Genomic DNA, 69,061 nt, shown 5'->3' with positions numbered 1-69,061 from the left:
TGGTTCACCATGCTTATGGCTTTACGTGGGCAAATTGGGCGGAGCAACGGTCCAGAGGTTCTCATAGACGATGAATATATTTTTCGCAAATAATTCCCCGATTTGGGAATCCCCGAGAAATTGAAGAATTTCAAAATAAAAAATTTTCAAAATCATCCCAAAACCGCACGAAATAAAGATCGCTCGGGTTATACGTGAAAATAAAAAAAAATTTATACTACTAAAAATCCCATCGAAGGTATACCCGTACCTGAGAGCACAGCGAGAGAAATTCGCGTGCTTTCAAAGCGTTCGTAAAATGATGATAATATACTCAAGTAGGCGTATCTGAGCCGGGAGAGCGTAATACGTTTTATTAAAATTTGTCGAATGAAAGGAAAACAAAATGTGAAGATCAAGCGAAGAGTTGAGTGCCCGCAGGAAGATACACGAGATGCGTTCACACATTCCGTTGTCTGCTTGAGCCGCTCAAGATGAAAGCCGACTAATTATTAACTACTCTTTCCATCCCTCCTTCTTCCTCTCTCTTACTAAATTTCCCCAAGCATCTCACTTACTCCTTTGCTATTCTATTCGTTATCGTCTCTTTCCAGCATCCACAGAAATCGATTCATCTCAGTTGAGCGGTAATCGATTCGTTTTGGAGTTGTCATTCGGTCCTTTTCAGATTCCGCGCACAGATCCGCCTCAGACTTTCCTCCTCTAGCCCCTCGGCCTCAGCTGCCTACATGCGACTGTCTCGTTGTCAGTGTCTTTCCTCTCTTCATCTTTGCTTCTCTTTGGAACGTTCAGGATGCATGATTTCTCTCTCTCTCTCTCTCTCTCTCTCTCTCTCTCTCTCTCTCTCTCTCTCTCTCTCTCCGCACTATACGTCTCTTGTTACGTCTTCCGTACTTTGGCCGCCTCTTTCCGTCCTCTTCCTTCTTCACTCATGCATGGACTATATTGGGCGGCTTTACTATATGTGTGTATATATATATATATATATATATATATATATATATATATATATATATGGCATCACTTATATATTCTCTTCTCTCGATTCTCTTCCTTCCAACTTCTCTCGATCCACCTAACCATCCCGTATAGCCATTCCTTGGGATAGCTATAATACATAAGTGGCAGAGGGCCGATCATCCAGTAGATGGGTACCTCTTAAAATGTTGAGTAACAGTAATGTTCCTTGATTGACCTTAATCCAATCCACGGGACGCTCCTGAATCTTGCAACCTGACCAGACTGAGGGACGGGTCGTTTCTATGTGATTAAACTCGAACGCTCTTCGACAATAAGAATCGTATTGGGAGATCAGAATGTTCCTGACGTCTTGTCAGTACGAACGTGTCAAACAGAAGAAAAAAAGTAGTTCGACATATCAGGTCGTTTTAATTTAAAAAATTTGTTGGCTATTACTTTTCGATAGCTTATCTCAAATTCGCGTATTTTGGGAAAAATTGAATTTTTTGTTTTTTTTTATTAATTTCATAAATTTTAGCGAAATTCACGAACGTAATATATGTCTTTTTGATATCGTATATCTATACCGGAAACGGGTCGGATTGTTATTCTTTAAAAAAAAAAAAAAAAAAAACAAGTATCGTTACTGCAATAATTCCCGTAAATTGTCGTTGGAAAAAGCCGAGAGATTCGATAACGTCGAGCCGATCGGCACAATAGGGATATCGATAGTCGCTACATCGATAACATATTTTTCACAATTCAACCTATTCGAGAACGCGAAAGCCACCCGATTCCCCTATGAAATAGCGTGTGTGTCATTGATGAACGACAATTCCGATTATACGGATTAGTTTTCGAGATGCGACGATTTTTCGCGTCGTTTCTGTCAGTCGGATCGAAACGTGCAAAGGCTGCTGATTTACGTAAGAAATCGTCACCCAGCGCTATCATGCATCGTTGAAAAAAAATTTGACGACCTTGACCCCGGGTTCTTCATTTTCAAAATTTGACGAAAGTTCACGAAAATCTTATTGAACTTTTTTTTTTCGAAAATTAATATTCAAAATTTTCACAGCAAAAAAAAATCATCCAGCAACTTTTACTCAATTTCAATGATTCGTGGAACCGTAATGGTTTTCATGAGCAAAAGTAACGAGTCATCCAAAACAATGGCGCTTTATTCATCAAAGGTCTATAGAGAATCATATATCTCCCGTCACTCCGTCGAACCAGGACGAATCTTAGTCTGACAAGATGGAAGCTAATGCCGACGTTGGTCGAGGCTACGCCGAAGAATAAAGTATTTCGTAATAATCCAATAGCAATTCGTTCTTACCCACCTTACCCACAGGTACCCCAGAACCGATTATCAATCGTCTCTAATTAGACAGGTGGCACTGTCACATGCAAGTACACGAAGATATTCCACGCATGATTAACAGTGACACGTGCCGCCAGCGTGTGAACAAGTTACGGCCCCATACGCCACACGTCCATATGTATATGTCCTATAGGACATATGGTACAAATACGCACGTTAAGTTTCATCATAATGGGATAGGACGTGTTGGGTACTTTCACCGTTCCGTAGATCCTGGAACGTGAGTCTACTTTCGATCAAATCAAATTGAATTGATCGATCGATCGATCGATCGAGATAATCGACCTATCGAACGCTACTTTTATTATTACTTGTATTATACTACGTATCTCATGCGCATTAGTGAAATTTCCGATTGGCATATTGTTCTTTAACAGTAACGATACGAATAAATGTACGTTATTACTTCGAATGTACTTTAGCTAATAAAATTTCGAGCAATTCGCACGTGAGCCTCTTGTAATTCGCGAGTAAACGCGTAATGACTCTATAAACGTGTTTTTTTTTTTCTATTCCCATTATGCAACTAACTACTCATTTATTGACCTTTATTTTTCTTTAACGGCTGCTCTTTGCTTTGCTTTCTCTTTGTTATTCGGCGGGGTAGGCTGATAGGAAAAATAGGTTATGAGGTGAAGGGACACGTAATGGGGGGAGATACGTTAGTTATTGTTATTATCTGTATAGGCGCCGATCGGTAACTGTCAAGATACCACGTCTGTTAATATTTTCAGCTACGAAGTGTCCATTTCAATATCTGTCAACGTATTCTTTACACGTGGCATGTGACGTAATTTTATGATAAAAAGTAACTTATGAAATTTTTATACGAAAAAATCGTAAATTCAAACGAATTTAAGTTTCGAAAGTCTCGTCAAGCTTATATAGGGAATCACAGGTGTCGCGAGGGATATCGACGCCATGTTGGATAGAAAAAAAAAATTAATCCATTTTATCCGAGTGTGTGACTCGCTCGTCCAAGATTAAATGTCCGGCGAGAGATAAAATTACGTGATACGTAATGTCAGACGGATCCCTGTTAACGAAAAGTTCTTGTCCCACGAATTATCAAGTTTCGTAATTCAATTTTTAATAACCGCCTGACGTCTCTTGGGTTTTGATTTTCCCCGGCACGTTTCCCTAGTTACGAAATTACGAAACACCACGGAAACTCGATTTCCCAGGGAATCGCGCGTTCGAGCACGACGTTCTACGTGTTTAATCATATAGCGTAAGGTATACGGACTTTCGCAAGGGTTACAATAGTCATTGGTCCAGAATCATTTTTTTTTGCAAAATCTCCATTTAATCCTACACGATTAATAACACAGGATCGAATAATATTCCAAGGGTATTTCTACCATCAATAAAATCTAATTGATTACCAGCCATTCTCATTAGTTCCAGACAATTAAATATCCCCTTTTCCCTTTTTTTTTTTATTATATCGATAACTGATCAATCACAAAAAGGAATTTGATCGTCGAAGATGAAAAAATTTTATAAAAAAAAAATTACCATAAATTTCTCTATAGTCTTGAATATAAAAAATCACTCAAAAATCGTACGACTCGTTACGTCACAACGACGTCACAAATTTATTTAGATTATAGAGATTATTAATTTTTTTAAATCATCTCTTATCTCTCACGCTATCAACCCCCCTTTCCCCTCTTTCCCGCTGTAAAAATTAAACAACCTCTCCTATTGGCCGATCAGAATAGAACAAAGGGATCGAGTCTCATTGAAAATATCTCAACGACGATATTGACCTCAAGCATAAAAGCACGGTGCCCAAACGAGGAAGTTATCGCGAACGAAGCACGATTATTAAAGAGTTAGCTTCACGTGTCCAAGTGACATCGAAGCTCATTGCTATTCAGACTGCATACTTTATTAGGGCGGAAGGAAAGGCGGGGAGACTGTGGAGATTATGAGATCGACTCTCTCGAGTCAATGTTCAGCTCACGGCTGGTTACGTAACCAGCTAGGTAGATTGAACTTGGAGTAACTCGGATACCTCGCAGAGACCGACAGCGTTTAACTTCTAATTGAATTGTGAATCCCAATTGGCAGACCGAGAATATAGAAAGGCCTGTAGATAAATCAACTGGGTACACCTTCCAATTGAATTATCAATTATCAATTTCAGTCGGCGAGGAAGTAGAAGGGAAGATGAAAAATCATCCAAGCGTAAAGACAATAATAGATTCCGATTGATTTTTTCATTTTAGCTTCTCCTTATTTTCAGTTATCGAGCACAGATTATATTTTGAGGTTATGTCGTTGGAGATGGTACGAGACTTGTTTTTTCTTTTTTCTTAATAATAAAAAGCTTTCCGGTCGAAAGCATATAGTCGAAGGGTCGTGAAAAATTGTGCTAACCCTAACGATAATGGAGTTAACTAATTAGAGGGTGAACGTCGTAGGACCCCAACTGGTATCGAGATGGGGTAAACGGGATATGTCAGATGCAAAATACTAGTAAATCAAAGGGCACTCTCTCTCGTTATTAAGTTATGAAACATAGGGGTGGGTGGGAACACTGGATAAAGTGCGCATATACGTCCTTTAGACTCCTGTAATTTTCCAGAGCAGCCGACACTCCCCAAACGAACCTTTAATCGAATTTTCAATCAGTCCGTGGTGCTAGCCAGCTAGTGCGGGCTATGGGTGAAATTTCGTTTTGTTAAATTGAATGCTTTCGAGGTAAATGCAAATTTCTTTCCTTTTTCCCATATGGTAATAATGCACTTACGTATACGTTACGTACGTATTATGGGTTCTTCGTAAAGTCCTCTGGTTATCGTCCATATCGATGGGAGGAGGGTTAAAAAAAAAGTAATTGCTCCGAATGGTCCAGAATGCTATTACGGGATGCTGGCAAGAAATCGTCAGTAAATTTCAAATGTTCCCGCCACGCTGAACGACGAAAAAGCAAATCGATTTGTCCCCGTCGTAAAATTCGCTCTCGGCATGTGTGAACCAACTTCGTCACGTTTCACCCACATTTGAATTTATGCAAAATGCTCCGTGTACATCAGACCAGCTCGCGAGGTTAACGCAAGCCGCAGAGCTCGTGAGAAGAATAAATAAAAAAAAGTCAAAGAAGGCGTCAGACTCGTGCCACGAGATTTCACAGTGAAAAATTTCAAAATTTGTATCTCATTTTTTTATTTTTGAAAAAAACAATACACCCCACCTACATCCGGTTTTCGTTGACCCTCGCACTACTTAACCTTATACAGGCGTAAGGTCCTCTTAGAACTGGTTCGGCTAGCCGAGAGAAAAAGCACGTAACACACGAGGGTAAGGGACGAAGGGTGCAATCTTGGAGGTAGCCCACGAAATAAATGCACACGCCTACGAATTTTCGTGTACGTGCTACCGCCTTAGACACTCCAGGCACGTAGAATGGTGCGACACCCGGCATATGAACTATTGGCCGACATGAACCCCCCGCAGTCACCCCAGACGCTCCTATGTTCTCAAGGTTCTTCCCAGCAGAGCACTTCGCTCCGTTGAATCCAGCACTCTGTTTTTCGAATGAGTTTTCGGCCCACGTGCTCAGTTACCGGATAGAGCAACTTCCACTGTCTTTCCAGGTCGTTCAGAGAAATAAATTGGAGTAAATTCAAAAATAAATAAAATCTCTACCTGTATACGGGTATACCTTGTAGATAGGACGGTTCGCGGATTTAAATTAAAAAATAGTTATAATAATAATAATCTACCACATTCCCCACTACGCAGGGAGTGGTCCATGATATTTGAATACGTGCATGCCAAATGTATGTTTCTCTTTATGTCCAATCCAGCTTCCTCACTCGCTCATCCATCGGCTGGTCCATTGGCTCCGGATCTCACGGCAATAAATAAGGGAGAAGAGATGCTGTGGGACGACAGTAGCCATGTCGTGCGGAATGCATCGGCTTCTGTCAAACGAGAACGACGCTCGATCCCAGCAGCCATTGAACGGTCGGAAGAGGCTGCTGCGAGCTGATCCAGGACTAGATTGCATTAAGGCTTTTCCAAAATGAGCGATTCCTTCGGCCGCTTCTTTTTTTTTGGTTTGCTGGCCTGATCGACCTGGACCCCTAACGATTCCCAGACCCGGGCATGGTACGTAAGAATAAAATAATTTTTTTTTTTCACCATATTTGAATTTATCCCAATTTCATATTTCCTTTAGGTTATTTTTTATTTATATCGTTTTTTTTTAATTAATCTGTTATTTGCAAAAATAGTAGTTCGTCATGATTTTTTTCAATTTTATGACCACGTTGTTTAATTTTGACTCTGACACCAGTCTTGTAATTTTCTGACACTCGTCTGTGTACATTCACGTTCATCTGGATTTTACGAGACTGGCTGACATTTAAGGATCATACTTTTGCGTAAATTTCACATACGACTGACGAGCCTTTTGCTAACAATGGGCAGTCATACATCCATGCGGCAATGGACGGACCTCATGCATTACAAACGAAACGAATGCTCCTTCGGGAGATGAAAGCGAACGGCCGAGACGCGAGTGGATTTGCATTTTCTTAATCAGCTATCGATCCTTTTCCTCGAGTGATGTATCCACTGTAAATCTTGAAGTGAATTATAATTTTTGGAAAAAAAAATTAATTTTATTCATTTTCACACGGCATCGCAATACAGTCGTGCACTCGTTAATTGTATCGTGTATATATTTATTTTGAAAAATTTTTATTAATTCTTCTTAATAATTATCAAATTATTTTGCGTTATCCACTTAATGGTATTATTTATTAAATATTCTCTCAAGACATACCGTCGATAACCTGCACTAAATTTAAATCTGCACCTCGATATTTCCTCAACCTCGACAATGGACCAGCCAACGTTTTATACATTGAACAAATTGCTTCGTAACTTTTGTCAAAAGTAAATGTGCACAGCCGAGCATTACTTTTCCCTTGAACGAAGCGACGTCCCCGTTGACATAACAAGGGTAGGATTATCTTCGTTCGAATAATAAACGAACCGCGAAAATATGTTTATCCCGGGGTGCTCCCTGGTGGTTAAAACTTTTCGACAAGTTTTTATTGTTTATTCGGTGGGAGCAGCGGAAACCACCCCTGCAGTCATATTTCCAGCCCAAGGGACAAGAGAAAACTCCGGAACCCCCTTCTTGTGTCTTGTAAACTGCAAATCGGACGATACATTTTTTTTTTATCACACTCACCGATAACCCTGACAGGTAAAAATAATTTCGTTAAACGTTACGAAAGAAATATGATAAAACGACTTTTCGTTATCATCCATATTTTCGTAATACCAATCCCTTACGTCTGACGGTACTAAAAAAAAGAACAGTATCCTGATATTTCATTATGTCACTACATCGATAAACGCGAATCCCAACCTGTGATCTTCTCGTACGGCGCATTCGACGGGGGGAGCTTAGACATATTAAATTCCTCGTAAAAGGCGAATATACCACTTTAGATGGAATGTACTCTTTACGCTCGAAGTTACGCTGCCACAAAAATGTACTCTGATATCAGAATTTTCGTGAGGCTTTCATGTAAAGAGACATAGGTAAGGATCGATATGAGCTGACGTAAAACGAAAATAATAGAAAATAAAATACCAAAGTAGTCACGTGACGTCGAACGCCAAGTGAGAGTAAACAGTGGCTCCATAAAAAAAAGAGCAGGTATAAACGTATACCAATAAGGTAATAAGCAATAAGATATACCTATATAAAATAGCCCGAACAGTTCCGATCGATAAGTTTTCATTCGCAGTGTAAAAACAAAAGAGCCGTTCGAAAAGCATTTCAAAATTCCATCGTATACAAATAGCATGGCGTTCACGTGGGGCAGCGCTCGTTAACTCTCGTGCGATTCGCCGAGATATCGGCGCGGCTCTAAATCAAGTCCCTCTCCTCAAGTCCGGACTGACTTTGACTCGGAGAGACATACGCAAAACAAAAGAATCGTTAACGTCCCAACCGACCCGGGCAACATTTCGCATTCAAATGAGCGATTGGCTCCGGGGAAAAATGACGTTGAAAAAAAGAAAGTAGGGTGATCCCCGACAGAAGTAAGATCACGGGCACCCAATGCAAGTCCGAGCATGGTCATTAGCCGGTAAGAGAATATCGGAGAGACCCGAGCGATTTATCCTGATTTATCCAATTCCGATAAGGACCAGCCAGCCTTAACCAATTAATTCACTGATAATATTATTGTATCGGCACAAACTTTTCTATCGACATATCCGGCTGTAAAAAGAGTCTTCTCCCATTTTCTTACCATTCAATAAAATAGCCTTTGACTCAGAATCAAGATATACGTGTTTTCTACCAACCCCAAGAATACTTCCAATCGTAATTGGAAGTCTAGCCGAAGGACGGAGTGGATTGGCAATAGCCAAGGAGACCCAGTCGAAATGGCCAAATGTTCCTGGACTGGAAAACAGGAAGACGATGACTTCGTCGTTACGTACGAGATACCCAAGTCGAATTGTAAGGCCAGTTAACATATAACGGGTAATAGTTGTATGAAAAACGAGTAACTAGATTATATAAGATGCATGACGAAAACTATATATCCGGTTACCAAAAAATTTATGAATCCTTGCTATGGCCCTATCAAATGTGCCTGATACTGATATTTTTTATATTATCAATAATGTTGCTCCGAGTGGATATCGATAGCTGACTTGTGTCTTACACGTTAAATACATGTTTTATTATGTTACATAATATTTTCTAACTGTTGTATATATTTGTTTTATATACCGCTACTAACTTGGATGATATATAGGCTATGTCTCTTCCTTTCTCTTTCTCTCTCCCCTAGAAGCCATCGTCTCTGAATATTATTAGCATATGCATGAACCACCCCTTTTGCTACCGTCTCGCAAGCGACTGACCGCGCATGTCGGAATCAGCATTCTGCCAGAGCTGCTTCACTCGCAATCAGTTTCGCAAACCCCTAGAAACTTCAATACCCACCGCGTCCTACTGATGTCTGCTAATTCATTACGACTGCGCGCATTATCAAGTTCACTATTCCTACGGCCACCGTGCTGCCCTTCCTTTGAAGGCTCGAAATCAGCTGGGGTAAACAATGGGGTCAACAATGAAAATATTCATGCGAGGGTCAACGTTAATTTTTCAAAATGGTCATTAATGCAAATTTTTGTATTGATTATTTTTTGAAATTTCTCATTCGGCCAGTGCCGTTCATCTAGGACCGAGGCTTCGATTTAGCGTTACGTTTGTATATGAAGGAGGCTACACGCTTTCCTAGAAAAGTCTATAGCAGCAATGCGATAAACGAAAATCGATTTAAAACCAAGGCGAATAACATTTCCCGAATGGGTATAGCACCCGGGACTGCGTTGCTAAGCTGAAAGCGTAGAGCGAAGACCGTAATGGGAAACGATTGGCCTTTAATTGCCCACATCTGATTGGAAACGGTCCCCTTAATAGGGCAATGGCGAAACTGCCTAGCTAAACGGAAAGGATCGACTTTACGATAATTTAACTAATGCCGCGGTTTAACGGGAGCAATGATTTTATTGGGGGAAAGAAAGAAAGAAAAAAACAAAAAATTCCTGACAAACAACTCATTCGCACGTAATACTTTTTTCAATGCGATCGCTTATATGGTACAATCGCATTAATTCTCAATTATCAACGACGCCCGAGATTTCAATTAGCCTTAAAAGGAATATTATCCCAATTTACCTCGATACACGTATTACGTCATAGTAACAGATCGATCTTCTCGATCGTCAATTAACTTCGGCGTATAAGTGGATTTCGAAAATTCCATTGATTTCGAATTAATTGAATACAGAACAAACTTCGAATGACGTGCCGCGTGACTTTTTCAATGAATACGTATATAATCCTGTGGACCATTATCAAATAAACTTTTAAATAATCTCCTCTGTTGTTATATAACTTTGTTATGTCTCGCCACAAAATCCTTATCCATCAATGTCGGGCCCGTCCCTTTTTACACGTCGCACCGACCGTTAAATATTATTTTAACTGCCTCAAGGCTTCTACGCCCTACGGCAATACTTTTCCCGATCAAATATTTTCATATGCGTTTATATTTACCTTGGTATCGGATTGACCCGAGACTTTTGAAAATTTGTTCAGGACTAGCGACATTTTTAAGGAATACCGGAGCAGCATGCGCCGAACAAAGGACAGCAGCGCTCTGAACCAATATAGGCTGGATGTAGTAGAAAAATATAATTTATTAAACTGCACTTTCGTAGTCGTCGACCGACGACACCGACAGCCAATCACAAGCCGAATAAAGCGAGAACAATCGAACCTTCGGTAAAGCCTGACATGGATTTTTTACTAAAAGGAACAAAATTTTGAAACCTCCTCCGTCTATTTAGGAACATAACGGGAATTCCATAATTTTCTACTCTGCCGATGAATTCACAAAGAATTATATTTGAAATTTTTTTCAAAGTTTTTCTACTCTTATTTCCATTGTTACTTTGAAGCACCCATTATCATTATTAGTTATCGATCACAGTTCGTATAACAATGCACAAAGGTTCGATACAGTATTTGGCAGATTAAAAAAAAATGTATATACATATATACCTTTATACGTAAATACGTAAGTACGAAATATCACATCGATATTCGATACTCGACCCAATCGACTAGAGACTATAAATAATATTGATTCCCATGACTCTGTGTATGTAGATTATACCAAAGATTCTATGTACACAATAATGCATCATAATTATTTCACGTTTGTTGGACAGGATAGCCGGTATCAATCACCATGGGACTTTCCAATTTCCAATTACAATCAATTTCTCTATAAGAGTTTACTCGGGAAGTTTGTTCTTATGAATAAAAAAATAGCATCTCCCACTTGCCGGCGTTCGAAGCAGCATAAAAATGATAATTAGGCTAGTTTATATATTGGATATAATAATCCTTGAAATTGATGAAAGAAAATTTCAAAATTTTATTATTTATCGAATAATTATTAAAATAATCTGTTGATAGTGTCATACGTTTATTTGCTTATTTAAAGATTTTTTTTCAATAGGTAAAAATACTCTATTTATTTGCCGGCTTTGCTTTATCATACAGAACCCTATGGACATGGGCAATCTGCAGTATGGTTCGACGCATGGCTGCTCGTAAATTCTACGTCCTATCATTGACAGACGGAGCTTAAAAGAGCTTTACTACGAAGCTTCGAAAAGAACCAGCTTACAGTCTGTCTCGTACTCGCTGGTGCTACTCTAGTCGATACCAGCCTTTACTGGAGGATATACGAATTACGTACTCGGTAATATAAAATATCAATACAAAATTAAATAATATACTCACTGATTTAAATTTTAGTCACGTCAGGCGAATCACAGACAGATCTGCACGCAGTAATGAATTTGCTAAAAGTAATATTTTCGAACGTCGTATAAAAAAGTGGCGAAGCACAGTGGCAGCCATTACGTGAATTTTTAATTGTGGAGCTTTGAAAAATATTCTAGTTATTATTACTTTCCTGTACCTTCCCACGTAACACGCGTTTCCGAAAAACAGGTTAAAAAGAAGTAGAGTCATTCTCAGGGCGTTATACAGATTTCGTTTCGGGTCACTAATAAACACTGTATTATTCAAATGCACGGAATACGTAGTTGAAAAAAAAAAGAGTGCAAAGCCAGACGTTCGTTAACCTCGATATAGGATTATAAGAATAAATTACAGCTACCCCGGTGCTCTATGGATTAATTAGAAATTCCAATGACGCCGTCTTGTGCAAAGTATTGAAATAAGGAATAATGCAGATTAAAGTAACCTCGATCTAAAAACACAAACATTACCGACCGCTTGTAAGGTAACTATAAATCGATTATCGATCAATCAGATTCCAAAGCCTAATACCCATCTTAAGGCTGAGATGACTTTCGCGAAAGTTCAATAAATTTACGACTCGATAAACAAGCGAGGCAACGTCGTCGCTGTCGAAAGTTCTGATACTCTGGCTACGACATTGAGCGAGTACACCAGTTTATATCGATTAGACAAGATTAGTGAGTTCTCGCGATGCTATGCGCCCTCCTTTAAGATTGGTTTACGTCGCTATTCATTTAAGGGCAAGACCCGACTCATTTCGCTACTTTGATTACTTCCTTCGAGCCAACCAAGAGGATTAGACCGAATCACCAAAATCCAAGTATTTTCAACGTTCGGCTCATTTCGTAAGTACTCGGCAAGTCTCGGCTCGAACCTCCAAAACCATTAATACGTCTCACAAGATTTACTTTGTTTACACTCAATTTCTTTTACGGCCCATTCAGATCACTCTTCGACTTACGAAATATTATTACTCCGTCCATAAGAGAAACTCAGACGATAAGCAGATGCTAAATATTCGCCAGGAGGATACTCTTAATAATCTATCCGTTAACTAGTTAGGTCCCCAGTAGGTAGATGGCTCTGTTGTCCGGTCACATGTGTTCGCTGAATTATTTAGACGGTGGAGATGACCGCACACCAAAATGGAGTTAGAATTTGCGATTAAGCCTGGCACGGCATAAGCCCAAAACTCGTAATCGCATTATTATTAAGATCTTCTATGGACGCTTTTAACCCGGTTACGTAATCGCACGTAATAATGTCCTTTGGGGAAAGCAGCTGTTACACGGTGGACCCAGATAAGTTGTCGAAGCACAGTATACACGTAGCGAGTCCGGTACCCGATGGCATGTTACATTTTTTTTTTTTCTTTAATAATTACCATAATTTAAATATTACTATAAAGTTGCTAGCACTTGAAAATTTCGCGAAAATAATACTAGCCTCTGTTGTACCAGGTGGTCGAGTATGATGTCTTTTTGTAATACAAAGTGGACAGCATCTACTCGAAGGGTGCCAGGAAGTCGAGCATGCAAATTTTATAGGTTAAGTGGGGCGCCCGACCGACCGCGGAAATAATTATCCCAGTTAACGTACATTCAGGGCCTTAGTCATTTTCCAGTCCCACCCTTTTATACTTGCATTAGCAAAGTCCATGTGTGTACTTGTTTATGACGTATAGTACTACACCTGTACTATCTATCCAGTCTGAAAGGGGAGGCCAACCCAGTCATATATACATCAGACACGTAATGGCTGCATTATATGAAAATGCCTGTGTCAACGAGACATATTGGGAAGTTGTGTAAACGTCAAGTAAGAAGAATTGATTTTCCTTGCCAAATAAATAAAGTGGATAAATGGAGCAGTGTCGTTTGTAAAAATCAACTGTTATTTTGCATTTGATAAATATTGTGCCTATTTGGACAGGAGGGGGGGAAGTATGAAGTAACAAAGACTTGCCGCCAACTTGGATATAGTCAGTTACGAAAGTAAACCTTCTTCATATCTTTAACTGTACATGGTTTGCCTTTTAGTACAGCGTCTGGTTTGTCCCACTCGTTAGAATTTCAGCCGAATTCGCATCTCGTGTATGGGGAACAGTTCGAGTTACGTCATTTGCAGGATTTCAATACAGGAAATTGGTTTATTAGAATATAACTAATCGAATTCGATACTAAATTTCTTATGTTGTGATGTACAGTCTCGTTTGAAAGTATCGCTTTTACACTGAACGTGTATGGCGAAATGTATGAACCCTAATATTAGGGTCGATAGGTATGCAAAGCGTAGGTGGGTTTTCAAGTGGCGACAGTAAATTAGTGCGTTGGCAACCCTTTCAGCTTGCGAGACACACTTCCTGTCAAATGCACAGACGGCTTGGATGGCTGCTCGAAATAATTTGATTAACGTTGCTTTGGGGCATTGAAGGGAATAAAGGGACGGAAATAAAGAGATGACGAAAACAATGAATTATAATAATTTTTTATTAATGATATGAAAATAGGAAAAATTCATATTTTTAATTTATATCGTATGCGATGACCTGTATTTTAATTTCAGCGATATTATAGCCAAATGGATTTTTGGATTGGTATCGTAATAATTAGTTAAAAAAAAGGATACCGAAACTTCTGGGAAATATATACGGTAATTAATATTCTCCGTGCATATCGTCGATATCCCATCGACAGGCACATGTCGGCGCATATTAATTTGTAGGTGCAGTGCAAAAATGAAAGACAATCGTACCAGCAATACGTTGCATTGCAAATTATTTGCGATTTTCGTTGCTGTTTCAATAACTGTTACGATAAAGAGTTATTTTTCGATATAGAAACGGTAAAGTTTGAAATTAAAAAATATTGCATTTTTGATAATACATAAAAAAAAACATTTTTTCATTTAAATATACATACAGCACATTTGAACTTTATAAATTGTCGTTACGTGTATTATTTTTCTTTTTTCAAAAAAATGTTATTCCTAAGGCTAATTAATATTCGTATGTAATATATTTGTATTACTGGACTGAGCTGACGTCGTGCCGGATCCCGGAGTGCTTGAAACGGATGTTGATGAACGTCTGGGCAAATAGCAAGGAGCCGTCATTATACCTGAAAAAATATTGCTCGCATGTAATCCTGCTTTTAAAATGACTAACAATAATAACAATATCCGAAAATATACATACCACAATAAAAAAGAAATAGGTATCTCGTATATGTTGCCTCTCACGAATGAGCACATATTATGAGGAGCGATGCGTGATAATAGATAATCAAAATGAGAAAAAATATCAAATAAAACGTAGCATACGTGAGAGCAAACTGAAAGATCCATACTAAAAATCCTCGTGCTCCTGCGTTTTTATTAAAGAAACTGAAATTCCATTCCTCGGACGGAGCCATGACTCGTGTAATATTCTTCAAAGATAGGTTAACGGAAGCACGATATCTTACGTGAAACAGGATCCGTTGGTAACACGCAAGATCGAGGTTATGGAGGTCTTCGTTAAAAACAATTGCATACGCCGTTACGGCAGAACAGTCAAAACATAAAATTAGCATTATCCATTCGGTTCAAGAAATTTGAAAAATAATTAAGGCGTATCAAAAAAAAATGTCAAGGAATAGAATTTTTCGAAAAATCACTCAGCCCGTTCGATTTCACGTGCTTTTCATAATCATGATAAAATCGTGGATAGTCAGGGAATGATAAAGTAGGAAAACAAGAGAAGGCCCTTTCGAGGGTCAGCGTGAGTTTGCCTTTATTATATCTGGGTAAACTTACCAGGGAGGTGGCAGTGTTTTAGATCCCATGAGCTCGCGTAAATAACCGTTAAAGCATGTAACCATTGCCATGGGGTGAAGCATTGTTAAGGGCATTTGTACATTAATCGTAAGGCTTACCATTAGCGTTAAGCTGTATATCTATATCTGTATAATAGAAGGAGAAAAGCTGCCGTGAATAGATAACGATCCTCTGTTTCAAGTGGATTCATTAACCAAGGACTAAAAGACGGAAAGTTCGTCAAGGAAGTATTCTTGTAAATCACAAGACGCTGACTCGGTAAGTGTGAGTATTCGGGGTGAATATTTCGAGTGATGGTGATTCGGGGGTTTTTAGGGTGAAAACCGTGAAAATCATCCGACATAAGAATCTTACCTTGCCTCGTCAACCCGGCAAACTTCACTACGTCGACGCGACGTTTTTCTAAAGTACCAAGTATAGTTCGTCCACTCATTTACGGGGTTTCAAGTTATTAGGGGCTCTCAAGGGTGCTGTCTTTCTCGAATGTTCTAGAAGTTTCCAGAAATTCACATCCAGAACACCGTTATTAATGGATCGGAAAATTCGTCGCCTATAGAAACCCACGGTTACGTTAACGCTGCTTCGCAGTATGTAATCGCTTGATAAATAATAATAAACCATTCTGAAAGATCAAAAGCTTCGTGAGAGATAAAATTGATGGATTCATCGTAGACTAAATTGAATTTTTTTTATCAAAAAAGAAAAGTCGAACTTAATTACTCCATGGATTTGAATGTTGATTAGAAACTTTTTGAATATGAGGTATATGGTTACAGGAAAACAAAAAAATTGGTTGGACTGTACCTGAAAATAATTGCAGGACGAAGAACTCGTGCATAAATATAACGCTTAAGTAATGGTATTTAAAATGGACAAATTTATCCTGCTTTGTCTCACTTTAGCTTCGCTTAATTTATCGTTTTCAGTACAATTTGCCGCGCGAGCGGTTGAGCTAACAACTTGCAAATTGCTCGACGAGTGTTTATCGGGCCGATAATTTGAATGCTGAGCAATGGATGAAGATTTGCAAGGAACGAGACAGCATTGGTATCGATCCTAGACTGATTGGAATTTTCCACAGTTTAGTAATACGTTGTGGCAAGGTAAGAACCTTTTTTTTTTCATTTTTTTAATCTTTCCTACGTTACTCTACGTCTCCTTAACCCCATTTAACTACACTGCAGATTTTTTCAGTCTTCTTTTTGTTTCAGTCATTCTTAACCAGCTGGCTATAGCACGCGTATATATACAGACACATAACGTACACGCGGAAAAGCGACGAGTTAAACCGCGAATTCAATTGGACGTAAGAAAGAAAGTGAACAACAAATGGACAAAGTCTGTTCCGGACATGGCTCGGCCTTGGTCATTTGACGCCTCATTTCTGTTACCGCAAAAAGCGACGTAACGACCACCGGAGACCCACGTAGTACAGTCCTCACCACGATACGTACCTATATATATCCAATTTCTTACGTTTCACGCTTTCCGCATCCGCGGAATCGCGTGATAGGGTTCTTCCGCAAAAACCAAGATAGACGAGTCCTGGCAAAAATCGCAAAAACACGAGACGATAAATAACAGTCCTTTCGATAAAGGATCGTGGAAAATCGCATAACGAGCTTAGTTAAAGGTACTGATATATTTTGTACATGTAGTTTTAAAAGACGGAACTTTAAGTCTTTGATAAATATATTTTGGAAATTAGAACGACACTGCTTTCGTCCCGATAAATCCATCGTGCGTAACGCCAAGCACGTACCTGTATTTTAATTTGATATATCAATTTTACTTGGCCGGATTATCAAAATTACAAAATTAAATAATTGCTAATTGAACGAATGTTTGATTATGAAGTTTCTATCAAAGAAAATTGCTTATATTTACATGTTATCAGGCATCGTGAATTATTATAGACTTGATAACAAAATTCTTTTTATATTCTTCAAGACTTTCTGTATTTGTAGAAAAACTCCATTAACAATACAAAATTGAAAATCGCAAATATTATATATATATATATATGTTGTGACGTCATTTTTCCACCCATAGTCACAAGGTCCAGCTACCGATTCGAATACCTCTCTTTCTGGTTCCCTTCGAGTCGCCACCCTGATCAAAAGCTTCGGGCTCATTCGTACAGTTACGCCAAAGCTCTCGGAAAGATTTGTTACTGTTAGTTGAGGTCCAGGTGCTCGAATCTGCCAGGGAGAGATATTTTCGACGTACCGAGTTGCCCGGCAGAGCAGAGTACCCGACGAAGACGTCTCCAGGGACCGGTAGAGGCCCGGGTGAGATACCGGCGCCCCGCTGAAGAGAGGCAAAGGGCTGCATAGCATGCGGAGATCGAGTTTTGATACGGTTAAGAGTAGCGCAGGAACACCCTGACCCCAGTTAAGGATGTGGGATGTGGTGCCCAGCTGTCGCCCGAAGTCCCTGGGGAAGCGGCCGTGGAGGATGTCCAAGAGTCACGTACCGATTCGTTAAGGAACGCTCTCGATTTAGGTTAAAGGGACGACTCGAGGAAGGATAAGAGTTATTGCTTGTAAGGATCTCGACCAATCAGAGTCAGAGTGATTAGTTCTCCAATTTGACTATTGTCGATTGACTGCTTTAAAGCAGTCTGTCTTGGAACACCGATCGGGGTGCTTCGAGCTGCCTCGCGCTTCCCGTGCTGTCTGTTGATAGTTTTTCTAGCCGTGTTTCCCGTACGGTACAGGAAGTTCTCGCTCGCGTAGTTCTCGCGTTGCTCTCGCGATATCCAGAAAGTCCTATATATTTGCTGCGTGTGTTTCTGCAGTGCAGTGTTGTGCTACAGTGCAGCGCCCACCTGGACGACCCCTGGATGCAGTTCTCGGCCTTCGCGGACTAGCTGGACCAGCTCCGGTGAGTACTCCCAATTTGTTAATTGGTGGAGGGATTTCGATTTCATAGCTCCGATTCCGTCTGCTACGTTCTCGATCGGTTTATCTCGATTTCCGGCACTATTTACCTCACGCTCACTCCGACCCTCTCTGCCTCGACCTAGCGGCCTGAGCGGCCGTGCATTTACGTGACCGTTCGCTCCCGTTCGTGCATCCAGTTGCGTTTGCTCATTCTGCGCGACTCCAAATATCGACAGGGTCCATTAAGGTCCTCTCGTTTCGGCGGAATTGAGACTGTCCCACCTCAAGTTAAAAAGAATTGGCTGGCGCCCGCCCGGGTGACGTAGGTTAGTTCCAGGATTTTCGTTGTCTATGTAGACTTATGAAAATACGTCACACTGTGTATATACACCATATCAAGCCCAAAGTACAATGCGAATATTGATCAGCTACGTAAATTGAGTGGCAGGAACGTTGTAAGGAAATATTGAGGGAAAATGGAAGTGAACTCTCTCGCGGCTTCCCCATACCGAAATCCTGCCACTCCCTTAAAATTCTAGTATCAATATTCATAAAATTCCCTCGGCAAACCACTCAGCAGGGATTCTGCGGAGACTCGACGCAAAGCGTTTTCGATCTTTCTGGTTAAATTTTGTATAAGACTACATTTATATTTTCCTGAAAGGTCATCGAAATTTCGTCGGTTCGATTCTCTGTCTTCGAACGAAGATATCCTCTTTCCGTAAGCGTCCTTACTCAACCGCATAGAAACTGTCAAGTAATACGTGAGACGGTCACTGCGCTTTCTGAAAATTGCAAGTATCTGCACTAGAGCTGTACTCGAGATGTTTGAAAATGCAAATTCTGGCTTCCTTCTCCGGCCAAGTATCGTAGTCAGCTGAATTCTAAGATGCAGACATGGCAAATCGATTAATACACGATTAATATTAGATTTCGAAAAAAAAAAAAAAAGAGTCGATTATTCATCATCCATTCAAATATTTCATAAAACAAAGGCCCGAATTAATTAAACATTTTTTATTTTATTAATATCAATAACCTCCCCCCCCCCCTTTCCCAGTAATTCAGTTTCTCACTCTATCTACTCTCATGGACCAAGTTATCATTGCCCGAATGATAATCCGGCACTTAATCCACTCAGCGTTATTAGTCGGTTGTAACACAATTTAATTCATAGTTCGGAATGTCACTAGCGAATGAACCTCGGACAATTTATGAACCCGGAAGTGACTGATAGGACAAATGTTATTTCGAGCTACTGTAACCGCGTTAGAGTTAACTTGGCTTGGTAAGTTTGGAATATATTAATTTATAGGATCTGTTTGTACAATTATCCCCCGTATTAAAATAGACTAGTACTAATTGGCACGAGTAGACTTTTAATTAGTACTTCGACCAAATTCCCTTACACCCGTGCGTTAAAAAATGTACATGATAAAAATATCGAGAATGCGTGAGGCCACGATTAAGTTACTAGTAAGTAAAAAAGAAAAGGAGTTAGCACGGAAGTAGTATATATTCATTTGACAGGTAACCAGCAGGGGTTGGAAAACAGGGAAGCAGGCAAGTAAACAGGCAGCCAATCGTGCGCGAACACTCCGCTTCTCTACGCACCGGTGAATAGCGGAGCATTGCAAAGCACGCCGAAGCACTTGCTGGGATGTTAATTAATCAGTTGAAAACTTGTTTAATTAACATGAAGATAGGAGCTCTAATTACGCCCTGTTTCCTGAATAATTGTGCTTACCTGACCTTGGCAGTATAGTATTATGAATCAACCTGTACAGTTCAATCGAACGTTTTCTAGATATTGTCAATAGGATGCTTTATGGTTTTAGTATTAATTATGTGTTTTTTATCGCTAACGTAGTATAGGAGTTTAATTTATACCCGGTACGCTCAATGCTAATGACTATGGCAAACGTTCGTGTGATATTTCTTCGTTTGACCGTATATGAGAAAACGTATAACATTTTAACGGCCGCGTTAGTGCTGCTCGGTAGCTGAAAGTGTTGGCAATGTTCATGGAAACTTGCATGTTGGACCATATGCCGCGTTGGATTAGGTACACATATCGTCTGCAAATTGTTATTATTAGAAGCTGGAGGCGTCTTAATTGAGGATAATAACTGAAATTTGCTAATGCTCCTAATAGGAAATAGCATACATCTACCGGCATTGCATTTATATAGATATATAAGTGTATTCCAAGCACGGTAAAAATTGTTAGATAACAGAGATAACAGAAGTGAAATTTTGTTGTCTTTATTTGGCATTTCGAAAAATGGACTTTTCAAAGTAATTTTTGAGCTAGGAAATAATGATATTTAAAATTTTAATTTTTCATCAAATCTGGCAAAATTCTTATCTCCGAATGTCTTACGGATTTCAATGAGTCTTGGTTTTTCGAGCATCAGGCATAATCTAACCTTTAATTTTCTACGTCGTTACTCTCTATGCCTGTGATAAAGGCATAAATCGTAGATCTTGAATTATGCCCGTGTTAAGGCTGATTTATGTTTCTTTATTGGGTATTGCGTACATGTTACTTATCGCTGAAGATCAATTAGATCAAGGTGGTTGCACGCGAATTGACGATTATCGAAGGTCGTTACTGACAAGTTGATTGGGAAAGTCTTGTCTTTGCAAATTTATTCTGCACAAAGTGCGATAATTTTGCGCAGGTCTAATAATAATAATAATAATTGACTTTAATCTCGACCAATGCACGTTCGGTTACCTGTAACCTGTTTCTCTGACGCGTTAATCAATTATATCGATACCACTCGTACGACCTGGATCAAGATATTTTTGGAGTTTTTCGAATCAACAGAAAAAATAATTATTTTTCACATTCACAGACATATTTCCAGGATACCGAAGCGTGGTTTTACTTTTGATATATATATATGTATTTCACACCAAGATGGAATACTTTGCCTCTAACGAGTTCTGTAACTAGATATACCCTAGTGCGGGTTGGGTTTATTAAATATATCTCTTAGGCAAGAACTAAGTTTCGTGGGAGACGAAAGTATTTTCTAACCCCAATGGAAGGGATCCCAAACGACGCTCAAAGTACATTTTACGTTTCAAAATGTGCCCGTGAAATAACGCGGGGCCATAGAGGGAACGGGTTTAAACCCTTCCTCGCGAATACATATTCCGCGAATTGGGGTACTAAGAGCTTTAAATGTTTTGACCCAGTTCACTGACTAGAAAATTCATCTCCAGGCGTTAACTGCGTCAATTTTCTCTATCGCGACTTAGAACCTGCCAGATACCATTTCGTTATACCGTAATTTTGTCTTTTGATAAAAATCTCTTCCAAGTAACGATGCTCGAGGATGATCTTCCCGCGCAGAATCGTCATTGCTTTTCCATCCTGCTTCAGGGGAGAATCTGTATTTTAAGGGAACGCTAAGGCATTTCGTAACGGCACCACCTGTGACACCATTATCATTGTCCTTTGGCTCACGGTTTATACGAATTAGCTAGAGTCCTGAATAACAGATGACGGTTTATACGAAGGAAGCCATCGCGTAAGATTTCCGCAGCATCTCCAAGGAGCATCCTAAGATAGGGCAAGGATATATTGGAGAAGTTAAAAGAAGCAAATTTCAATTTGATAAAGATAATTATATAAATTTTATACTAATTATCGTTATTAAGATTTGATATTATTTTTTTCAAAATATCAAAATTCTATTTTCTAACACACGAGAAGGCACGAACCAGCATTTTAATTCCGTCATCCGCGAAAGCCGTTTTGCAGTAAATTTGCTTTTGCGGGTAAAATAAATAAAATGATTCTTTTACGCAATCCACCCAGACCCGTTCACTTTGAATTCGTTTGTTCTCATTCCGAATACAGAGGTAGGTGCTTGAAAGTGGTGGTTTTCGTGTTACCCTTTCTTCTTCTTTTTTTTTTTATTTTTTTTTTTTCCGAAATTTACTTTCCGCCTACACTGTGCTTCCTTGCATTATTAAATTCTCTCGGTAAATTTAAGATGGAAATAAACGAAAATGGGCTTTTCAGCTTCGTGCTCGCACTAGGTCACATGAATTTCTGTGACTGCTTCGCGCGTCGAGTATCACGGCTCTCGAGAACAACCCAATGGAAACACATTGCCATGAGAGAATGTACTAAGAAGAATAAAGATTCTTATTATTTGTACATAAAAAGTAGAATTAACTTCCGTCTTTGAGAAAAAAAAAATTAAATCATGCTCTACGTTGCGTCATATTTGTTGTCAATTCTATAATCAATAAAGTCGCGAACCCCTTTAATGAATCCATTAAGCGTAAGTGAGCATGGTCGATCGTCAGCAGGTTAATTACAAATGATTCCACCAAGTTGTGAAAGCAGCTTTAAAGCGAAGAGAAAATTCGCTACGCGAAAAGGCTCGGAACTTTTTAATCCTTGGGAAATCCGCTTTCCTTAAAAATGCCCTCCCGCTATGTTCTGTCATAGATACTTTTTTGTGCTCTATATATACGTATATATATATATATGCATTGTAATCAACAATTGATTAAAAAACTTTTTTGTCCAAATACCATTATGTACAATCAAAATTAAAACGAAGAATACACTGTTAGTAATAATAATGTTTACTAGAGTAATCAAATTATAAAAAAAAAAACAGCATCTGCAAACTCGTAAACTTCGCTCACCATTATTTTATTAATTATCACGTAAAACTTCCATTTCGCAGTATCCTTTTTCTTGTAATTTGTAAAAATAACTCGCAGGTTTTTTTTTGCAAATGAGCGAAAGAGTACTTTTAGTCCGTAAAAAAGAGGTTGAGGAGAAGTGGTGGTGGGGGGGAGGATCAGTAGAAGGCAGTGCATTTGGAGGATGAAAGGGGATGAAAGGGGTTGAAAGGGGACACCGCAAAGCTACATTACATTCATTTCCCAGACAAGCTCACGATATACCTAATCGTTGGAAATCTGCATAATGGTCACTTGGCGTGTGTTGCAACACTCCGAAACCTCCGCACCCTCCCAACCGAACCACGATCATCCCCACTACTTAGGTTTAACCCCTTAGGTCGATCATCAACGCACGAGAAATTCTAGCAGTGCTGCAATCGATCGCTTAGATAATGGAATGTGCTTATGGTGAATATACGTTGTAGCATTAAACGTAATGATCAATGATGTCGCAGTAGAACTGTTTACAATGGAATGGAAAAACACATAGAACATTATGCGCCTATAATGTAAAACGCAAGAACGCGTTTAGCATACCGTTTATTGTTTTACTGAATTTTTCATAAAATGAGGTGCGATATAATAAACATGCATTAACTCGTCTCTCGTGATTTACGAACAATGATATCCGCCATTTTCAGTCAACCCACACTTTTCCAAGCAGCCACTGTCATTGAGGCTGGTAAGAAATTCTTCCTGGAAGAATTTCCGAATCTGACAAAGTAGTGCTTTTAGTTTCAATCGAGTGACCGAAAAGAGGGTGAACCGATGAAGGTTAGGTCCGTATTTTCGGTAAAATCCATTTCGTCCGAGAATTCAATTCGCGCGTCTTGGGCATTGAGTGAATAAGGCGGACAGAGGACTCTTTCTTAATGCGTATTATGCAGAGGTATTTCTATCTGTAAATTTGGCAATTCAACCTCCTTTCAAAGAAATCACGAAAGACTGACGTGCGCATTGTTACTGACCATTAAAGTCTTTCATGCGTCACGTTCGTCTCATCTCCGACGATTTTGATTGTCCCGCCAAGAACTTTAATGGCCTCTACAGAGCTAGTCAAACGAAATACTAATTTTATTTCTTAATTTAGAATCCCAAATAAAATCAAGTAAAGCCTTCGTGATTCTCTGTTGTAACGATAAAAGCTACGCTGTTAACAATTTGAAGCACCTCTTCATCGAGTGGTAACATAGTTGAACCAACGGTAGACTGACAAGAGCTGTTTTACATATAATGGGAGCTCATAAGTTAGAATGTATTCAAGCAGTAATACAGCGTGTCCGTGGCCGTGCAACGTCGGGAGGTGCACAATGCCGCCTACTTGAAGAAAGAGTGTAAAAAAGAGAGCGTCGAAATATTTAGACCTCCTTTACGCGAGATAAAGCATTGATTAATGGAGGATACTAGGCCCAATGTACCAAACCTAACCTAACCGGCACCGCAGCCAGCTGTACGCGGCATAAGAATTTTAATACCAACCAACATCGTGAGCTGCTGTCCGCGTGCATTACCCACGCATTAATCGTAACACGTGCTTAACGATCAACTCATATATAACAGAAGCGTGCTATGCACTTTTACCATCAACCGTCATAACCTACGCAGAGACATATTGGAATAACGAAGTAATTCCCTTCACAATTCACAATCACACCTTTGTATGGCTTTGTCAGTGACCCTCCTTGGAAGTTCAGATTAATTAAAATGACGTACCGACGATTATTTTAATGCTGCTCAATCCTCAAGTGTTCATTGTACAAAATAAAGTTGTGATATCAGACCTTGACGAAATCATTGGATAAAATTCTAATTGGAATAAGGTGAGTCAATTTATTATTGACAGTGCTGAATAGTTTGGTTGGTCGATTGTAAGTTCCTGGAGGCGCAACGGGAAAACGATAAAAACGAATGAAACTCGTACATTTAATCCCGACACTCGACTCTCGTGGGTGTAATATTAAATAATTACTTCGAATAAATGTTTCGCTTCCTGCGGGAGGTCGAAAAACGTAGAACACAAGAATTTTACCTGCCTGGTATGATTACGTGTGTACACGAATTCATTATAAACGCATACGTGAACCGCGATCTTGTCGGTCCGTTGAAAACATTCCTACGCACACTGAACGCAGCTTTAGTCATTCACGATCGTTGGTCATGGAAATGCTCAGTGTTTACGACGGACCCATTCTTATGGGAAAAAGTTTAACAATACCGTCATCCGGTGACCGTTTGAAATATTACAGCCGAACGAGGATAATTTTCAATTTTCATCATACAGTGCGAGAATCTGTGGCCTATAAGTATCTATTTACATAATTCAGAGACAATAAGGGGAATGACATAACAGTTTGGATCCAGTTTGAATATGGGACGATACGTAGTTCGATGGATGAGTGGATATTACGCACAGAGGAGCCAATCAGAGTGAAGAACTGGATGACGTAATTTGGATTGAAGAAATTTTTGAATTTCGACATTCCTTCGTTTTGGGTTGCTCTAAGTTCTAGGTAAATAGAATCTACCGATAGACGCGAACGTTCCTTGCAACATATTTCGCATTACCAGACGAGTGAAATGAACTCGATTCTATATTAAATTCGAGTCTAGTCTCGCCGAAAATAAGTGTCCATTGGCACAGTGAGGCCGCAACTGAAACGCAAAGCTTCTGCGTAAATACTGGAAGACAAAGAGACGCTGCAATTGCTTAATGAATGTCGGCGAAGCGATTCTGGTTATAATTAGAGCATTATTTCGCCGCGCGGAACAATACGAATTCTGTGACGTACTCCTCCTGCGTGGAATCCACTCGCCAAGTGTATCAATTACTACCGACCGCGATGTCATTTACAAAATTTTACTGCGTAAGAGCGACCTTTTGAAATCCCAAGCTTTAATTGGATTGTTGCGCAAAAATTTATTCATTTTCAACTTTTGAATCCACGGTAAACCGACGTTTGTATGAAGATATTCAACAAATCATTTTTGTCTTAATATAATTTTTGACTTCATCATTGACTTCTCGCCATTGAAATATTTTACGGCAATATTTGCACTAATCGTTCACTTGTGATTTGAGCTTTAGGTTCTGTGTAATATTGTTCAATTTTGTCATCCCTATTGCTATTTGTATTTTTCATTTGAGAAGCTTCCGATATATGACAGGTCATGTAGGTATACGTGGCCTGGTTACAAATTCAGCCACGGTAGTTAGGTCAGTGCATAAATTCTGTACAAGCCCAGGGAGCGTTGTCATAGTTTACTTGACCCCTATTGTAATATTAGTAGCTTTCGTAATTAATTCTATATAATTAAGAGCTCTGGTGTAAATTACTGAATTCCTAAAACATTTTGATACTCTGAAAATCTTTTAAAAAATTCCTATAGCCGTATAACCTGTTATCCACTGACGTCACGGGTATCTATCTAGAAAGTCAACTAGGTCTCGTTACTTGTAAGAAAAAAGTGATCTCTATTCTACATTGATAAGGGTGAATTCTTTTTCCGCTTCTTTAACCTTTTTTCATGAAATTTCAAGAGACGCGACAGGCCGCAGGAAATTCGTATCAGCTGCCGTTGGAAAGGTAACGAGGACGCCATCACGTTAACGGGCGAACACATATTTCAGCAATTACGCTAATTCGACTAATTTCTGTCCCTCGGCAAACTTGAGGAATTCTAGCGGCAAGTAGTAGCTGCCTCGGATAACGGCTGACCATTTCGCTGGTCTCAACATTCTGGCTGCTGCCCTCTCATTCCTCTTGGCCGTTTCCCTTTTCCCCAGTTGTGGGGTAGACAGGGTTGTTTGTCAAGAGAATTTTCACCGGCCAGCAGCTACGTCCAGAAAGCAGTTCTGTACGCTCTAAATTAATTTACAAGAAAAATATGTGAAATATTCACGTGACGTCGCATCCGTTTATTCCACTCTGCAATGTCTTACATATATGGATATTGAATTTTCACGACAAATTGCAACACGCTACTGTGACTGTCGCGTGCAGCTTAGAATACCTCTCATTTATCTATCTAAATTGATTAATTAAAATAAACAATATTATTCTTGCATTGTGTATTGAAATGCAAAACAATCTGCAATATAACAGCCAGAGCTAAAACATTGCGTAATTGATAGAGTCATGATAGAATTAGTGGTAACGGAGGGAGTTTATATGCGGATTTAATCAATGACTTTCTAAAAGAAAAAAGTGGGGGATAAAAAAGATAGGATATTCTGCAAGTATGCTCGCAATTTGTGTAGTTGCACTCGACTGAATGTGTCTTCCAGACGAAAATAATCAAGTCATTCATTGATCTATTTTTAAGATTCTATATGCATCTTCGTTCTAAGATTCCATAGATTCTTGTATCGCAATTCAGTCAGCTGTGAATATATCAGTACTGTGCACGTAATTGGTGCAGTACTGGTATGTTCGCATAATTATGCAATTACATGATTTTGTTGATTATAAAATCTCTAAAAAAAATGTAATAACGAAAATATAAAGCATAAATCTGTAAACATTCTTGTATAACGATAATGAACTGTATTAAGGACAACAAAAATATAAACAACTTTTATTTTACTACAAATTTATATGTACAAATATTGATCTGAAGCACAATATACATATATATATATCTGATACTTAGATGTATATAATTCTAATTTTTTCAATTGTCTAATTACGCTCGGTAATGAAATCTTCCCAAATTTTGTGTAATAATAACTATTAATGATAAAGTAACATAAATAATATACTGATAAGTTAACTCCTCCTTCCTTATTACAGAAAGATAAATTTATTGCTGCTATTAAAAAGTTCCATGGGCAGCGTCATTATCCTTAATTAAAACTTATTTCTTCATTAATAAACCAAGCGCAGTTTCAAAGGTTGCTAATGACGGCGGTACCACCGCTAATTGATTTTGTAGCGCCACTGCATGTATGATGTTTCTACGTTCGATCAGCTTATGTATCAGAATATTTACATTTTCTACAATATCTGCTCGGTTGCAATTTGAAAAAACTTCTTCTAATATCTTATGATACACTGGATGACTAGTGTCAAAAGATACCGTCAGATTCTTAAAGAACAATTCTCGTAGTAACGGTGGCAGAAGTTTAAAGTTCTAGAAGAAACAGTGATAGGTTTATATGACTTAAAAATACATAGTTCAATATGCTCTAACGTACCTTATGCTTATCTTTGATTATCTTGATTGCTTCTTCATGTAATATTGGGTCATCGGTACATAGTTGCAAGAAAATGTCGTACTCTAAAAGTCTTTGATTTTCTTTTCTCTTGAGATATTCTACCAGTAACTGTAAAAGCATTATCACTTATCAATAACGATGATCAAATTACGTTCATTAAATGAAAATCAAAATATGAGTCTTACATCTTTAGGTACCAATTGTTTAGACATGATGTCTTTGTACTGTTGCAACGCTTGTAATTCGGCATTTTCGTCATTGTTGTCTTTCAACCCCAACGATATTATTTCTAACAATTTAAGCGCTGGATGCTTATCTACTGTGAGAAATTCAGGAAACGTAAATTTCGGCCACCTTAGCAACAGTTCTTTTGCTTTTGTATACTGTTCTTCGTTTTGTGTTGTACTAATGATTCTTTGAAAATACTCGAAACGTTCTTCTTCCGTGAAATTCTCATCAGCAGGCACGGTGACATTGCTTGATTGAAGTATCGAAGAACTTGCAGTATCTTCTGATTTATTTTTATCTTCTTCGTCACTTTGATCAGAAAAGTCATCCCAGGTGTCATTCCATCCAGCATCCTCTTCCGAATTAGTTGACAATACTTTGAATTTATCACTGATCTCAGATTCTTTTAATTTATCGGTAGACAACGCATTTTCATCTGTAATAGCATCTTTTTTCTCTACCGGAGAAGCTACGTCAAATTTAAATGCATCGCCTTCTTTTGATATGGGTTGTTCAATATTTATATCTTCAGTAGCTGAGCTTCTTCCATCGGATAAATATGATAGCCAACGAATTAAAGCTTCTCCAATATCCGATTCATGATTTTTTTTAGCGGCTATTACCATGGCGGTAATTAAATTCAATGGATCGTAATAATACACGTCCGTAGAATCTTGATTCAACTTTTCGTATAGTATCAATGCGTAATAGTAGGCTGCATACTGAACGTATAATTCGTTACGGGGTAAATTATTAAAAACTGTTTCAGCAGATAATATTTCAGTGTCACGAAGACACAACAAATAAGCAAAGCCTAATAAGCAATCATGGATGATTGTGTGCTCCGCGCACTCTAGGTATACTGAAACAAGATTATAAATAAATGTAGTATCCATAATTTATGTGTACGCTGTTAAATTTTGTTTCATTAAAACTTTTAATACTCTATCTTGTCTAAAATTAAAAGTTAGTATTTCCCACGAAGGCTATAAAACATATTTTACTTACAATGATTAATATCACTAGCTTCCAGGCCGTAACATGCTGATTCAGTTAAGACAGCCACTCTTAATAATGTTTGGCATAACTTTAATTTAACATTCTCTATTTTTTGCAAAGAATATTTAGTATAGTCTGCATCAAAATTACTAATTTTGCATCCTTCGTGCAGTGACTCATAAAAGCATGGAAAACTTTGAGCTATTCGATCCCTCTCTGACTCCCAAATTTCATGTCTATCATGTACTGTATTGTCGGGTGAGCTCATAAATCCTAAATTTAATGTTGTTTTCCAAAAATCTTTATTCCCCACGTTTTTCATGATGTTAAACGTTGACCTCGTTACAAGTTCAGCAGAACTCTTAACTATCTCAGTTGATGTTCCAATGATATTTGGAACAAATTCTTTAGTTTCAACTTGTGGCTATAACATATGAATATTAAATTTTGTTTTCACGATTTTCTTTACCTTTAAATCTAATGTTTAATTACCGTAGTCATTGCATCGGTGAATTCGTCTTCACTATCAGCTCCAGTTGCAAAGGATTCGTCACATTCAGGCATCCAATTCTGTAAATCTTTATGTAAAATTTGGATTTCTAACAAATGTTTTTGCTTCAATGTTTCCTCTAGTAAATCGTCAGGACAATTGTTCATGGCAAACCAGAGACATTTTTGCCTAAATTTCAAATCCTGAAAATCCTCACAATATCCTAAATTCATGCAGGTTCTCCAAGCGAGAGAATAATTGTTATCGATTAATTGTTGACACGTTGAGGTGCAAACATCGTAATCTGCAAGCTACAAAAGAAGATACATTCCCGTTTAAATTCTATAACATATTTTACGAACAATAAATATTTACCTCAAAAGCTTTCTCGGCTATTAATTTCAATACTTTTCCTTCTCGACTTCTCGTATTATTTTTATCAATTCTCAAATAATTCGCTAATGTTAATAATCTTTGCTTACTCTTATAAGCATCGCCCCGACAATTCAAACAACTCTCTATTAATTTGAGTCTGTCTTGATTCAATCTCACTTGTATAGGTAGTATATTAACATTGAATTCATTTAGAATTTGTAATGAATTAATTAGATCATATTCCTCTTTAATACGTGGATTATCATCCGTAATGAGATGAAGAGACGTTCTAAAATTAATCCATGAACAATTTCATATTTTATAAGCCTTGGGATTATCGATGAATTAAAAATTAATATTTACTTGGCCAGTTCCATATTAGAATCAGTAAGGCTCTTTGAACTGTTAAAGTATTCAAAGCTCGCTTGTAAAATTAATTCAACAGCCCTTTCGTATGATACTTTTAATAAGGATTGCTCATTTTTCTTTGTCTCTATTAAATTAGCACAATTTTGGATATTCGACTTCATTCCTGACACTAATCGTGCGGACACACATATCTCGAAGCATATTTCAATATCAATGCAGGAAAAAGTTGTGCTATGTATTTCCAACATATCATTCAATAATTGAGCCCACAGATGTTCATCCGCCGGAGGTTCACTATCAAACAAATAATTATAAACATTTATGTAAAATATCTTATTAACGTCTCATGAACTGGATATTAGAAATTTGAAAGAATTTTCACTTACACCTTATTCAAGCTCCTAGCCATTTGGATTAAGAGCAACTTGACGTTTTCTGGATTATTTTTATTTTGTTTAATATAATTCAATGTCGTTTTCACATGATATTTGTTTAAAATCTTTAGGCAATCAAGTTCCCTTTCTAAGTCATCAATCAGTCCTCCTTCTGCACCAGTGTCATTGGCATGTTTTGGAATAGATTCAAAAATTTCATTTGCCATATCATACATGTCAGGTTCATGACAGGAATAAATACAATCCAAAGCAAGTGTGACAACATCGTCTATCATCTCGACGACTTGGATATCATGAGATTGTTTGACATACTCAAAGAATTTAACCGGAAGTGTTAAATCATCTTTACTTAGTGAAACCAAGTAATCGTGTAGCAGATATTTATTGAGTTCTCCACCCTGATTATTAAAAAACAATTTAATATTTTATTCGATTCGTACCAATTTACAATATCTTTAGGATGAAATACGTACCAAATATTTTTGTTTCCTTTTGATGAAAGGCAAAACGAAATTTTTTATATTGACAACGAAACTTTTCTGATCAGAAGTACTCATTAGTAAATTCATTTTTTCTAAATCAGTCAATTTTTCCAAACGAGCCAGAGTCATGTCCTCTAAGTAAACCTTGTATATTAGATCATCTAATGTTTCTAATTCCAGTAGCAAGTTTTCTAAGCCTGTTATATTTCGTGCTTTTCCAAGCTTTACAAGCTCCAACGCATTATCCACTATCGAGCTGTCGCTCTCGATTTTATAGGCACGCGATCTATACCACTTTTGTAATAACTCCGGCGTGTATTGTGTATTTCTGTAAAAGTTGCCAATTAACATTTTTTTATGAAACGAATAATAATTCCTGTACTTACCTATATGCAGATAACGACATGTCACAATCATATATAAACTCTGATCCATCTTCATTATCTTCACCTATGAGTTTGCTAAATTGTGGCCTATCAGACCAATCTTTTTGACGCAATTCTCGTCGATCAAGTAGAAACAACTGACCTTCGCTATCACATTCTGGTAATAATTTTTGATAATATAAAGGGTTTAAAGTTTCCGGAAAGAAGCTAATGATGGCTAACCAATGCGGCATTAATTTTTCGCCATGGTATGTTATCATTATTTCGACACCTTGGTAGTTACTGTCTTTTGCGAATCTGGAATAAAATGAAAAGTGTGACATTGAGTTCTACAATTAGGCCTGTACTACTTAATTCACTTTTATGCACCTGACTGCATTTTCGATAGCTGTTCTTTGACGAAATTCTTCGTAAAAAGTTTTATCGTACGCGTCTGGAGATTCCAAAATTATTTCATAAGTTTGCAGCTTATCTAAATGATCGAACAATTTTCTTCTGTATTTGATCAAATCCTTTTGTCCTTCTGTCAAATGTTCCATATCAAGTTCTTCGAGTATTTTATTCTCCTTTTGCGCCTAGAGTATGCGAATATGTATTATTGCTATCAAACTACTGTCACTAATCGTCCATTACCTGTATCAAATTTGAGCTTCTCAGATCTAAATCTTCTGTCTCTTTATTCATCTCATTAGGTACAAACTTTCCATCATCGTCCTTTCCAATTGCTACTAGTGTTTCTAAACTTGTACCTCTTAATCCGAAATAGAGCAACTCTCTAGCAGCTTCTAAAGTTTCAGGAACTCTCATCACACATTCATTCAAAACCCAAGATCTCTTACGAACTTTACTCAAATGGTCTTGAATGGCTTTTAAAGAGAATTCCGATTTACGCCACTGAGTTTGATAGACCAAATCAGTATCTAAATTATATGTATTTGCCAGAGCCAGTGCTTCCCCATATTCCTATAGAAATAAATGTACCATTCTCTTATCTTAATCCTGCTATACTAAAAATAAGTAATTTTCATTTTATGCTTCTATGACATTGTACATACCTCAATATCAATTTTTCTTGAATACAGTTCTTCTGGAGTAGTACTTTTTAGACCTAATATTCTATATGTTCTATGGAGAACTTTAGATTTTTTTCTTTTTGGTTGAAACCTTTCTATATCGGTTATTGAGTATAAAGCACTTTGGACTAGGTTTGTGGTATAGCTCATTACAGTAATAGGTTCCAATTCATCCTCCTCCTTGTCACTGTCTGACCCCGTTTCTTTAAAATATTGTAAATTTAATTATAAATATTTGTGATTTGCGATCGATTTAATAATTGTAAAATATTTACTTACCATTATTGGTATCTCTTTTTCGTTTGTTGCTCGTTAAAAGTGTCTCGCAATCTAAAGTCAAACAACCACGTCCTGGAGATAGTTCAGATATCTGTGGCTGACCAGCTAGAAACTCCGGACTCGTACCCAGAAGATTTCGCAAATCTTTAATCGAACATACGGAAATCGAACCGGAATATCTTGTTATTATGAGGGCCTGAAATAATGAGATCTTTAAGAGTTCATAACGATTAATATATCCTGTTAGGAAACAAGCTTTAGTGATACTTACATGGTCCGACCACCAACCAATATCCAATGGATAAAACTCAGATGTACCTAATGGAAATTTCTTGTACTTCATTGTTCCAAGAGGATTACGCGCATTATAGTCTGGTTGTTCTGTTAATTTCCATTTGTTTAGCAGTTTTAAATTTGGTAAACTCCACAATGTAATAGAGCCATCCGTATGTATGCATGCCATTAGGTCGCCTTTCGGTGAAATGCTTATCTTAAATATAATTGATTGAGGCTGCGAATGCATTGTTGGAATGAAATTCCACAAAGAGAACGCAGATTTTCCTGCAGTATCATCTTCGTGGGTAAATGACAATTTGTAATAAGGATAGTCGTTTAAAAGACGCCATGAGCTCAGGCCTGTTTCCGAAGCAGCACCCTGGAATATATATTACGTTGAAGCCTATATGTAATGAGTAATTAACATATGTTCATTGAAAAACATACATATTTCTGTGTTATGCTGTTACCAGCTACAAAGAGTAGATTATGTCTTTCTGTATAAGCAACAGCATTCACTCCATTCTTATAAAAATTTCCAAAGGAAAACTCGTGATTTTCAGTAAATCTTCCATCTCCAGAAATATGATAAGACTTCAATAAACCGCTATATGTAACTGAGATAAATTCGTAAGTCCAATTGTCACTTTTAGTTCGTGAATTTATGAATATCATAGAAGCCACTGCATCGCCGGCTTCCAAGATGTGAGGATTTTGAGAAATATTTTTTGGGCTTATATTCCATATATTATTGCCAAGTGAATTATAAAATGATATATAGCCATTACTGGAAGCCAATACCAGAATGGAGCCATCTGGACTCCAAACAATCTTACGCCACTGTGGAAAGGCATCCTTTGGAACTGAAATACAACGTTTAAGATATGACGTATTACTAATATATAGCAAGTGGCAGTAATATGTTATCAGAGAATATATCTTATATACCAGATGCTTTAGCTACAACCGAAGAATATTCATCTTTCGATTTCCTTATTTCAATTAAATGCTCTTGTAAAATGGCTAACAACCGTCCATTATCACCAACTGTGAATTTCCATGGTAAAGTTAGACTAATTTGTTGTCCGATACTTTCTGGTAAAGAATACCTTTGATTTAGATATCGGAGAGCATTCTTAATAGTACCACTTGCTGGCAAAAGCGCAGCATCGCTTTTACATTTCTAAAGAGTGCACATACATGAAAGTTAGTTTAATGCAACTGAAAAGTCATAACAAACATTCTAATAATAAATTTCCTAAATCTATATGTCAAGTAGTATATTTACCGCTAATTCTGGGTCTTGCTTTCGAATAAGATATTCTAATAATTCGTATAGAATAGAATCATCGTTAAATTCATCAAATGATTTACTCATATTGCGGTGACGTATAGAACATAACCTATCTTTTCACATAAGTACTAATCGGGATAAAAAATAAAAAGCGAAGAAACGTCATACAAAATCAATCATGGAGTAATATTAGATAGAAGATGATCTTCTTCATACCTGTGATACTACATTACCTTTAAACTTTAAAGGCTGTTTTACAATGGGACATTGTTGGTAAAAGTTTGTCGTAAATCGTTTCTACAAGCCAATCGTAGCAGCGAAAAAGCAAAGAAAATAATTCTGATTGGCTTACACAAACGTCACCATCAATGTCCTATTGTAAAACGGGCTTAATAGACGTCGCCTTGTGCTGTATTATAGCTAATGGCTACACTACTTGAGGTCTTTGAACTAACCATAGCAATATTTTTATCACGTAATACCATCCATAAATGAGTAGCAAATGGAATAGCCTAGACAAATCTAGGAAAACTGTATTTTTATTTTATATTGTGTATTAATGTGAAAAATGGCGCGACGTCTCACTACTAAAGATAAGATTAAATCATTATTAAGAGTTACCAGTAGTGCAGCCACAATATTTACTGGTGTATGCCTTTACCAGGGCAATGAAAGATTTTATGATGAAATTGCTATGCCATTGATTCGATTATCGGATCCTGAAGTGGCTCACAAATTTGCTATAAATGCTATTCAATGGGGTTTTAGGGGAGCGCCAAAATTGGAGGATTCCACAATTTTAAAATCTAGTTTATGGGGAATAGATTTTGAAAATCCTTTGGGAATGGCAGCTGGCTTTGACAAACAAGGAGAGGCTGTGAAAGGATTGCATGAAATGGGTTTCAGCTTTGTTGAGATTGGTAATCGTTGTAAGAATTTCTATTGAGTAATTTAATAAGTTTCATCTTCCTGAAATTGTATCCCTTTTTTTAGGGTCAATTACACCAAAACCTCAGCCTGGGAATCCTAAACCAAGAGTATTCCGCCTTAAAGAGGATAATGCTATTATAAATCGATATGGATTTAATAGTGATGGACATGAATCAGTATGGAAACGTTTAAAAGCTGTAAGAAATGATCCTCATTTTGTTGGAGTTATTGGTGTAAATCTAGGAAAAAACAAACTGTCAGTTGATCCTACTAAGGATTACACTGATGGCATTGAGAAATTTAACGATGTTGCTGATTATTTTGTAATCAATGTATCCAGTCCAAATACACCAGGATTGAGGGACTTGCAAAATAAGAAAAATCTAGAGCATTTATTAATCAAAGTAAATGAAACCAGGCAGTCTCTCCATAGAAAAATACCATTATTATTAAAATTAGCTCCAGATTTAACTGATAGTGAAAGACAAGATGTTGCTGATGTTGTACAGAATTCAAAGTCTAAAGTGGATGGGCTTATAATATCTAATACTACCATTGAACGAAAAAATCTTAAAACTCTTCACCAAGGGGAAACTGGTGGGCTAAGTGGTGCTCCGCTAACAGAAATCTCAACAATGATGATAGCTGACATGTATAAAAGGACACATGGTTCAATTCCAATAATTGGGGTTGGGGGTATTTTCTCAGGGAGTGATGCATATGATAAAATCAAGGCTGGTGCATCCCTAATACAAATTTATACATCATTTATATATCAAGGACCACCAGTGATTAGCCGCATAAAAAGAGAATTAAGTGAATTAATCGAGAAAGATGGATTTACATGCATCTCCGATGCCATTGGTAAGAATTCGAGTATCAAACAAATTTTAAAGTAACTACAATTAATTACTTCATGAAAGTAACATAAACTGCATTCGTACAAAAATGAAATAAAATATTTATAATTTTATAAATAAGTAAATGCTCATGTATTATTATGTAATTATTTCCTCATAAGTATTAATGATACTACAAATTTTACGTTTACTATTATTAAATGAATAACATTTCATTAAAGCTACACTTGAACTTTTGCTGAATAATAATTTTCGTTCAATTGTTTTAATCGCGTATTGCCCACGTTCCAAATATATGTATATGTTTACGTGGACAAACCATTTTCAAATGTGCTCATCAATTGTAAAACCTTCTCATCGCCGCAATGGAACACTGAACGATACTCAGAGGTTCCATTAAATAATTTATTAAAGCAAAATCCATACAACTAAGAAACAAACAAAAATTCGGTCTCTATAATGCTATAATGATCAACCGCATAGCTATCTCATGTACATTAATATTTCATTTACCACATAGCACTCACAAGATTGTACATAGTACACGTATAAGTATATGGCTGAGAATGCATCTGCTTTAAGTGAAAAGAAAAAAAGTATTAAAAATATGATTAGTCAGATAAAATGATATGTTTAGCGATTAGAAAATTGTGCATGAAAAGGGATAGAAGACAGGTGCATCTATATATAGTAACAATGAAAGTACTGAAATACAAAGGAGGACAAGATAATTACACAGGGATAGATGAGTACGAAGAGACATGGTTTATCTTTATGATTTTGTTTGGTCGACTCTGCTCGTTTACCCCTCATTCTGGATGCTCTGATCGATCCATATAATGCATTTTTATTACGGCGAAAAGTTTTTCCATTTTAGTTTCCATGAGAAGTCGAAAAACTAAGCGATTGGAAAATTCTGATACTGTCTCTCGTGTGCAATTATGACGTATGATTATGTACGAGCTTCGTTCATTAGTCCATATCGTCAGCAATGAAATTCTCATAATTCACCATTGGACAGTTTCGATGGTTACTTTCTTTTACGGTTTCCGTGATTTGCACGTTTTCCCTTCGACTGACCCTTGACCCCACCAACTGACCGTTTATCCACTGCATGACCATTTGTCGCTTCCTCTGCTACCAAACCTATTTTAAGAAAATGACAAACTAATCTTTGAAATTTATTCTTATCAGTAACCACATTACATGTACGAGCAAATTGAACGTGGTACACTGATTAATTATATATATTGTATTAAATTTGTTTTAATAGAGAACCATCTCCGTACCGGTATTTATAATTGGCGATTCCAATGACTGGATATCAGTGTTAGTAACATTTACCAATTCTGTAGAGCTTAGACATTTGGTTTCAATTCCTGTAAACGTGAAACTATACAAACAGCATCCAGTACAGATAACAAGTACTACTAAGAACAAAACTAACAAAATAACTACAGACTCATACGTAAACAGATATACGTGCTTGGTATACTGACACAGGTTCAGTGAATAGAATGATAACGTACTGTCACTTTCAGATGATGATATCACATATCGTTCAGGCGACGCGCTCTTGGAGCTGATTGGCGAATAAAAATCTGCCTCTCCATCTGCATTACTTTGTAATGGAGATAGAAATTGTTTTTCTTCGCCAACCCTTTCTTTTTGCGTCACTTGCAAGGATTTTGCTTCTACAGATGTTTCATCGACATCCACGCTCTATATGCACATAAATATTAAGATTAATCGGACAATACTTTCAATAATTCCACTAAAAAATGACACTTATTGCCTGACAAGTAGATATTAATAATTAATCTTCTTATTCCTTTACCTGTTGTTGTCCAACAAAATCATGAAACACTTCTGTTTCTTCTTTAATGACTTCCGTAGACACATTACCATGTGAAAATGCCAAAACTTGATCTTCCTTAATATCATGCAATTCGTTCAGTGAAATATCTTCAGGATCAGAGGAACTTGTGTTTTCATCGGTAACAGAACACTCGGCCGGCTGATAAACATATTTAAATAAATAATCAATACCTAATACGAATTTCTGACATGTAATATGTATCAATCAGACTTTTACAAGCTCATTATATTTGATAAGAGCAGAACTTAAGTTGTATCAGCGAAAAATCTATTAATTGACTCCTACATAAATACAAGTCACCAATAATCAATTCGAGTGGAGAATTAAAAATACGCTTCATCTTGTGGAAAAAGAGGTGCGGTATCCCCATTATCATCCTGACTCGACTAGAGGTCAATTCTCAAGGTTTTCTACTTTGATCTTTAAGTTTACCAATTAGTAATTATTCCAAGTGCACATGCACCGAGCTTGCACGCTACTTTCACTTGACATAATGTGCATACAGTGTATAATACACAATGATGATAGCAGCTATTAATTTACAACTCTTAGTCACTGTGCCTACAATCGACTATGCATGCGAGTATTATAGAACAAATATCCAATGGCTCACATTAAAATCTTGATCATTCAATGAATCGTCTATTCCCAGCTGTTCAAGCTTTGACCAAACCGTCTCATCCTGTGAAACCTCTGAGGTCTGATCATCTTCGCTGGCCTCAGAATATTTTCGTTTTGCATCCGAATGTTCTATGGGGCTCGTCGCAGATTCTGTAGTAGACTGTTCCTCGGGTGTTGGTGTCTGAATAATTAAATGAAATCAAATATTCAGGGAAGCTATTTTTCATTAGAAAGCCTCTAGGATTCAGATAATTACTGTTTCCGGATTGTTGCGCACTCGAATTCTTGTTGGCGGAGGCGATGGAGTTCTCTTAGAACTATCCAAGCAGGAAAGGGTTGATAAGGTCATTAGGATCGACTTGATCAGGCTGGTCTTCGCTTCGCTCAATTTACGGTCCTTTAGTTATTTATCAGTGATAATTTACGAAAAATTATAATCATTTGTATCGTTAATCTAATACTGACCTTTGCAGTTACTTTACGCTGTCGTATTATTCGTAAACCATTTGATTTTATTGTTCGTAGACGCCTGCGACTTTTTTGTATCAACTTTACCTAAAAATATATATAATCATTCATTTTTTGACACTATCGTTTGCTTGCTGCTTTTCTTGTATCGAAATTTTAATAATTCTATTGAAAATCGACAAAATTAATAATTCTTGTCTATTAATCTTCTAACCATTCCGCTTGGCTGCACTGTTGGGTAACCCAGGACGAATGCTCCCACATTAAGCCCCATTCTAATAGCGCGTAGAATAATTAAACTGGGTAAAAAAAAGATCCACGGCAGTGGTCTAACCAGTTCCATTTTGCCAAAGGTCTTTCCATTTGTCTCTTTAAAACATTAAATATTAGCAATTCAAGTAACATCTAATAATATAATAGTCACGAACAATGTCCAATCATTATACCGGTAGTGATTTCTTGAACGGGCAGACTCCACTCTGCTGATTTTTCAACGATCCACAAGAAACGATCGGTCAATTTCAAAAGAGTTTGTACCAGTTGTAAACGCGCTGCAGATTCGATACTCGCAACAATAGTTTCTCCGAGTCTAGAAACTGTGCTGTTAGACACCTGTCAATGAATGACCAATTAGTAGCAAATAATAATAAAGATTTTACAAGGACTATCTGTAATCCTCGAATGTTTACCGACACCGACGATTCTTGAACTGCCATTTTTCAACTGGATCTGAAACACGAAGAAGTAGGAATCTAATAACTTAAAAGATTCGTTAAAAATGTTATCTTCTATGTTCTTCTTCTTCTATGTTCTACGATAAGAAAACCATTTTTTTTCACATCGTAGGCTCAGATGCCCGATCAGTCGTAAGTAATTGTGAATTAAATACGAGCGACATGGTGTAGCGGTAAATGAGTCAGTTATAAATAAAAACAATAAAGAAAGCAGCCGTGTGATAATCGATATCGAGAAGCCACGACCCCGTCGTATCAAGAAGCAATACAAACTCCCATAATGGCATCTTAGCAGAAACAGATTTCTGGGCTTCGGCTCAACGATAAAAATGCTTCAATCCTTCTTCGCCTTCTTTTATTTCTTAACCAATCAACTATAATGACCGACGACATCATCGACGACAATTAGTATTTATAGCCACAAGTATCTTGTCGTATGAAAAGAAAAGTTTTCTATGGGAAGAACTTTGTAAAAAAAGAAATTAGTCAATGAAGAAACTGTAAAGTTCTTCTGAGTCTTTTTATCTGCTCTAAATGAGACCTCGTGGAATGAATCAAAGTATGAATAAAGAAAGTACGTTTATCGACGTTTCAATACGTAGGCTATTAATAATGGTACACGTAACGAGATTTTAATAAAATTAATAACAGAATGCTTGATACCCGAGAGATACACCTGGCGCTATCCTGGCGGTTGAAATATCAACTACAAGTGAGCACGACTTGATTGGTGCATAGTTGAAAATATCGAAAGAACATAAAGAGAACAGATATTGCTATGCTCCCGTACAAGATATTTCAGTGTTAATCATCGATTAAAATATACGAGTCCCAATAGGTTATCACGGCTCCTAATAAGTCCATGTGCATAGAGTACAAAAATCTCATCAGAAAACTTTTTTCTCCTCTCTCATTCTTGACCACTAAAAAATTCGATAATCTTCCGTTACTCTCACTCTAAAATAAAACAGTTACAAATTATCATGTCGCATCCGTAAATACAGATTGGCGATGGCGGATATTCGTTAACCAATAAATAAGAAATATTATCGCCTCGTGCAACAGAAGGAATCAGCGTTCATTACGAACTGTCGTTTCGTTACGTAAAATTTTTACGTGATGGCGATAATCAAGAAGCGGCGATGTCAATCGCGGTTGCCTCTGTGGCATTCGTCGTTCCTCATTAACCAACATTTAATAATCCGCTAATTAATGACAGAGTCCAAAAGACTGGGTGAACTTCGCTACACGATTAGAGACTATATGAGCCATCGTTAAATTTAGAGAAAAATTATTTCACGGACTCGCACAGAAAAACATTTTTTTTTATTTTCTCCTCTCAAGTCCATCCATTGACGCGTGAATAACATAATCAATAATACGACAAGATTGTGCAGAACATAATATGTCATTTCCGAAAATGGACAATCCTCATGATAATACTAATAAATGTTGGCCTTGATTCATCTTATGTTTTGTCTAAACACTGTCTAGTAATGACAAGACGTCAGTATCGCGTTTGTTCAGCTTATTTAAATGCTGTCGTTCTGTCTCTTTAGTCATTTTTTTCCTGCTCGTTTCAACTGTTTACTTTTTTAAAATGCAACTATCACGTTATTTTCTGCTGTTATCTTCATTTTACTTGTTCTACAGGTCCAATATGTAAGAAATTCCTGAAGTTTAATCCCGTTTGTAAATTATGCCGGCATGAGAAAATGCGTTTATTAAATATAATTGTTGGACGTCAAAAGAGAATAACAGTACAAAGTAAAATCACAATGAAAAAGCGGTTCAAAATTTAACTCTCAATTATGCCTTATCATTTGTATTCATAATCATTATTATGCCTTTCAAGGTGTTTGTGGTGTGAAATCAAAATTTGACAGTGTCCGTAAAGAAATGAAGTAAACTAACACATACCTAGTTAATTTCTTAAGAAATAAATTGCTCGCCAAATCCCGTCCCGAATACGACGAACGTCGTGCTGCTTGTCGTCGCAGTGGAGTAAATGGCTTATCACGTTAAATGCAACTTGAAAGGGTCGAATGTCACTTCGTCGAGCGTCGGTATCATCGAGTCTAGATTCGTGCTGATCACTTAACTTTTTTCCGCGTGTTTTGGTCGCTTGGATCGAATTCGAATGGAAACGGTTGGACAAACGCACGTTAGCAATTCTGAGAGAACCAATCGGAGTCAGCAGAGAATCCTTCGCGCCTGCAGGCTTCCTATTACAATACTGGCCGGTTAAACGCCGACTAATCATCTGTAAATTTGAGCAAGACCTGCAGAGGACAATCTTATACCTTCTCGAGTTGAGGTTATTTCTATGACCGATTAATCAACAGGAATAAGCAATTACAGAGATGCAGCAATGATTGGACCGATAATGAGTAAGAAGAGTTAAATTAGTTTTGTGTAAGTATCTTAGAAACGAAGTACTTAAATGTTTACATGCCATGTGATTCAACGTCAAATATTATTTGAAAACTTAAATAGAAGGTCACGACCAGTGTGTGATTACGTTATATAATAATTTTAGGTATTATAATATAGACAGATATTAATTTTTATACGTACCAGAGTATCGTTATCTATTCCTAAGCGGATTCTACCACCCCGATCTAAGGGTAAGGGTCCTCTTCTTACTTTCCTTGAGCGACGCGATTCTTAGCGAGCAAGAAAACTTTCTGAAGATTCAGAAGACTCACAGCGTGTGAGTTTCAATGAAAGAGAAGCAAGGAAAAGAAAGAATCAGAGGAGAAGGATAAGGAAACGAGAACCCGATAAAGACCAATGATTTCGAAGGGGGAAAGTGGATAGGGAAGTGCAGGCGAGTGAAAAAGTGAGAGACAGAGAGAAAGATAACGAGAAGCAGAAAAGGAGAAAGTAAGAAAATATAGAACAGGAAAAACTGAGAGTAGTGAATACGAGTTGTGGGGAACCAAACGTACCGCGGGCCAAGGAGCAATCGAGTATACTGAAAAGGCAAAATAGACGTCGCGACGCGTTTAGGACCTTTGCCCAAGCCTCTATACTATTATCGTTCTCTCGCATCGTGCTTCCCCCTACGAGAAACTCAGCCGCGTCGCGACGCCTTGTTGTTCAAAACTCTCCCATTTTGTCATATACATACCACCAGCACACTCAATCCTCTCTCGGCACTTTCGACCTTTATATACTTTCTCAGACTAATTCCTTTCTACTTCTCACATCACAACTGTTCTTTATAAATTACAAAGTTCAGTAACAAGAAAAGGCCGTCTTACATATTTCTACGACGCACGCTTTTACAGGTAAATATTCAGGATGGGATTTATGAATTTTCACAGAGACAGGAGACCAATTTTTCTGGATTTGATAAAAATTTGAATAAAGTCCATTTAAAAATTAAATCACAAACGGGATTCATCCTTTCACAACCCAACATGACTTTTATTAAACGTTGCAACGTGGCATTACAGCTAGAGAGGGTCTTCCCAGCAATAACCGAAAAATTAACCGTGGTCCAAAACCATTAAGGACGATCAAAAAGCTCTACGACGCGATAATTTTTCGTCTCAGATTCGCAAATCTAAACAATCTGGATCGTTTCCTTATCGAGGTGGAGCCTGTCAATTTTTCGGAATTGTTCTCATCATATAATCCATGGTGTCCCTACTAGGAACTAACATTATAGCGAATGATGGTACCAAAGTGTCTTGACTTGGTACTCCTCATTATAACGTTTATTAGATTATCGCTGAAATTGCAATAGCGACGTGTGCGCACCTCGCTAGAGATGTGTGATGATGTGAACGCATGTGCCGAGAAGCGACGCGCATTATTCGGCTAATTAAAACATGAATGAAATCGTGCTAACGATCTTGATTAATGACATTAAGAAACAGTCAATAGGGACAGAATTAAAGAAACAGAGTAGAAAGCGCTGCAGTAGCCCTCGTAATTGTTTAGAAAAAAAAGGAGAAAAAAGTTAATAAATGATACTTGATAAATGAAATTAATTCTAGTCAGACGTTAAACAATGGTCGATCCTCCATAATAATCATATTTTAAATGCAATCCTCAAGTGACCTCTGATCGACAAGAGATCCACCAAATTAAAATTGACACAGCGCAAGGACAAACGTACACAATATATGTATATCTGTTTTTCAGTTTTACTCTGCGACACAGACAGAGACAGACAGATAGGCACGCGCATGCACATATTCACTTGTTTTCATACTCTAATTGGTTTACTCAATGCCACGCACGCATCTAAACAGAATCCATCATTCATTCCTGCTCCAATTCATCATACAGAAGGATTTACTCATTCATTCGTTCATTGACTTGGACGAGTGGCGCATCCCATTATGTCCGATCACGCGCACTTACAATCTTAAGCTACGTCAGAATTACGAATTTCTAAACGCGATCAATTATGTGTCTCGTGCGTGTACGCATATCCGTGCATACACCTAATTATGGGAAAACGTGTCCTGTGTGTACGTGTACGCACGCGTCAATCGGTCACAGCGTGTACATATGCATTGATACGTGATTGAATGCTGCGTGTGTTTCTTTCATTTATTAAGACTTTCTTTTTAAACTCCACAAACTTTCAATATCCTCATACACGTTTTAGATTTCCTTCTGCTTGTCCCTTCCCTTGCGCTCGAGGAAACACTTGTTCTATTCACAATCCATAAGAGATATTATTTACTTAAACTGTGCAGATCCTTTCCTTTACCCGCTGACCAACCCCTATCAGGCCACATCACTTTCTCCAGACCTTTCCCCTTCGCTCAAGTAACTTATGGGCTCGAAATTTATCCCCGTAATATACATGTCCGTTCCAAAGTCTTTTGGTGCGTGGACGTTAATTTTAATTCCGCGTTTTAAAAGTTGCAAGTAAAAGCAGGATCGAGGATGTGCACCGCCATTGTCGGGCCAATATACGAAATAGCGAGTAGAGTATAAAATTGAATCGTAAGCGGTATCCTCACGCCATTTTCATATGTATATATATAAACATATTATATATATCGTACGCTCTAATCAGACCATTACAGTTTCCATCAATGACAAATTTCTAACGCACTCTGTAGCGGTTCTTTATTTCTTACGTGCTGCCTAAGTGATTCTGGCAGAGAGGAGCATCCTTATGCAATATACATATTTTTTTGGTGACTTGAACCGAAAGAAGAGAAAACGAGAGTACAGTGAAAAATTTTGACGGCTGTTAACAGGCACAACAATTAGCAACAGAGGCTCAGGATAAATTTACGAATGCTGACGAAAGCTCGCGAAAGCCACACAACGAAGAGGTCGGTCCTTCATTTTACACGAGAATTTGTAAAATCTACCAAATCCAATTGCCATCTTCCGGGTTATCAATGGGATTATAAACTCTTAAAAATTTTTAATCAGCTTATAGAGATAGGCGAGACTAAAAATATTTTTAAAAAAGAAAGGACCTTCCTCAATGGATTGCCTTCCTTATTTTGTTAAGCCCGTTACATCTAAGAAAAAAAGACGCAAGGACCTCAAGCTAAGCATGTCACTCGTATCTTGGAATATCCTCTTCACACGTCGAAGGATTATCTATGACGTTGGATGTAGTAACGCCTACGTAACCTAACCTAATATAACCTATATGTATCTTAATTGTAACTCGAGAGAAATTGGCGAAGAATCTATGTATACGAAACGAGATGAAGGGAACGTGATCGCATTGCCAATTTTGTTTTAACAATAATCATTATATTGGATGATTTCTTAAAATGATTCTAGTATTATCATCGTTATCATTACAACCCCACGTGGGTATAACGTGGCGAATTTGAGAAAATATCTATCGAGAGACGTTCTAAAATTGGTATTTGTTTTTGTTTATGATTTTTGTATTTTTTTTTTTCTATTAAATGCGAACAATTCGTAATGGTTTCGCGATGAGCACCGTCACGTGACCAAGATGAAAAGAATCGATGACGACGACGACGATGATGAGAACGAGACTTTTAACGTGGAGACGCGCTCAAATACGGCCAGTTTAATAGCAACAATCTTTAATAGTAATAGTTTAGAGTAGTAATAATATTAATAATCATGCAAAGGGGCTGCTGATACTGGCTTGCGAACTTAATCAAACGAAAACACACTCAATCGTTACTCTCGATCTTACAATAATTGTTGTTCTTGTTTGATTTCTGATCTTGTTCCTCTTCGTGTCCTGGGTCGTAGAAAAACTTGAATTAATACTCGTCGTCTGGTGCGAGCCCGTCACCCTCCAGTTCTTCGGGAGGTGCAAAACCGTCCTGGAATGACATACAAAAGGCATGAGTTCTCTTTATAGCAATCACTTTTCTGTGTATTTGTTTTGATTTATTTTTCTATTGCATTCTCCGACAATTGTTTTTAGTTATAAATATTTAAAAGAGCACGGTTGCTCTGAAACTTTTTAAACCGATTATTTTTGAGCTAGGGCAGATTAAAAAATAGTTTTATCGCACTGATCAAAATCTTCCAGCATCCATGCTCTATGCGTCTATGCACATAACAAAAAATTAATTATACCTACACGTATATGCAGGTATGTTTTGTATTATAAATTTTGTTTACACGTCCTTAACGCTTTGAGATCTTCCATACGTATCAATGAACGTATCAATTAAATGCTTAAGAATGAAACAAACGAAAATGCGACAATTATCCTAAATGAATTGCAATGGTTTGCCCGTTACCGTAAGTACTGTAACGTTATCATACAAGACGGACGTGTACTACTCGAAGAAGTTTCAGAGACCTTATGAGAACAAAAAAGAAAAAATAGGATAGACAACTAAAAGGTAAAACAATACTGGGAGTAGGATGATGGCAGTCGTTATAGAAAAACTAAATAAAATTTCATTCAATGTTATTCAAATTTGTTCTAGATTTCTTTCAAAACCTTTGACTGCCAATATCCAAACCCGAAATATAAAAGAGAGATAAAAGAGTTGTGTAGTAAAAAAAGATTGTGACGTACTGATAGGTGTAGTAAAACAAAAAGTATTAAAGGAACAAAATGAAAGTTGCCAAATTAATTTTTCTAAATTAACCGAGGGCCGCTTGAACGTATAGACAAGCTTTAAAGTATTAAATGTTATACTTCGACACTATAATAAATAAATAAAAATGATATAATGCATAAAATGATAAGAACCGAATATCATATTTTTTTTCGCAGATTCTTAATACTTGTATATCTCAAAATATCCTACATAAAAGATGAATAATATTAACAAGAGGAAACAACAATAAATAAATTATACCGATGAAGAGTCAAGAATAAATAAAAAAAATGATATATATAATGACTCATAGAAATCATCTTATCTTGCCTTTCAGCATTCCTTATCGGACCCATCGTATTAAAGGGAGTACGTAACGTTAAATAAGTAAACAAAAGTAAATAAGATACAAATAAAAAATAAAAATAACCAACAAAATATCACAGAATATGCCTCAACCGCTAAACCCTCTAACTATGTATATAAAAAAAAAGAATGTAGGTACAACGCCCTAAATTTGGTGACAGTCCCAGCAAAACTGTCTAGCGTGATAAATCGCAATGGCAGATACAATCGTCGTGACACATTGTCCGTCGTGCCGCGACGAGTGGCGATTCGTGCCACATTCAATGGCTTTTGAAAACAAAAAGGAAAAAAAAAAAAGAAAAGAAAAGAAACAGTGGTGCGTTTATGCTGGAACCATCCTCCCAGCCAGCCAAGTTTACTGTTAATCAAATATCCAAGGCGCCCAACGAACGAGGAGGAGTTGCCGACAGACAGCGGACGTCTACCTTACGGAGTTTTACCTTCGATTAAGAGTGACCTGCTATGGAAATGAAAGATAACCGAGAAGAGATGCTAATAGGTCTCTTCCTCGTCCTCCTGGCCATTCCCATTATCCTGAAATCATTACAGTGTCAACATTTCCCGCCACGAGAGCCCCGACGAATGATCATAAATCATCAATCATCAAACATCAATGGTGATCGTCGTCATCGTACTCGTTCGTAAAACACAGCGCAATGGGATGTCGTAGGAATAACAAAAATGAATTTTTCTTTAACAATAAAAAATATCGTTAGGCAGCCGAGGTATTTTGGATGCTTGTCGAATTCTTTTAAATTTCCATATTTTTTTTGCGTTTCTTTTAACGATACAGCCCGCTTTGTTTCACGATTAGGTTGGATTTTTTAATTTCTCTTGTTCTTCTTTTACGGTTTTGGAATTTTACTTTTCGAATTACACGGGTCTGGCATGGTACGGAATAATGGTGGTTCATTTTCAAATCATGTCTCCAACTGTTTCTCGTTTGCATGTTATCATAAGGACTCGTGGGTTTTAATTTTGTACAAGAGGCGAGAACGACGATCCTTACCTCCGTAGCGTAAAGAACTTCCAGGATCTTCTGCACAATTGGTGGTGGATCACCGTTGTCACAGTCTTGACACATTACCTCGATGTCTCGGAGCTTGCCAAAGTAGAAATCTCTCTCCTTTTCCAAACCATCTACAGTCATCTTCAATTCCATCACCTATAAGAAAAAGAATGACAAAAAGTTTATTGATTACCTAATATATGATGGAATTCAGAAAGAGACATAAACCATATTGAAAGATAATTTACCTGTGCACTGAGTTCCTCCACCTTTCCCAGGTCTCCTCGGGTTCCAACTGGTCCAGTTTTTGGCACAGGACGGTTTGGCTGCACTTTGTTAACTGCATATGGAACAATTTATATTATTTAAATGCTCCGAAAAAGTGACATATCCCACAACGCTTATGCAACCTTTTAACTATGGACACGCGGTACAGCAACAATGTATACAAATAGAAGGATAAAAGTATGAAATGGTAATTGTTGATAAGTGATAACCGTTTGTAACAATCATCAGATTGGCATCTACTTACATTTATATAATTAAATATCAAAGAATAATGTGCTTCTATGTACAAGATGACAGAAAAAATATTTCATGCAAAAAGCCATGCAAACGTGAAAAGTAACTTGCGTGTCGTGTAGCACGAGATTCGGATTAATAAAGGAGAAACGTCATTTTTCAAGAGAACAAAAATAAATACCGGGCAGTTATCCTGACCATTAGGAAATATGAAATGGGATCTATAAAATCAAAGAATACCACTAAACAATGATAAAATAATAATAATTACTAGGCTTGCCTACGGACTTCGTAGCAGGCGCTTGAACAGGAGACGGAGGTCCCTCACCTGCGGGCAATTTCATACTCTGCTTTTCTTAGTGTTCAGATAAAAAAAAATAAAGGTAACTTCGCGCAAGAGAAACGTGTCAAAGAATATTCTCTAAATAAACAAAAATTCCGGAACATTGCATTAGACAGATGCATATTCGTTATAGACTATTAAAACAATAACCTCAAAAAACCTTAAAGTGGGTTGTGATCAATCGAAAGGTAAAATTGATGATTTAGAAAAAAAGAAGAAAAATAATGAAAGAAAACCATGACTACCTACTTATCAATGAATATATACAGTGTCTCACTAGAGACATATTAGTATAATGCCAATCATTGTTATTAAATCCGTAAATCCGTCCTAATATAATTATTAATTAGTTGCCTTGCCATCTATTTCTAAGCCAGATTAGTGAGCAAATCTTGGTGCTCCAAGTTTTAAAAACAAAATGTTTGTTTAAAGAGCTGTGCTCCCTTCTCTGCACACTTTGTGTTGCTTTCATAATTCTGAATTGTTAAAAGGAATATAAATCAAAGTAATGGCGAAAGAAAAAAATAAACAGGCGAATGTACCGGTTCTTGCGATGGGTCTAGATGTGGGTATGTCGCGCGTTGGGTTACGTTTGACAATTCCGATACCACGAGGAGCGTTACTGCCACCACTGCCCATAGCTTCACCATTGCGCATAGCCAAGGCATCGTAAGGTTCTGTTCGCGTGTAGTTTGCATCAAAGAACTTCTTGAACCACTGTAGAAACTCGAAGTTGTCCTGGAATCTGCCTTTGACCAACCTATCGATTGGCACGATCTGGAAAGGAGGGACGAGGCCCGTGGAAAAAAAATAGAACAAAACAAAAATCACCGTAAAATAAAATTCCTCCCTTTAGCAACAAATCATGTAAGAAAATATCTTCACGATTTTCCGCGATGGTAATTGATCCGGTAATCTATATAATAATTTGTCATTGACGAAGATTAGTGATGATCAGTTTTCCACACAATTGGATGCACTTTTGAGTAGATCGTTGTTTGAATTTATAGTCCTGAAAAGGCGCAGTATGTCGATGAATTGTGAAAATGAATTACTTCAATTACTGAAAATTTAAAGTTTTGAATAAAAGTATTAGAAGTTGACAGATTTGTTACAGTAGGCGATTTGTAGGAGTGGCGGATTTGGTGTCGAACTTCCTAATATACAATGAAATAAATCTGCTCAGAGCTCTCATTCCTCCCTGAACCAATTTCTTGGACGTGTGGTTCTATCTTCTAGCCCCTGGTCACTGTAGCTCTTTTTCTCTTCCTTTCTGTCTTTCTTATATTTCTTACTCTATTTATTTCCATTGGGCTATAACTTCAATCACTTCAATTCCTTGTAAATACTTCAAGATTGTATTAGGAGTGGCGAGTCCTGCGTTGTTGGCGGTGACATCCCTTACTACGCTATGAAGGGGAACGTTCTCTTCTGTTTGAGTTTGCTTGTACTACTTTAATTGGCGTATTGGTATATTTTCAGATTTTTTAGACCAACCTTTCTAACTTTGAAAAATGAATAAATTTGCTTAATGAACGAAAGGAAATTGCACTGTTGGAAGATGCAATATAATGAACATAACTGTAAAGATAACAGAGAAAGAAATGTCATTTCATTTTCCGGTTAAATGCAATGAGTCCTTATTCAGGGTTCAATAATATCCTCTTATCGTCCACGCGGTATGTATTCCTTATGAAGAGTAATTTATGATAATTGAACCGACATATGTATCATGTGTTGTGTCTTTTCTCTGTATGGACTCGTAGACATACAGATTTCCTTACTAACAGAGGAGTACTAACATAGGCTCAATTCATTGAAAGCATTGAATTTATGAATGGAAATATTAACCAGTGTCAACCACTTCAAACAGTAAGTAACAATATTAAAAAAGTAAAATGTATGAACGTTTAACAATGAAAAATACAAAATATAAATGAGAATTTGTTGAAATTGAAATTGTAAGAATTGCTATTAATATTTTCTAATATTTAATATTGTATAGCATTGTATAATGATAATTTCCATGTAGTGAACAAACCATTTATAGTAAAGGAAAAAATAAAAATTCGACAGGCAAAATGAGAATTTTGTACTGCCAGCATATAAAGGACATAACCACCATGTCACGAGCTTGACATTCACTATCCTAAGATCGCTATTGTCGTTTAGCCAATTAAAATAAAATAAGTAACAGAGACATTTGTGTGTCTCCTAGGACAAATAGCTACCCCCTGCTTGGATGTATTTTTAGCCTGGTAAAAATAACAAACTTTCCTTCTGATGCCACAGCTACTACTGAGTATCAACTTAAAGTGCACTGCACACCTATGAATCCTCAGATTATGCGTGAGTCTTAACATAAACAGTCGTTATAACATAAACTGATAAACTTTGTTCAGAGTAAAAAAATCTAATATTATCACTGGGTAGTGCCATGAGATGTGCCTCATAAGCATCTTTCATAAAAATGCATTTTTTAGCTCTTCTTTTGTTTTCAATGCATTCAGTATCTTCATTCTTGTCTGTAAGATTCTTCTTATAGTAAACAAAGCAAAGTGTATTCAGTGCACTCTACAAATATGTATAATATATATACATAAAACTAAAAAATGCAGTGTCTAAACAAATAAAATTACATGTCACGCACTAATGATATGTTCGATATATCTAGAAGCATTTTCAGGAGAATCTTGGATTACTACAAACGCATAAATACGACACCTAAATATCTAAAGAGCACAGAAGCCTGACAACCTTCAAATGGCTTGAGGGCTGGTGAGACAATGCGAAGGAAAGAACGAAAAAAAAAAGAACATGCGTATATGTGCCAGAATGGCAAAATAGCAGTTGGAGTACCCTGCGGTTGCCTCGCCATGACGTTACGCTGCTGAATGTGCTTTTGTTGCATCGGTGGCTGCTTTGACTGAGGTGGAAGCGGTACCAATTGCGGATTGGATAAGTTATGAGAACCATCAACGCTGGAACCCAAAGGGATACAGCCGCGCGCCTCGCAGGCGTCGTACTCACGGCCGTCATAGTTCGCGTCAAAGAATTTCTTGAACCACTGAAGAAACTCAAAGTTGTCTTGGAAGCGGCCCTTTATCAGCTTGTCCACCGGTATTACCTGAACCATTCGCGCAGTGCTCTCGTTACAAGTACGAGCTGCAAGATTAGTGCAACGAGCCGGCAGGAACGCCGGATAAACGTGCTGACCAGTTATAGCCTAGATGCTCCTGAAGGAGGAAATATATTTCTAAGATAGCTCACCTTGTCTACATTCATCTTCTTAAAGCCAGCCTGTAATAGTTTGAAGTTTTGTATGTACTCGTGTTCCAGATTGGTCCTGAATTTCACACGCTTCAGTGGAACACTTCCAGGGAAGAGCATGTCCATAAATTGACAGTACACAGCACCAGTACATAGCTCTTCGATTTTAGTGAAAGATGATTGTAGGCAGTCATTAACCCAGGAAAGCATGTCATGACGGCTCAGGTTGTCCGTCGTGACGTTCGTCGCGTAAACATTTACCGCCATGATTCACCACCTCTAGTAAAACCTAATTTGACATAAAAATTTCAAGGTTAGCGACACTAGCAAACCGGATAGAGTGAAAGTTATCAAAGTAATCGAAATGCCGGTTCTCGGTTGAGAATGACGTATATCATGATGAGATCATTCACCAGAGAATGTATAATCCTTAACAGGCTCACACGTTATCAATGACCCCTTGCACTCAAAACCTGCTACCAGAATAGACAAACCTGATCGAATTAAATGTCGTATCTATCACCTTTTTTTCCTTATATTTTTTTAGCACTCAACCCTATCTAACGCCCCGTATGGAAAACTACAAGATGAAGATTCTTCTGATTATACCTAACAATTCAGAAACTTCTATGTAACCATGAAGGAAGTAACTCATGCATATTGAAGAATATAACGGGTATGTACGATGTGCTCAAACATAACGTTCACTCGTCTCTTATTCTAAATGCTTTATCGACGTGCCACGATGTTGGAAAGGCTAACCGTCGGAGGTCCTCCATTGGCAGGGAAAAAAATAGATTTGCTACGTGCAACCGGAAGGATCCTATGTAGTCATTGACGTAGAATATCAGTTACACTACTAACGATATCGTTTATCTTGTTCTTATAAAGATCTAGAATAACTCACCGTGTCCTGTAGATCGTTTGCACGCAAGATGCACGGGTCGCGTACACGAAAGATAAATGTGCGCTGGTACGTTTAAACGCGCGCACAACGGAAATATCTAACGGTTTCTGTGCCGGCGATTGGTCGATCGATCGCCCTTCGTTCACCGGTATCCCAGGTCTTTCACGATTATTACAGTCTTTATAAGGTTTCCGCAACTCGATGGATTTTTAAAAATGTCGAGCAACCCCTTGATAAATCTTGCACTTTGGACAGACGCCAGGAAAAACTAACAGGACGCACACGAACACAAGTTTTTTTTGTAACTGTCAAATGGCGGGGCGTTAACAAAGGAACGCAGCCTTCTAGGGATTTTACCAGAGTTTCCCTAGAATAGGGAAAAATGGGACTCTGTGGAGACTTTTGTCGTATATCCTGTTTTGCGATTTGATAATTGATCCACTAGTCTGTTCGATTGGAGTTGATTGTTCTTTGTGATGTGTTTCTTTTGTATCCTTTTTTCTTGGATGTCTTGAATACCTTGGTTATCGCGTCCTGTCAATGCTTCGTGAAACTAAAGAACTTGACTTTAGAATATTCCTATATACCTATGGTTATGCGTATGACTGTTTTGTGTACATGTCATCCAATGGACAAATCAAAGTTTCAAATAATTAGTCGGTTTATCTATAATCTGTGTTGTAGGAAAAGTTTCAAAACAGAAGTACATACTTCATCCTTTTTATCTGCCTTGAGGCAGGTGACAATTTGAAATTCAGAGTAACTAATATTCTTGTGCTATCGAACAATCCCAGGGTTTTATTCGATTGAATCCTGGATGGAAGGGCTACGAATATTTTGCTGCTCTAGCCCTTCTGACACTTGGAATTTAATGCCTGTATAGTGAGACTGCCAAATGATTTGACTGATTAGTTAACGTGTGTCTATCAGTTCAATAATTCAATATTGTCGTGATTATTGTTGCTGTGAGTGTTGACTTCTCTGTCAACTCAACCGACTCTTAGTAACTCATGGATACCCATCGAATAGTCCTTTTGATAGAATTCATTGTGTATCAGTAGAAAAACTGAAGAGTGTACTTTGCAATGGCTGGGAAATCACGCAAAATAATCACAAGATTCCATCCCAATCATGGAAGAAATTTAAGGGTCTTAGACGACAATACTGTAGCTTGCCGAACTTCTAGCTTTGCAGATGCATTGGTCTTTAGTGAGAAACCCATACAACTTGGAGAAATATTCCTAGTTGAGATTGAGAAAGTTGAACGAGGATGGAGTGGTCACATGAGACTTGGATTAACACAAATTAATCCAGCAGATATACCCCGCAATGCTTTACCACAGTACGCTTTACCAAATCTTTCAAGATTAGGTTCAACTTGGATTTTTGGAATTACCAAGTGTCATAACATTTGGGACAGCTTTGAGGGCATTGATGGCACTGGCTATGGTAAGTTGTCTATCTCTGTTTTATATAATAATTACTTAATGATTGCTCTTCCTGAACTAGGTGAAGGAATACCTCTCCGTGAGAAGAAACTCGTTACAGACGGGGTCAATGTACATACATCCCGTGGCATTATTCCTTTCAATGCTCTAAGGCCAAATACAGTAGGATCTTCAAGGAACATCCTACCTACAGATGCAGGTAGTCGAATAGGAATTATGTACGTACCTCAAGCTGGATCTGACAAAGCAGAAATGCATTTTATTATCAATGGAGAAGATCAAGGTGTTTGCAGTAAAGACATTCCATACAAAACTGGACCACTACATGCTGTGGTAGACTTATATGGCACCACTAAACGAGTTAGAGTAGTCCAGCTGTATGGTGGTATGTAATAAATATTGTAGCACATAAATTTTCATAAAGAGTTCAATGTATTCATCAAATATCTTCATTTTTTTTGGTAGTATCAACATTGCAGAGTGCCTGTCGTGACGCTATATTACAGTACACTGAGAGAACAGCAATAGATTCGCTGCCGCTGCCACGCATGCTGAAGGATTATCTCCTCTATCAATCTCCATGAAAAATAAGCAAAACTATAAGGCATGATGATTCCATTCAAACAACATTCATTTAACGGAAGTGAGACAAAAGACATTTTTGCTGACGGGAACTTTTTTTTCTTCTGCGTTGCTCTCTACATCCTTATATTCCTAAGGATACCTTCCCGTCCTACGTCAACGAGATCCATCATCAATTGTATTATAAATATATATATTTCTTCTGCAATTTATTTCCTTGAACAAAGATGGTCAATTTTAACTAGAAATCACTGTGCTTCAACTTGATTTCTGTATCTTCTACATTGCCATATAGCATCTGCAATCCTATGTTCGAAACGTGAACCTTTTTGCTTTTTCTTTACGAATTATCATATCATGACATTTATCATTTCACGTAAACAATACATATTTTCCCACCAAAAGTTCTAAGACAATTGATAGTATTAGCTCTTTCAACCCCACATATATGTACATAGTGTGAGAAAGTATGTAATGGTCCTAGACTGGGCATTCGTGATTTAACGAAAATGTTAAGATATATATAAGAAAGAAAAGTGAGGAAACATCCGAAAGATTTGTTTTCTCAAAAACTGCAACAATGATGACTTATTAACGTAATGATTTGAACGCTGCATTATAAGTTTCAGTAGAGACACCTGTATTACTAACGGTACTCGAGAATTCTTTAATGCTGGAAACATTAATGTAATGCATACCTATGACATTGCAAAAGAAAATCCACTACATCTATATAAATACATCATAAGCGTCATAAACGTTGCGTATTGGGAAATAAACGTATTTCTACGAAAAAAAAAGTCTGATGGTGCTATTGTAATTTGATTCCTTGATACCACTTTAGATCTTATTTCACGACTTGAATACAGCATTTTGGAGTGCTTATATTCTACGATTATTTCTTTGTAATGAGTTATGAGACTTAACTCTTCTACAATTTCCAATTATAAGGTTAAATCGCTTGATAAATATAGCGATCATTTATTATTTTTCATATTTGGTTCAAAGATCAAACATTCTGTCAACACTAATGATATTTAATCAAGATGTTCTTAGTATAAACAGATATAACAAATTTATCGCAACAAAAAATAATTTGCATTTCAAATTTTCTAAATTTAATAACGAAGAAAATAACAGAAACATGAATAACCACAAAAATGTCAAGCTAATAGGATCAATCCACCACTGAATGAACACCTGATGAAATGCTTCCAGTGGATGGGCACCCGTATTAAAGTTACTATATATAGATATAATATACATATGTGAATGCTTCCATTTACTGGTGGAGTCACCCACTTATGAATATTTTAAGTGATCATTTACCCATCATTATGGAACGATCATAGCTTCTGATCTCTGTAACTACGGGCAAAAGAAGAAATAGCATAATGATATAGGTCAGAAGAACTCCTATGAAAGATAGACGTCCAATAAAGATGGCCATCAAGGACCAAGACTGATCATTATCCCGGGACGAAGTTCTCAATTGAACAAGACCAGAATTGTCATCTGCTTCCGTCTCAAGTCCTGCAGAAGCTTTAGGATCGAGAGTGTTCAGCAAGAAGATCTGGCCAACCTTATTGTTCAGTATGAAGGTGTTTATTGACGAAATCCATCCTGGGGCTGGTCGGCTTATCGCATGGAGTTGGCGTAGGAACGTTGTCAGAAATATAGCAAAACCAGCCATTGCCAAAGAGTCCCGATAGAATATCACTGTCAATCAATGAGTTATCAATATCTAGAATAATAATCTAATTTAATTTATTAATTTATTACTAACAAATGCGTGGGACAGTAGGACCATTACGTGGCACATTCCAATGCAAGTCCTGGAAGGTCAGTAAATGACAGATAAAATTTATTACTGCCACTATCATTCGCTCTGCCGTATTGGGATCCAGCCAGAGTGTCGTCAATGTCATCACAATCAGTACTAATGAAGAAAGTTTAATATAAATATCATAATTTAAATGATTGGTTGAAGATGAGGACTTACTTATACACGGTGTGATGTAAATAGTTTCCATCATACCGGAATGTCTTTCTATAATGAATATGAAGGAGATAGTTGATAATGTGTCGTTTTGATACCATTTCGGTTGAATTATTTCTTTTGTTACAGTCACATTTAGAAGATTCCATTCTACACTGCCTACGTAACGTAGCATTGTGATCTGCATGAATGTAAGGATTCACCGTCATTGTCTTGAATATATTAGGCTTTCTTAATGTTTTTAATCATTTTATTTTCTTACCCCCTCGTCCATTAGACGAAAATCTACTTCTCCGATATGGTACGCGGATACTAGACGAACTGTACATGTTTGTATGTCAAACGGCCAATTTGTGTAATCCGCATCACAGTGGGTTACGTATTTTACTTCTGGTAAACAGTTGACTAATCCATTATTATTGACACTGCATTGCGTTGCTGGAAGACTTGTCCAGTCGGAGGTTTCCCCACTGCATAAAAAATCATACATACATAATATAGGTATACATTTGTAATCTCAACTATGAAGCTATAATTTTTCATATGAAGTTATTCACGCATTGTAGACAGATATATCCGGCCGCCATATTTCATCAAAGGTAACGTGAATCAATTCTATTGAATCAAATCCTGCTGGATTCCATCGAAGATGCTCGTCATGCCAGGACTAGAAGAAGAAATACAAAAAGAATACTTGATATTGAAGTAAGAAGAAAAGGAAAGTATACACGTATATTTCTTTGCACAGACTTACCAATGCCAGCCAGCTATGTAGCACCAGAAAATTCGTGCTTTCCTCCTAAGATACATAAGCAACAAATCCAAAAATTAAAATAGTACGAAAATGATTGATAAACATTTAATAAACTTACAAAATTTATCATCTTTGGCGCGAGCTTCAATTCGACAGTTGTTACATTCTCTTTGCGAAAGATAGGTCTAATTGAATAATCGTAATCACAAAAAAGATGTCTCCTCAGCTGCATCATTGTGGATTTGCTCTCGAGGTCTTTGCACTCTATCGCCCGAACCCACAGGTGATCCCTGTACATGATTGCTAACACGAACAGGTTGAAGAAGAGATTTCTCATCGTGGGCAGATTGAAACGACGTGTTCAAGTCGACTGAGTTAACGCGGTTCATTTTCAACGAGAATAATTATCTAACTAAGGTAACCTGAGAACCCAGACGCCCAAAACGCCCCTTCTGGTACAATAGAATAGGACTTATCTTTTTCGATAAATACTATATATTCCTGGATAAATGCCTGTTAAGAATTTTGAAATAATTATATGTATAACGATTTGATCACGAAGTTCTTGCTGTATAAAAAATGTCACTAAAAGATTATATCGTTTCATTAATGCTTCATAGAGTATTTTATAAAGTTAATACTTATAAAGTTATGAATCCTACAAAAATATGCTTAATAGTGATCTTTCTTATTTTAGAAGTGTGATCGATTTGTTCCACTTCGTCATCGGGAATACATCCAACCTCTGATTTTTCTGTTACCGCCTCTTCAAATTTGACTCATTGACCCTGAAAGACAAGTAGCACGGTTAAAAGATTTTACTTTTAAAAATTGACCGCGTATCCAAATGTGCCGTTATGTGCTACTAATGATGACAACAAAGTGTTTAGTAGCTATTCTATAAATTATTTTATAAAATAATTTATTTAATTACATTACCAATCTATACATCGATTAATGTCTGTTGTTAAAGAGTAATGGATTGTTATTCTGCGGCAATAGCATTGAGTAAGCATAAGGATCGGTCGAGTTGTCACATTCGTGGAGTTTAAATGGCGCGTGGCAAATAATGCAATGCGCATGCTTGTCCACGTACGATGACTGCAGCGACAGCAACACAACAACGTTCCTCTGGCAACCACTAGCCACCAGTTTAGTGCTGTGCAGTGCCTTCAGTTCCGTGTGGAAGTAGTAATCTTTCGGTTTTTCATTTAATTTTTGTAAAGATCTCATAATGTCCTCCGGAGGCTGGGAAGTCGTCGGCAAGGGTAAAAAGGACAAAAGCAATGGAAAACCAACAAAGCTGACCAAAGCGGAGAAGAAGAAATTCATAGAGAATGCACCTAAAGTCGAGGATTTTCGTAAGTCTGGGATCTTCTAACCAACTAGTTGTAAACAATAAAAGCCACCCACATTTAAGTAATACTTTTTTATTTACTGTAACGTAAATAGGTATATAGGTAAATAGGTAATAGGTAAATAGGTAAGATACTAATTGATAACTGCTCAAAAAATACAAATGTAAAAGTTAGGTTTGTTGGAATGAAATTAATGTCGGCTCTAGATCAGAGCAGAGGTCTAGTTTATTAAATTCAGTATCTTGTCTACCATGTGTAATGAGATTTTTGGCATTTTGGAATGGCTCGTTATTCGTGCCCACCGTACAATCGATGTTTTCTCTCAATGTCTCCCAGAGGCGCAAAGCTCTAATCCTCGAAACATCGTGATTTCTGCGCACCAGTGCCCCTCAGTCAAGTGAAAACACTCTACGACAACTTGGATGGGAACAAGGAGAACAAGAAGCCGACTAAGGAGAAGGACAATAAGACCAAGGAGAATGAGGAGAAGAAGAAGCAGCAAAAGCAGAAGCAGCTTGAGCAGAAGAAACAGGAGCCTAAAGAGAAGCCTCCAAAATCTATAGAGGATGCAGTAAATCTGGTAGATTTCCTTGCCATATTTATTCTATACTTAATCACTAGTATTGGATATAAACAAACTGTTATTTCTATAATTCATAGATAAATGCAGCATCTCTGGAATCCTCAATAATTAATGATGAAGTTAGATATCCAGATGCACCACTCATTTGGTTAAAAAATGTAGATGCTTTTCTGAATGCAAGCATTCCCATAGAGCGAGATGATCCACTATTTGATGGAAAACCACCTGGCTACCCATTGAGTGTTGTGCCAAAAACAATACGATCGTTATTGGAGAGAGTAATTGAAAGAGCAGGACCACAAACTGTCAAATTATTTTATGAAGGCACACTAACTGCCATGGCTACAGACATGGCCAAAGGAACGCCTGTAGTTGGACACAAAATATTCTTACAACTATTGGCACAACACGATCCTGACATGACCATCGCAAATATTCCAAAACTAATCAGTTTGAGAAAATCCTATCAAAATAGAAAGCCTATTGGTCAGTCCCTATTTTGGGTCCTCTATCAGGCAGGTCGTAAAGATTTATCAGTTGGTTTAAAAGCATGGCATGAGATTATTTCACCTATGTTGGAAATAAAGAACTACTCAGGATATGTAGTGAAAGTTTTGAATGATATGGTTGCTGATCACATGAGTAATACAAATAATGTAACCCCCGATATGTATTTGACTATTCTGGACGACGTGTACTCAGGGAAATTGAATATTCCTGCTACCATTGTAAAAGAAGTCACTCCCGTTATCGTGAACCTCCGCGTGAGTAAAATAATATATATAAATAACGCTCCAAAACTGATAGAAGTACACAACAAAATTATTTCTGTTTCTTTTTCAGTCAATAACATTCAAAAACGAGAACGCCAATTATCGTAAATTATTGGAAACTCTTTTTGACAAAATAACACTAAAAATCAGCCCAATTTACAGGGATGAATTACTTCATGCTGTAGCAGCCTGCCTTATGATAGACGTTCGGTGCTACACTACCTGGAAGAATATTTATTCCAAACATTTATACCAGTCTAGTGTCCTTCTCAAACACATTGGTCAGCATCATACTCCATAACAATTACTAATTTATTAAGATTACCACAATGATAGATTATCACTCTGATTGCAGATTCTAATTGGAGTACAATACAACCTACTTTAAAGAAAAAAGTACTTTCTGAAGTTTTGGCATCCTTCCAAGTGTCAAATGATGGCTGGAAAACGGCCAAAAAGAAGGATGAATATCTGTCGGCATGTATTAAAGGATGTGAGGTAGGTATGTAAATTAATAAGACTTCTCTCACTCTCATAAACCTACAGCATCTTTTCACAACGAAATCGGGCACACGACTGAAGAAGAACCGGTTTAAATACACGCGGTTCATCTACAGCGCCCCCTAATACTCAAATCCCAGTTTTCCACGCCATACACAACAGTCAGCAGTTGGACGGCGACGCGCATTTGTCCTCTCCAAAAGACTTTGACCGGCAAACGGTATATTTTATACATTCATCGATATAAAATCGAAGTAGCTACGTACTTCCAAAAAGGAAGACTCATTCTTTAAGATCCTGTTATCAAGCAGTATATATTCGTATCGGTACCAGTACGCCAGTGAGTTGATACAATAATATTTCACAGTGAAAGCTCTGATACCACCCGTAAACGTATAAACTTTCAAAACGTTTGCGTGATACATCATGTTCCGTTTGTTTAGTTTAGGTTAGGTTCGGTTAGGTTGGGCGAGGCGAAAGAGTATCGATCGTCTATTGTGCTGTAGAAGTTTTCTACATATACATATCTATGTCCCCGAGTTGCGCCTTGAGCTGCGACGTTAGCATCGGTTGTTAACATTAGCGCTTCCTTTTTTTTTTATCGACATTCGACCTCGGAGCAATCTCTTCGTTTGACAAGAACAAAAAATTACACGGTCTGCCTTTACGAACGGAGGTAACGGCTGATTTCTATAGTCGCTTATAATGTGTATACAGTGAATATTGAATTTAACAGAGTCAGCGTACTGTGGATTTATCGTTAGCCAAGGCGACAAATCGCATTTTACGTTTTCTTTGTTTTTTAATTGTATCAGTTTATTCTCGCATACAGCAAACGGTGTAAAAAGTTCTTATCCAGGAACATTCCTCTTTCAGGTATTAGTAGCAAGAATGACAGTGTCAAGGAGCTGGTTTCCCTGGAAGAAAGGAAGTCTACTACTATTCCTTCTTATCAGTGCCATTGTAGCGATTGATTATCGGAAGCATGGCTCATTCGAAGGTTCTTTCTTAAAACTTATGCACTTTTGGAGTCATTTTTTATATTTAAATTTGTGTATTATTCTATAATTATCTATAATTATTCTCGTAGCCTCTAGTACTGGGAAGTTCTTGAAAGACAGTGGCATTCTTGGGCAAGGGCAGAGGGCTTGGTCAACAACAAAATACTATTCGGCTAAAAGTCTCGAGTATGCTGAAGCTAGTGCTCCGGAATACTATAAAACTGTTGTAGATGTCTCCATGCCTTACATTAAATTAGGTGGGGATCTTTATCTTGTGATAAGAAATGCCTCATGGAAGCTGTACAACAATATAGCAGCTTATGTGGCTCATAATGGACCTCTCGTTGCAGCAAGTGTTAGTACCTCTATCACATATTTTTATATCAGACATTATATAACATTAAGAAATAATGTATAAACGTTTCTTCATGCAATAGATCGATCGTTATGCACCGGGTCTCTTAGAAGAGACACGTACAAGAAGCATTCAAGCTCTCGACTTTGTAAAGACTTATTCTGCCCTGGCTGCAGAGCATATTGTTGAATATTCGACACATGCTATTCGCTGGCTAGAAACCAATGTCTTTGTGTGAGTTTTTCTGCTCTACAAAAATATAACTCACAAAGCAGTTACAAGCATGACTCATTTTTCTTTGCGTTTTCCTTTTTTTTTCAGTGGTAAACTCAGTCCAGAGAGTCTTCAAAAATACGCGAGTCAGGCGATCAACACAACGCAAACCTTCGCCAGCCAAACGTATGACTGGGTTTATGAAAAGGTACAAATACTGTCGAAAGTTCAGTGAAGCGGCGAAGTCAGGACAATACGCCGTGAACCGACAAGTAATAACATAGTCGGCGATCGAGAACTCTTCCATACCTCAGCATTTATTTGTTATATATAAACACGGGAATCGAGAAACACGAGGACACTTATTCGGATGAGTATTTAATAATGATTCTCCGAAACGAAAAATAATACAAAATGTTTCAGAAAAATACATATGAGAAACTTTAACACTCGCAGTCCCTATTCTACTCGATAAACCCGGTGTCTCGTAAAAAACTCTAAAGTTTAAACCAAAGCGCGTGTTTGCCATGACCTTTATCACGTAGACAGGCAGGCGCAGTTTGACCAAAGTATTGTTTTTTTATTCCTATTTTGGACAATTCGCAGTGCGGCTTCGTAGAAAAGTAAAGAAAAAATATTTACGAGACCACAGAAGACAAAAAGGTGAACCCGCGCTGTTGGTATGTAACCCCGAACATAGTATTTTGTACATTTATTCCATATATTTCGTTTGTGGGTTTAGAAATGTAGAATGAGTAAATGATGAGAAATAAATAATGCAGAAAGCTTTTCCTTTTTTCTCTTGGTAAAAGATTTCTTTAAAGTCGATAATGTAAGTAAATGCAGCAGTGTATAATAATTCTCCTCACGCGCCGGCCGTGTACATGTAATTAAAATGTCGAGCGTACGCGGCAAAAAGTTCCACTGAGTTACGTATGCAAGCGCATCCGCAATTCTCTGTGAGGAGAGAAACGTACATATAGAATACAGTCCTGAGATGTTTTACAACTCGTGTGGGAAGAAAAGCTTCATCGTGTTCTTGTATATTTGGTTGCACAGGTATTCCTCCTCCTCATCTCTAACGCGTGCCAGTATTTCCAAAATTTGGCTGCAACCATACAGAATTAATCAATACATTTTCAACTTTTTTTTTTATTTAAACATCTTTATTCTTTTTATATTATTAGTATTACTTTTACCACAATCTAATTAAATTGTTAACACTTACACTATGGTGCATGGCTCATTTCGACCCTTAACCATTCGGTCTGGCTGCCATTTTTCCTTTTTCACTGATGGAAAATGTGTAATTACATGTTTTGCTGCTGCATGTGTCGGCCTTATTTCGCACCAGGGACAATCAGTCTCTATCATAAGACGGTCGGATGGTATCGTTGTTACTGAGAATAGATTGTCTTCGGTTTTGAGCGAACTGAAATACATGATGCATCGAAATCAAGTGGTCTGTTCTTCCAAGAAAAAAAAGTCCAGCAGTTACAGAAACGAGATTCTACCTACCAGCCGTTAATACCTATATACAGTCCAAGCTGAAGTATGCTGTTGGCATCCTCTGGATTTCCATCAAAGGAGTGTACAACGCCAGCTGTTAATTCATTCTTATATTTCCTGAGTATTTGTACAAAGTCATCACCAGCATTTCTACAGTGAAGAAACATTGGAAGTTTCAACTTGGAACACATAGAGAGCTGCATCTCAAAATACTTCTTCTGAGTATCTTTGGAACAAAATTGTAATCGATCATAGTCTAGACCCATTTCACCTATAGCGATTATCTTTTCCCGATTTTCGACAGCTAGATCGCATAATGATTTAAGGTATCCCTCAGGATCACCAGATTCTTCAAACTCGTTGCACCTTGTTGGATGACAACCAACAGTAGAAAATAATCGTTCTGCAATAAACGAAAACTAGAAGTACCACATTAGGACTCAATCTAAGACGAACAAAAGAATATTGACGTACCATCAGTTTTAGCTAATTCAAGAGCTTTCTTGCTCTCCTCGATGCTACCAGCAGTTATGATAATCTTGGAAAGATTGTTACTCCATGATCGTTCTAATACATTTTGTAGATCTGCCTGATGCTTTCGAGATCCATGATATATTCCTTGGTACATAGGATCAATCAAATTGGCCCCAATATCTGTGACAATTATTACAGACACTATTTCAAACGGTCGGGCCATTAAGTAACATAACCTTAATCGAAATTCGCAATATAAAAACTGACGAAATATGCATTTTTATTAAAAATTTCAATACAGTTTGACGTACCTATGAATTTACGTAAATTCGTCATCCTCGCTCCGAGTATAAATTCACCCTGAAGAGCGAGGCCACCGAAAATTAAGATGACAGCAGGCTAGCAGGTGTCCGTTTAACCGGCGGTTCGTTTGACACATGCTCCAAGTAGGGATACTATTCCGAGTCGAAGTGTCACTTTGCGCAGGCATACTTCAAAAACGCCATATCAAATGAAATAATTTGGTATACTCTAAACGCATTCAATTCTCTTAAAATCTCTTCGTTCTATGCAAAATACGCTATATACAATGAATTTCTAATGAAAAACCAACGAATTAATATATTTTTGAAAATTTAAATTCTTCGATATTTCTTTAGACTAATGTAAGCACTAGCTATAAATATTTACAAAGGCAAGAAAGAAGATGTAGTATAATAACTGATACATCTTTTTTAAATGGTCATATGGTAAATTCGTTCCCTTTGATCTCAATGTTGTCTAGTGTTTATTGTATTGCTTATTCTACTGAGTTCTATAGAATGTTAAGTGATTTCAGGATGTAAATAATATTTTCAATGCTACTTATAATACTTCTTTATTACAAAGTTGAAAGAGTAGAGCAATAGTTGTCCTAGCCATTAGTACGTAAATGTGTTTCATAACAATCGAAAGTGAAGTACGACAGTCGAAGTATTTTATAAATTTTGGCATCATTGCCATTCCTAGAAGAATCTCTTCATCACAAGCATATCCCAGGAGTATCCTGTTTATCGACTGGAATGATAAACCTTGTGAAAACAATTTTTATAGCAAGGATCTAATGACTATTGCAAGGATTTGACAATGCCATTGATCTTCTCTACGCATTCCTCTTTCTTCTTAGAGATAGCAGCCTCTGCTTCGATAAAGGGCTGTCTTCCAACCTTACCCGGAATCAATTTGTCCACATAGAGAGTTTGCTGCTGATTATACAGATCTTTAAGAATTCGATCATACCGCTGCAATTCCATAACACGTTCATAAACGTCACTAGATTCTGTTTTTAGTTTTTGAGCAAGTTCAGCGATAGCACTGGTTGCATTTTTGTACTCTTGATTGATGCTCTTCACTGCAGTAAGGAAAGCATTAGCATCTTTGTTAGCTTTTAAGTATACAAGCTGATCATCCAGGTCATTGTAGGAGCTCACTCGACGATCCTGAGCAGCTAGAACTTTTTCGCATTGCCCTGCTATACGCAGTTTACTCTCAGATGCTTCGTCCTTATCGATGGAGAAGTCTAGACGTACGTAAACAATAACCATCAGGAATAGAAGGTACAAAGCCACAGCCACTAATAGTGGCTCCTGAAGCATAAGCAACCTTGGAAATGTATATCGAAGCCTGAAGTTTTGAATGTGGTTTTCAACTAAGTTTTTCTTTGTCACCGAGATCACTGGTCTACCAGTTGTGTCTAGGTATGTGTAGTGAAGACTGTCTGGTAAACGAGTAGCTGCATAAGGTAAAATTAGTTCAATATCACGAGATCCTTCTGGTAGAATGATTTTCACGATCAGCTCGTCCACTACCATGTCGTCGAACACATGGTCCAGAAGTCTCATCTCCAACGTATATTGATCACCAGAATGAAAAAGGTATTCATAACTAGGCACGTTATATCCGACTGTATAACGAGTTTTCCATCCACCAAACAATGGAAATCGTGGTCTTAAGTTAAGTTCTACAGAGTCTTTCTTGATTCTGGCATGGGATGTCGAGATATTGCCAATCTCATCCCGATAGTAGACATCAGAGGCGGCAGCTGGTAAAATTGTATCAAAGCTCTGTACACTAGCTTCACCAGACTTGGATTCACGTGCATATTCATAACGCGAAAATGATCCCTTCAAAAGAGCACCAGTGTGAAGAAGATTAATTGTTTCCTCTACAGCAATGTTGCCCCAGTGTGAGATTTCAATAACTCTCTCAAGCCTTGTAACAGTGAGGAATTTACTGTTATTTTCAAAGTGCACAGCAAGCTCCTCCGAAGAAAATGGAGCACGTTTATCATATGGTCCATAGGTGATAGTGGATTCAGTTTGAGACACAGGTTTAATCTTGGTATAGCTCTCAATATTACGAGACGGAAATACAACCATAGTAGACTGCTTAAGGACAGGATATGGTGAGTACAAATAAAGGTTTCCAGTGTAGCGTACCAGTTGCTTTTCTTTCTGAATGATCTCTTTAGGATGAGGTACAAGCTCATGCGTCGAAACAACTTCAACTTCAACAGAAACCGATCGCCCTGGCGGCAATGAGTCCTTAAGTTCAATCTGATAAAAAAGCTTATCAGGATGTTCCTTTACTTCACTCTTCGAAACCTTCAGAGCAGCACGTCCAGCCTCTCTAGTATGAGCTCCAATGTAACTGAGTCCTTCCTTCTGCTTATCATCTATAGCGAAGAGAAAGCTGCGCATCGGACTTTTTCCACCATTCTCTAAAACCACCTTAGTGGTGATCTTGGTGAGTTGAGATTGCAGGTCAATGTTCCTTTCCACATTCTTCAGGACGAGCTCCGGTTCCACATTTGCATTCGGAACTGCCAAAGTAATTGCCCGAGATGCCAAAACCACCACCGCCAACGATATTAATGCACGTAACGTGCCACAAGCCATACTTTCAGCTTAACCTTAATATTCTTAAAGAAACTCGCCAAACTCGAACTCGTCTTCAAACTGTTTACCGGTAAAGAATACGGCAAGTGTGACAACATGGACGTGGCGCGCAGGACGTGGCTGTCGCTATTTTAATATTCGACATGAAGATTTGATAGGTTCGGTAGTGCCTGCTTATCTGCTATTGGTTAAACGAATTCATGTGAACGCGACCAAAACTTCAAAAATATCAATGACTACGTTTACACGACAGCTGTACACCCCACCCCTCCGATATGATTTAAGTCTGGTTCAATTTTTTAAATATAATTTTAAGATAAGATAACCAGAATTTAAAATTCGATTAACGTCGGAGTAAATGGGCATTAAACAAGTTTAGTTAAAACTGATGTAAGCGAATTGACCAATCCCAAATATCCCTTAAAAGTTGAAATGTCTACGATTTGTCAATTCCTTCACTTCCTTCTGAACTTTGCGCGGGGATCAATGGCTGGCGGGGTCAGCCGCCGGAGGCGGATGAGATCCCTTACGTCTAACCCACTGAGCTTGCTCGGTGAGAAGGGACGGAGGTTGCAGCGTTGAATATCGTCCCTCAGGAAGTCCTGGCGGG

At 37.5% G+C, this 69,061-nt stretch overlaps 9 protein-coding genes and 1 long non-coding RNA gene across 26 annotated transcripts in view; 4 read left to right on the top strand and 6 right to left on the bottom strand.

Moving 5' to 3' along the window:
• The window catches only part of LOC107273094, a 26,676-nt gene extending 9,138 nt beyond the window's left edge, over nt 1-17,538 (top strand). Inside the window, exons 4-7 of one of the 2 annotated variants that reach the window (XR_003061448.1) lie at nt 6,163-6,466; nt 11,472-11,673; nt 16,484-16,660; nt 16,769-17,538. This is a non-coding gene — a long non-coding RNA (uncharacterized LOC107273094). The remainder of the gene's footprint in view (nt 1-6,162; nt 6,467-11,471; nt 11,674-16,483; nt 16,661-16,768) is intronic. The other variant, XR_001539144.2, reaches the window with a different exon arrangement.
• A 10,296-nt stretch (nt 17,539-27,834) lies between these two features.
• Nucleotides 27,835-35,305, bottom strand: LOC107273085 (neuroblastoma-amplified sequence). Its single transcript, XM_015750899.2, has 18 exons — nt 35,017-35,305; nt 34,677-34,911; nt 34,176-34,591; nt 33,724-34,107; nt 33,453-33,648; nt 33,156-33,376; nt 32,734-33,063; nt 32,470-32,675; nt 32,101-32,397; nt 31,706-32,042; nt 31,224-31,630; nt 30,832-31,131; nt 30,469-30,757; nt 30,096-30,404; nt 29,613-30,027; nt 28,562-29,466; nt 28,356-28,484; nt 27,835-28,291 (listed from the first exon to the last, which is right to left on the bottom strand). The coding sequence occupies exons 1-18, from the start codon at nt 35,104-35,106 to the stop codon at nt 28,016-28,018; spliced, it is 5,742 nt and encodes a 1,913-aa protein (XP_015606385.1). The 5' UTR covers nt 35,107-35,305; the 3' UTR covers nt 27,835-28,015.
• Nucleotides 35,306-35,455: 150 nt separating this feature from the next.
• Nucleotides 35,456-37,049, top strand: LOC107273088 (dihydroorotate dehydrogenase (quinone), mitochondrial). 2 transcript variants are annotated; one of them, XM_015750906.2, is made up of 2 exons: nt 35,456-35,942; nt 36,016-37,049. In XM_015750906.2, exons 1-2 carry the CDS (start codon nt 35,591-35,593, stop codon nt 36,849-36,851), a joined length of 1,188 nt encoding a protein of 395 aa, XP_015606392.1. In that variant the 5' UTR covers nt 35,456-35,590; the 3' UTR covers nt 36,852-37,049. The 2 variants fall into 2 exon arrangements, with proteins under 2 accessions (XP_015606392.1, XP_015606391.1); XM_015750905.2 differs by having other exon boundaries at nt 35,456-35,951.
• A 154-nt stretch (nt 37,050-37,203) lies between these two features.
• Nucleotides 37,204-43,726, bottom strand: LOC107273086. 3 transcript variants are annotated; one of them, XM_015750902.2, is made up of 12 exons: nt 43,092-43,726; nt 42,435-42,777; nt 40,470-40,509; nt 40,227-40,392; nt 39,995-40,149; nt 39,778-39,867; nt 39,569-39,709; nt 39,305-39,493; nt 38,650-38,829; nt 38,342-38,534; nt 38,102-38,191; nt 37,204-37,958 (listed from the first exon to the last, which is right to left on the bottom strand). In XM_015750902.2, the coding sequence occupies exons 3-12, from the start codon at nt 40,494-40,496 to the stop codon at nt 37,843-37,845; spliced, it is 1,347 nt and encodes a 448-aa protein (XP_015606388.1). In that variant the 5' UTR covers nt 40,497-40,509; nt 42,435-42,777; nt 43,092-43,726; the 3' UTR covers nt 37,204-37,842. The 3 variants fall into 3 exon arrangements, with proteins under 3 accessions (XP_015606388.1, XP_015606386.1, XP_015606389.1); XM_015750900.2 differs by lacking the exon at nt 42,435-42,777; XM_015750903.2 differs by lacking the exons at nt 38,102-38,191; nt 42,435-42,777.
• A 191-nt stretch (nt 43,727-43,917) lies between these two features.
• On the bottom strand, nt 43,918-54,224 carry LOC107273089 (microtubule-associated protein RP/EB family member 1). Of its 13 annotated transcripts, none has more exons than XR_003061447.1 (7): nt 53,059-53,325; nt 50,331-50,565; nt 49,717-49,773; nt 49,172-49,263; nt 48,924-49,079; nt 48,355-48,448; nt 43,923-46,813 (listed from the first exon to the last, which is right to left on the bottom strand). XR_003061447.1 is itself a non-coding variant. In XM_015750907.2 (7 exons), exons 2-7 carry the CDS (start codon nt 53,323-53,325, stop codon nt 46,751-46,753), a joined length of 870 nt encoding a protein of 289 aa, XP_015606393.1. In that variant the 5' UTR covers nt 53,326-53,347; nt 53,966-54,216. The 13 variants fall into 13 exon arrangements, 12 of the variants coding, with proteins under 12 accessions (XP_024946155.1, XP_024946156.1, XP_015606400.1 ...); XM_015750907.2 differs by lacking the exon at nt 48,355-48,448 and adding an exon at nt 53,966-54,216 and having other exon boundaries at nt 46,751-46,813; nt 53,059-53,347; XM_015750909.2 differs by lacking the exon at nt 48,355-48,448 and adding an exon at nt 53,821-53,955 and having other exon boundaries at nt 46,751-46,813; nt 53,059-53,347.
• A 185-nt stretch (nt 54,225-54,409) lies between these two features.
• Nucleotides 54,410-56,243, top strand: LOC107273090 (neuralized-like protein 2). The gene is made up of 3 exons (XM_015750917.2): nt 54,410-55,414; nt 55,475-55,798; nt 55,879-56,243. The coding sequence occupies exons 1-3, from the start codon at nt 55,051-55,053 to the stop codon at nt 55,995-55,997; spliced, it is 807 nt and encodes a 268-aa protein (XP_015606403.1). The 5' UTR covers nt 54,410-55,050; the 3' UTR covers nt 55,998-56,243.
• Nucleotides 56,244-56,942: 699 nt separating this feature from the next.
• On the bottom strand, nt 56,943-59,209 carry LOC107273087 (acetylcholine receptor subunit alpha-like). The gene is made up of 7 exons (XM_025090381.1): nt 58,867-59,209; nt 58,749-58,793; nt 58,552-58,661; nt 58,257-58,464; nt 57,998-58,175; nt 57,782-57,934; nt 56,943-57,714 (listed from the first exon to the last, which is right to left on the bottom strand). The coding sequence occupies exons 1-7, from the start codon at nt 59,083-59,085 to the stop codon at nt 57,317-57,319; spliced, it is 1,311 nt and encodes a 436-aa protein (XP_024946149.1). The 5' UTR covers nt 59,086-59,209; the 3' UTR covers nt 56,943-57,316.
• A 659-nt stretch (nt 59,210-59,868) lies between these two features.
• On the top strand, nt 59,869-64,321 carry LOC107273091 (transmembrane protein 214-A). The gene is made up of 9 exons (XM_015750918.2): nt 59,869-60,109; nt 60,490-60,686; nt 60,767-61,453; nt 61,533-61,743; nt 61,818-61,960; nt 62,840-62,963; nt 63,054-63,319; nt 63,402-63,553; nt 63,641-64,321. The coding sequence occupies exons 1-9, from the start codon at nt 59,983-59,985 to the stop codon at nt 63,765-63,767; spliced, it is 2,034 nt and encodes a 677-aa protein (XP_015606404.1). The 5' UTR covers nt 59,869-59,982; the 3' UTR covers nt 63,768-64,321.
• LOC107273093 (putative deoxyribonuclease TATDN1) lies at nt 64,307-66,162 on the bottom strand. The gene is made up of 5 exons (XM_015750921.1): nt 65,827-66,162; nt 65,516-65,695; nt 65,051-65,444; nt 64,761-64,964; nt 64,307-64,640 (listed from the first exon to the last, which is right to left on the bottom strand). The coding sequence occupies exons 1-5, from the start codon at nt 65,849-65,851 to the stop codon at nt 64,535-64,537; spliced, it is 909 nt and encodes a 302-aa protein (XP_015606407.1). The 5' UTR covers nt 65,852-66,162; the 3' UTR covers nt 64,307-64,534.
• A 213-nt stretch (nt 66,163-66,375) lies between these two features.
• LOC107273092 (dolichyl-diphosphooligosaccharide--protein glycosyltransferase subunit 1) lies at nt 66,376-68,577 on the bottom strand. The gene has a single exon (XM_015750920.2). The coding sequence runs from the start codon at nt 68,449-68,451 to the stop codon at nt 66,622-66,624; it is 1,830 nt and encodes a 609-aa protein (XP_015606406.1). The 5' UTR covers nt 68,452-68,577; the 3' UTR covers nt 66,376-66,621.
• Between the last annotated feature and the right edge of the window lie 484 nt (nt 68,578-69,061).

The sequence above is a fragment of the Cephus cinctus genome, unplaced genomic scaffold (assembly GCF_000341935.2).
Source record: "Cephus cinctus unplaced genomic scaffold, Ccin1 Ccin1_scaffold1371, whole genome shotgun sequence".
Taxonomy (NCBI): domain Eukaryota; kingdom Metazoa; phylum Arthropoda; class Insecta; order Hymenoptera; family Cephidae; genus Cephus; species Cephus cinctus.
This window is presented reverse-complemented; position numbering and strand designations above follow the sequence as displayed.

Coding starts and splice junctions, on each gene's coding strand:
- LOC107273085 (XM_015750899.2), bottom strand. CDS start 35,106: ATGAGTAAATCATTTGATGAATTTAACGATGATTCTATTCTATACGAA. Junction 32,398..32,469: donor GCTATCGAAAATGCAGTCAG/GTGCATAAAAGT, acceptor ATTTTATTCCAG/ATTCGCAAAAGACAGTAACT. Junction 30,028..30,095: donor TCACCGATGCAATGACTACG/GTAATTAAACAT, acceptor CATATGTTATAG/CCACAAGTTGAAACTAAAGA.
- LOC107273088 (XM_015750905.2), top strand. CDS start 35,591: ATGGCGCGACGTCTCACTACTAAAGATAAGATTAAATCATTATTAAGA. Junction 35,952..36,015: donor TGTTGAGATTGGTAATCGTT/GTAAGAATTTCT, acceptor CCCTTTTTTTAG/GGTCAATTACACCAAAACCT.
- LOC107273086 (XM_015750902.2), bottom strand. CDS start 40,496: ATGGCAGTTCAAGAATCGTCGGTGTCG. Junction 40,393..40,469: donor TTCAAGAATCGTCGGTGTCG/GTAAACATTCGA, acceptor ATTCATTGACAG/GTGTCTAACAGCACAGTTTC. Junction 39,494..39,568: donor TGCGCAACAATCCGGAAACA/GTAATTATCTGA, acceptor TTAATTATTCAG/ACACCAACACCCGAGGAACA.
- LOC107273089 (XM_015750907.2), bottom strand. CDS start 53,325: ATGGCGGTAAATGTTTACGCGACGAACGTCACGACGGACAACCTGAGC. Junction 49,774..50,330: donor TAGACCCATCGCAAGAACCG/GTACATTCGCCT, acceptor AATTGCCCGCAG/GTGAGGGACCTCCGTCTCCT. Junction 49,080..49,171: donor TGGAGGAACTCAGTGCACAG/GTAAATTATCTT, acceptor TTTTTCTTATAG/GTGATGGAATTGAAGATGAC.
- LOC107273090 (XM_015750917.2), top strand. CDS start 55,051: ATGGCTGGGAAATCACGCAAAATAATCACAAGATTCCATCCCAATCAT. Junction 55,415..55,474: donor CATTGATGGCACTGGCTATG/GTAAGTTGTCTA, acceptor TTCCTGAACTAG/GTGAAGGAATACCTCTCCGT. Junction 55,799..55,878: donor AGTAGTCCAGCTGTATGGTG/GTATGTAATAAA, acceptor TTTTTTTGGTAG/TATCAACATTGCAGAGTGCC.
- LOC107273087 (XM_025090381.1), bottom strand. CDS start 59,085: ATGAGAAATCTCTTCTTCAACCTGTTCGTGTTAGCAATCATGTACAGG. Junction 58,662..58,748: donor TACATAGCTGGCTGGCATTG/GTAAGTCTGTGC, acceptor TTCTTCTTCTAG/TCCTGGCATGACGAGCATCT. Junction 58,176..58,256: donor TTCGTCTAATGGACGAGGGG/GTAAGAAAATAA, acceptor ACATTCATGCAG/ATCACAATGCTACGTTACGT.
- LOC107273091 (XM_015750918.2), top strand. CDS start 59,983: ATGTCCTCCGGAGGCTGGGAAGTCGTCGGCAAGGGTAAAAAGGACAAA. Junction 60,110..60,489: donor ACCTAAAGTCGAGGATTTTC/GTAAGTCTGGGA, acceptor TCTGCGCACCAG/TGCCCCTCAGTCAAGTGAAA. Junction 62,964..63,053: donor GAAGCATGGCTCATTCGAAG/GTTCTTTCTTAA, acceptor TTATTCTCGTAG/CCTCTAGTACTGGGAAGTTC.
- LOC107273093 (XM_015750921.1), bottom strand. CDS start 65,851: ATGACGAATTTACGTAAATTCATAG. Junction 65,696..65,826: donor GAATTTACGTAAATTCATAG/GTACGTCAAACT, acceptor TAATTGTCACAG/ATATTGGGGCCAATTTGATT. Junction 65,445..65,515: donor TGAATTAGCTAAAACTGATG/GTACGTCAATAT, acceptor CGTTTATTGCAG/AACGATTATTTTCTACTGTT.
- LOC107273092 (XM_015750920.2), bottom strand. CDS start 68,451: ATGGCTTGTGGCACGTTACGTGCATTAATATCGTTGGCGGTGGTGGTT.